Below are 72089 nucleotides of genomic sequence, written 5' to 3'. Positions count from 1 at the left end.
GCCACCAGCTCTAGCGGCAGGCCCAATAGCCGGGGCATCGATTTGGCGCGCCTGGGAGTCTTCACACCCCAGGCCGGCTGCACGCCGCTCCCGCTCACCTCCGCCGGGCGTGGTGTGTATGTGTCGCCTCTCGGTGTCTCGCCGCTCCGGGCCTTCGTCGCCTCTCCGCGTTGAAACTCGTTCTCTCCCGGGGCCTTGGCACCACCTCTCCGGCGGCGCGGAGCTCAGCTACCACCAGCTCTAGTGGAAGCATGGTCGCCCTGGGGAGACATGCCGCCAGTCAGCCGTCACCCGTCTCCCGGTCATAGAAAAGTGGTCGCTGTGGCTTCAGGAGCCTGGGCTACAGGGGAATGTGATTGGGGAAGGGTTTCGTGCTATTTTGGGCCGGGAACCAAGGCTAGGCTCGGGAGCTTCACAGACGCACGTCTGCTCCAGTCGCCATCTTGGCCGCGCCCCATCTGTGAGGAAATTTAAAAATAATCAATCTTAGAATGTGACTTATGTGGGTTGGAAAAGAATGTAAAACATTTTTCTGTAGGGAAATGGAAACGTCAAATATCAATTAACTTGGTGGTGTGAATAAATGATTTAAAAGCATGAAAAACCTTAGGAGGACGAAACTTAGTACTAGCTAGTCTATCTAATAATGGGTCAGCAATAACATTAAAATCACCTCCAACAATTTAAGGAACTTTACCCAACTTTAGGACCTCAGTGGTAATAGTAGACCAGAAAACAGGATCATCCGCAGTAGGACCGTAAACATTAAGTAAAAATATGACTGAATCATGAACTTTAATTTTAACTATTATATATCTTCCATCCGCATCCGAAGTTATACTCAAAACTTGACAATGTAACTTTTTTGCAAAGACGATAGCTACACCATTTTTCTTACCATTAGCAGGTGATGAAACAATAGTAACCACCCACTTTTTTTTCATTTAATTTAATATTTTGTCATCTATATGAGTCTCTTGAACAAAACAGATATCTGCCTTACAACTAAGTAATCTAAAATGTTTGTGCGTTTAACTGGATGACGTAATCCTTTAACATTTAGAGAAACAACTTTAATGTTGTGAACATTAGCCATAAAGAGATAGAAAAAAAATCAAAAGAAAGAAAGAGGAGAAGAAGAAATGGAGAAATAATAAAAGAAAACAGTAACTCCAGAACTAAGAAAAGGACAGGAAGAAATTAAAACAGGGATAAAACAACAAACATAGTTCATAAGTATCAAGAACAAAACGCACATACGCTCTACAAGCATTACCGGAACCGTTGGAGCCCTATGTAATAATAAATCATTAGTTTCAAAACTGACGTAAATCATCAGGACGATGAAAAGAATTTGAAAGATTTTCTTTCCAGATACGCATTATTGAAGGGTCAAAAAGACCATATTTGAAATCAAGACTCCGCAGTTGAGGACGAAGAGCAGTGAATTATTTGCGAGTTGAAACTGTTTCCTTAGCGAAATCCTGATGAATGAAAATTTTATTCCCATTGACCATCAAGGAAGGAATTTCTTGCGCTGCTTTTCTTATCAAAACCAGATGGTGATGTCGGAGAACTTTGAATATCATTTGACTGGGTTTAGTATGCTGAGGATTGCGATGTGAAGGAATCCTGTGGGCCTTATCAATCTCAAATTTTTCTAGAAATTTAATATGTAGAAGGCCAGGAATCAGATTTTCTAAATACAATCTGCAGTTGCTACCCTCAACATCTTCTGGCAAATTAAAAATGCTTAAGTTGTATTGTCTGTTGCGATTTTCCGTATCTAGAACCCATGTAGACATTGGTGATATTTTCGCAACAAATGGTTTAAAAGCTTCAATCTTGGCCTTGTTATCCTGTATTTTAATTGCATTATCAGAGATTTTCATTGACAAACTCACCATTTCTTTTCATACAGTTTTAATCTCTGAGGCAATTGAATCTGTGTTAATGCGAAGTGCTTGATTTTCCTCTAAAATTAAAGCTAGTGAAGGTTCTGATGACTCTACCACCTTTGATTTAATTCGCGGAGGTGAAACCTGCTGCCTCCTCTTAGTATGAATAGAATTTTTATTATCCATTTTGTGTTTATAACAAGAGTAAAAAAATTCAAAGAATTCATAAAAAAAGTAGAAGGAAAGAGCCAAGATATAAGTCAGGAGTGAAGAAATCCTTATGAGAGCTGGTGCAGCAGCTATAGTGGGCTATGGGAGCGGCTAGGCCCAAGCCAGGCCCTTTCCTGAAGGATTGCTCCGCTCCCCTGACTGACAAAGCTGGCTGTACCTGGAAGCAGGGCTGGAGGCAGAAGCTGGAGGCAGAGAAACGCCGCTAACATCAACCAGGATCAATCAAAATCACTTTATTCCACAGGTACTGGCTTCCTTACATAAGCAACCTCATTTGCGCTGCAAAACTGGCTAAAAATCGGCATAAATATGCAAAAAACGGGCATGAAGCGCCAGAGCTCTCTAGGCGAAGGTCCATTTTGTATCGCGCGCTCGTGTGTCCCCATCACATCTATTTTTTAACCTTACCAGGGCATCCCCTTCTTAATAAAGTATATGGTCTTTATCATAGAGTGCCACTAGGTAATTTTAAGCTAAGATCCTTCCCTTACTTGGAAAGAGCTTCCATGTAGATTCAAGGTCGAGCCCACCTAGTCACACTAGGTACCTGAGAGAGGACTCAATAGTGAACTATGGCATAAAGACAACTAGTGGGTGAGAGTCATTTTACAAACAAGAATATAGGCTCATCCAGTCTAAGGCCGCAAGAGAGAGAACTAAAATTGTGTCTTTCTCTTTTTCGATGGAAATTCTAATGGCCTCATTTATAAAAGCAAATTTAAGGACAGTTAAGGACCACGCAATCTAAGGGCCGATTAGAGTTTGATGAATGAGATACTCCGGCACAGACATGGCAGATATTATGAATGCATTATATACAATGGCATGTGTAATGCAGCAGACAGGATATCTGTCACATTTGTGACAGGGTATTCCATCTGCCAAATTTTAAATCATGCTCCAACTCTTTTATTGTTTAACTCATGAATTTGTTAGATCTTGGTTATTGCTTTTGCAACAGTCCACTAATATAATATAATTTTTTGTGATGTTACTAGATTATGTTTTATTATATGTCAGGACTGCAGAACTGACAGGATTTTTTTAGGTAGACATGGTTCATTCGTCTGTTTTATATTTGTATGTTTGTTGTGATTGATATATTTGATACAATTATATTTTTATTAGTTACTAAGATCTTCTTGACCAAGCAAGGGAGTGCTCAACTGTGCTCATAGAGCTGCTGCGAGACCAGGGTCTGTGTCTGCATGACAGCCAGTCTCCCTGGCGTGAGGGAAAAACCTTAGGTCTGCAATTACTGAAGAGGCTATGGGTCTGACTAGCGAACAGAGGCCTGCTTTCCTGCTCAGAGAGGGAAGAAGAGTGCCTGGCTGTGCCGGAGGAGAGGCTATTCAGGAGCAGAAGCCCAGCTGTGCCCCCCCCATTTGGGGGGCACCTAGAAGAAGTGGGAGTCGTTGGGCTCAACCTGTGCTGTGAGAGGTTGTCCGGTCTCCCAGAGTGTGTTTCTGGTCGACTGAATTAACCGCATGCGCGCTAGCGGTTTTCCCGCTGCGCGCTGCGATTTGAAAAAAGCCGCGTTACATGACGAGCTCAGCTCGTCATCAGCGTGCGAGCGGCACAACTCATGACGAGCTGAGCTCGTCATGAGCGTCGAAGCGGTTAACCGCATGCGTGCGGGCGGAATTCCGCCCGTACGCTGGGAATCTGTAAAGTGCACTTTACATGACGAGCTGGGCTCGTCATGAGCATGCGAGGAGGCTACCTCATGACGAGCCCAGCTCGTCATGAGCGTCGAAGGGGTTAAAAAGCACAACTGCACTTACACAGTCGAATGATTTGTGCTTACACTGCCAGTATATCTCACAACCACAAGGATTCCGTAACTGCTGAGGTGGGAAGTCTGCCCTGGCCTAGAAGCTGCAGCTGCGAAGGATGTCTCACTTAGAAGCCACACCTGCTAAGGATACCCGGTCCAGAGGCCATTTCTCCCAAAGGCAAGGCTCTCACCAGTCCAAGCTGCCAGATTGATGTCGAAGCAACCTGTGAGACAAAACAGAGACAGGCGGGACGGCATCCACGGACAAGCCAGGGACCTCCAGGCCAAGCCCTTCGCCGACCACGTAACAGTGAGTTACGGCCTCCTGAGACTGAGAGAGTAAACAGGAGCAAAGTCAAACCACAATAAAGATTTATACTTATCCATGAGAATCATTTGGGCTAAAGAATTGTACGAACTGATCCACCAGCTGCCCGAGGCAACCGCTTAATGAAACTTGCACCTGTGTCCAATTTTGCCTGAACTTAACTTATTGGACCGGACCAATACAGCCACAGAGGAGACACCATAGAGTGGGAAGATGGGGTCTGTGGCAGGTGCAGCATTTCACTAAATGACCAGGGGTGAAATCATTTAATCTTAAATGAGATGTCTATCTAATTGTATCGAATTTCATACCATTGTGATATTAAAAGTACTTTCTTTTGTAATAAGACAATCACTGGGCTGGACAGTGACTTACTGGGACCTCCTGGTAGATTGACTTTGCCTCCCACACTACCTCCCTGAGGCCTAGCTACCCTGTCAGTGAAGTGCAGACAGAGTGGACTTGGCCCAGTTTGCAGAGTCACAGTAGGTTGACTCCCAGGATATCAGTGGCAAACGACATGAGCCACCACGATTGTGCCCAGTCGCCGCTGTCTTCACTTTGGTACCTTGAGAGGGATCTGACTGTGAGAAAGAGAGACAGGAAAACACTGACAGAGGGAAAATTAGTGATGAAAAGCGGACCTGCCCGATTGAGATAAAGAGATAGGAAGAGCAGCCTGGTGAAAGAAAGAGACATAAGATGGACTCACAGGTATTTGGCAACCTCAGTATTCAGCTGGGCCGGTCGGTACTGTTCTCCTAAGTAAAAGGTTGGGCCCCTGCTCTTCTTTCTCTACAAATTATACTCCAGTCATACTGAGTATCGAAGAGGACAGACAAGTAGGCTGTCTAGGCCGAGGGCGGCTGAAATCGAGTAAGATTTGCGTTTTTCAGAGTTGGCAACTAGGAACAAACTGGGTTGTTCTGGCGGTGGTTATATAGCGTGAACTTGTTTTTTCCTATGTTCGTGAAATATAAAATCCTCACAAATCTATTCAGCAGCTATAATAAGCAAGCAATTTGAAGAGCAGCCTTTGTGTACCGGTTTATCTCATCACAGAAAATCAGTCGCCAAGCCCTGTTGCCCTTGACACCGTAAAAATGTCAGCCTCACCTGAGAAGAGAGCGAAGAAATCGTGCAGCGAAGGGAACAGCAAGATGCCTGGAGGAGAATCAGAAAAAACGTTCTCTGTGTTTACATCTTGCCATGGCGCCTATGAAAATAACACCGTCTCTAAAATGTGGGATCATAGATAACGTTTTTGAAAGGATTGGGGGTCTCGAAATCAAGAATATATGTTTTCTTTTTATTATATTCTGCGTATTTGTATACTTCTTGATCTAGGTAAATGTTGACTTCGTTTACTGTTATGTAGCAGCCTATTAGCCGCACGATTCCATAGCAGAATATACGTTTCTGATATCCGGCCTATTTAGAATGCATGCTCAGACGGTAACACGCCAGCTTTTTAAAGGCTGTTAATAAACAAATGTTTACCCTTCTACAGTAAAACAGGTAGCATTAATATGGGGGTTATATACTTTTTATGAAAGGCCGCTTGGGACCTGTCAGAAAGCTGAGCATGCACTATAAAAGCTCTCCTTTATCATTTGCAGCAGTATCACCCACACAAGGTGGGATTGCACAAAGCGCTGGAAATATTTTTTGATATGGAAATGGATCTCGGCGCTTGCAGGGTTAATCTGCTGAGTCGTGACTACTTGTAACTGTCAAATTCTCTCCAAGGATAAATAATTAAAGCTTCAGGAGGGATAAGCACACGGCAAGCAGTGGAGATTGGACACACGTAGGTGTTAAGGACATTCATTTTTATCCAATCACTGAATAAAGAGCGGAGTATTCAGGCGCTCGCGCTCATTCACTGCTACGTGACCTGCACCACAATGGCAACCGCAGCTTCCGGCTCTCGTCAGAGCAGCGTTGGCAACAAGCGGTGCTGGACCCGAGACTGTGCGGGAACATCTCACTCACTACAGCAGCCGAACACGCTTTATGCGTGAAATCCAAACACACACATTGTATTCAGCTTCTCAAATGGGCATTCACAATGAAGTCATCAGATGAGTAATTAAATAGCAACATAAAAAGAACAAGCATTTGAAATGCAATAGGTCTCGCATTTACGCGAGTTTGAGCTATTGGCATTGTAAACGACAATGCCAATTATTTTTGTTTTGGTTAATAAAACATAAATAAAAGGCATCATCATTTACAATGCCAATAGCTTAAACTCGCGTAAATGTGAGAACTATTGCATTGCAAATGGTTGTTTAACTTTAACACTGTGCCAGGCACCCGTTTCAAGGATACAGCGCTCAGATTCTTTTTTTTTTAAACTTTAACGCTGAGTGCCGCACTCAGTGTTAAAGTAAAAAAAACAAAAAAACACGAGCAGTGTCCTTAAAGCGTCGCCGCGCTCAGTTTTAAAGTAAAAAAATAAAAATAAACAAACAGAGTGCGGTGTCGCTGAAGCGGGCACTCCGCTCACTATGAAAGTTAAAAAGAAAATTAAACAGAGTGCGGTGTCCCAGAAGTGGGCGCCGCGCTAAACATGAAAGTTAAATAAAAGTAAAATTTTAAATGATTGCAGTGTCCCTAAAGCAGGCGCAGCGCTCATTATGCAAATACCCGAAAAAGCAGCCGCCATTGTCCCCATCAGTGACAATAACAAAAAATAGAGCTCACCCACTAGATAAAGCAGGTCGTGTAACAAGCCAAGTAAAAGGTCCAGTCGTTACAAGCCGTAACAAATAGAGACAAGGCGGAACTGAGGCAGGACTAATAAGCCTATTTAGGAATCAGAAGCCACTATTTAAAAAGGACAATGACAAATATGGGCGGAGAGTTGGCGGGGCTGCTGGTGCATACCCTAATACAGCATGCCTCGCAGAGCGAGCAGCGTATGCGGCCTCCCGCTAGCCTCAACCTAAAAAATCTGGAGGATATTTTTAAGTTCCGGCAGCTGCCCACAGGGCTTTTAAGTCATAGCAATGGTGTCCTCACTTACTTTGCTACACTTTCCCTATTTTTAAGTGTTTCTGTTCGATTTGAATTTTTTGAGGCAATAAAAGAGACAACACCACAAATAACATTGGAGACTTTGGTGAGTCTCAAGTAAGGAGGAGCCCACACCAAGTCCTTGCACCTTCCGGAGCAGTGGTCAGAATGAAGATTCTCAAGCAAAAACGTGTAACGTTGGCAATCATTAGAAAGAAAACACCCCTGACAACTACTCATGAGCATCTGGTGGCGCAGCACGAGATGCACAGCCAACTCATATGTACATAACATCACCTTTTCCCTTATACACATGAGAAAATGAATGCACTAAAAAATATTTACATACACAATTTAAGTGCATATATTTCACTTCATTTAATAATATTTAAATCTAACAGGTACAGAAACATTATAGCAAACCCTACTACCAGATGTTCGTGCAGATCTGCCAAACGTGCGGATTCTGAGACTGAAGTAGAACTAACTTCAGTACCAGGACTCAACAAAAAATCATCATCAGTGCTGGAAATTGTTGCCTCCGTAGCAAAACGACTAGAAGTACCAGACCCACTCATGGAACCAGAGGTTGAAGATATATAGTCAGTGTCAACATCAAATTAACTTGCATTGTCTATATGTGATCAGCACACCTTTCAAAACCTTCCTCTTTAGCTTCTTGAATTTTCCTTGCCTGTTCTGATGAAATTTTAGTAAAGTCAGTAGACTTCTGATAGAAATCCGCTTGTTGCCAATAGATGTTGAGGAAATAAAAGAAAGAGACGGCACCATAAATACGTTGGAGAGTTTATTGAGTCTCAAGTAAGGAGGAGCCCACAATCAAGTCTTTGCACAACCAGAGCAGTGGTCAGAATGAAGATTCTCATCGCATCACCCAACGAGCAAAAACCTGGAACGTCGGTATTAATTAGAAAGAAAACAACATCTTACAACTACTCCTGTGCATCTTTTGGTGCAGCACGAGATGCACAGCCAACTCATATGTACACAACAAAGTTTCACTTCAACTTTTTATTGAGTGTTTTATTTTGTTTCTTGTGAATGCATAAAAATCTATGGCAGAACCAAAGAATTCGGATTATGCTTCTCTTTCTCTCCTGAGAAATTCACAGCAGAACATTGTAGGAGGCTGTAAGGTGCACACCAATTTAAGTGAAGCACCTTGCACTAATTCAGACAACCCTTATGGTGATTTTAGTGGTCTTAGACAACCATTGAAAGCTAAGTGGTAGCTGTGGAGAGCAGCCTTCAGGCTTAGTCCAGAAGGAGTGTTAAGTAGCTTGTTTTACCATAATTAATTATATAGTGTAGGATAAACAAAAAAGAACCACACAGTGTAGTTATAAAAATAACTATATTTATTATACACACTCACTAAAACATTGTTGTATCTTCTACCCGGAGATATCAACACAATACACACAATACTCCAATCGCAAACAGGTAAGTAAGCACAAATACACAGTGGTTTCCAGGGGGAGACCAAACCATATACTAAAGAAGTGGAATGCGAACAGCGACCAAAGTCAGGACTTGGAGCAGGAGACTCAGAAGAGCTGAGGACACAAGAAACCACCCAAAGTAAGTACACAGGAACCCCAAGCAGGCTGTGTGCAGTGTGGAAACACAGCCGCGTACTCAATGCAAGTCAAAGGGAAAGCCGCTGTTGCTCATTTCAAGATGAAGGACCCTTCACAGAGGACTCTGAAGAAACCCTGTGGAAGACAGAAGGTTGAAGAGTCACCCCACCGTGAATACCCCAGGATCCAGGATACCTACACCAGGAAAGCCGGGTGCATAAGTGCAAAGTGATTACGGAAACCACCATAGACCACAATGGAGGACTCAAGGAAAGATGCCGCTGGTGAAGACGGTGAAAGAGTCCGGTGGAATCCAAGAGTGGATTCTTGAAGTGAAGAACCTGCAAGCAGAGGGGACAGAGTCTATGCTGCTTGGAGGTGAACAGGAGCCACAGGAGAGCAATGACCAATGATGACGGAAGATGAAGGAGTGATGAAGGTGACCTTGTCGCTGCAGCTGTGAGGACCAGGCGATGCTGTAGAAGATCAGGAGCCATTCACAGGTTCTTCCACGCCGGAAGTCGAGAACCAGGGAGTCGTTGAACGGCGCGAACACCAAAGCCTTGGCAGCAGCAACAGACGTGGTAAACGAAAAAGGGAGCAACGTTAGGACCAGCAAGGTCCAAGGGACTTACTAATTGCAGAAGAGTCAGAGCAAGCAGGGGAGTCTACTGAAGCCAAAGAAGACCCTCAAGGGGACCCACAGGCCAAAGGCAAAGGAGTCGCAAAAGTACCTCGAGCAGCTCACCAAAGATGCAGGCCCATTGGGCTGAGGATGTAGTGAGGACAAAGAGCTTGACAGAAAGAGATGCTGGAGGCTGGAGCTTCTTTTAGCCCGAAGATCACTGGAGTACATAATCAACAAGCCTTGGCATTGGCAATTCAACACAGTGCACAGGGGTTCTGTTCAAGAAGTTCAGACGAGGAATACTGTTCTCACATGTTGGACAAAATGGCTGAGCTCCCAGAAATCTTAGGTACTCTAATGAAAGAAGTTAAAAAAACAGCAGGGAAATCAGTTCTGGATAAAAATCTGGCCTGTACAAAGGAAGGGGATGATAGCTTATATTTTAAAAGCAAGAAGTCTCAAGATGTTGAGGTGAATGTGGGGTGTGACAATTTGGGTAAGCAGAAGGAGGTTGATGGGGAGGCCATGGTCAGTAAGTGTCTAGATGTAAATATAGAGGATGGTGAGATCTCTAATGGACCTAAGAAAGGCAAGTCAATATCCATAGCTAAACCCCCGAGTATAAGCCCAGGGGATAGTTTAAATAATTGTCCTCCGCTATCTAAACGGTCGAGGAAAAGGCTGCGGAAAGAGCGAAATAAGGCCAGAAGTGCAGTTGTACTAGCATCTATTGCAGTAAAGTCAAGGGATTATTATCCCATTTTTAAACCGGATGTTAAGAAATGCCCAGCACAGGTCACAGTAGCAGCTGATAGAGATCCTTCTGTTGCCCTGCCACTTCCTATAAGGGTCTGCGACCAGGGACCAATGAATGGCAAAAACATTGATGTTCTTAAACCAAATGATATAATAAAACAGATTTGGAAAATAGAGAATGTGTGACAAAACTGGTTAATGGACCCCAGGGGTTAGCTCCTTTGCTTAAAGACGATGCTGTGGATATTCGGAATCGGTTAAGTAAGGTAGAAACGCTAGAACCTATCATAGGCCAGTGTCAACCCCCAGCACAATTGTTTCCTGAATCTATTGTATCTAAAGAAATTAATTCAGGTTTACTAAGCCCCTTATGTGGCAGACAGGAGCACAGTAGTAATAACGGGGACACCAAACTAGTAATGCACCCGCTGTATGAATCTCAGGGAACCCATGACAGCCTTAACCGAGGTTTATTATTGAAAATTATTTCAACCATGCCTGACTTAGCATTTATTAAATCTTCTGATTTGGTGTCAGTCCAATTTAGACACGTTCAGCCCAATACTCCTCGTGAGTATACTATTACCACTTGGTCATCAAGTGATATTGTTACTAAGATTCTGGGATCCAGGTTGACTTTTATGGACTGTGGAATCAAGGTCGAGATTTGGAACTGTGTACAATATCCCCCGATCTTGAAGGTATTGACCCTTAAGATGGATATGAGTTGTAAAATTAAGAATGTTCTAAGTCAAATCCGGTGCTTAGAGGTGCAGTAGGTTCAACAAATATTCAATCTTGCAGTTCTGGTTTGTTGATTACCAATCCTCAGTCAGGGGGTCGTCTTTGCGAGTGGTTACCCAAAAACAATATGAGAATGGAGGATTGGTCTTGGTTGCCAGCATCACTGGCAAAGGTGCCCCGAATAAATAGGAATTGAGCAACCGGTGTTATTGAAGATAAAATAAATGAAATTTGTCTATGGTCCTGGAATGTTCACGGATTGCATCATTTATTGTCTGATCCAGATACAATATCTTTTTTAAACTCATTCCACTTTTTATTATTCCAAGAAACGTGGTGTGAACAAATGACCCCTTTGTCCGGATTTAACGAATATAGTATTCCGGCAGTAAAATCCAATAAATTTGGCTGAGCAAAATGTGGATTGTCGTGTTATATCGCGGCTAATTTAAACCTAACTGTCGAAGAGGTAGACTTTAATATGGGTTGGTTGCAATGCCTTGTGGTAAATACCTCGGATTTAAGGTTAGTTTTTCTTAACATATATCTGAGTGCAAGTAAATATAAGTCTGCTCAGTTGTATATCCTTCGGAATATACTGAGTGTTTTAATTCTTCAATACCCGGATGCTGGTCTAATAGTATCAGGTGATTTCAATTTGCAACTATTTCGGTACTCAGAATATAACTTTAATTCTGGAGGTTTAGTTAAAGATTGTTGTGATATTATGTCCGAGGCTGGAACCAGCAAGTTAGAAGTAAAATCTGGACCAATTTCCACATTTAAGAACTCTAAGCAAGGTTCAATCATCGATTATACATTTATTTCGGACAATATGAGACTTCATGTGTCTGAATATAAGGTAATCGGCCGGCCAGAAAGTGACCATAACCCTCAGGTTGTAAAATTAAATTTTTTGGTAGAAAGTTTTTTAAAATCTAATGATCTTCCCAATTCAGCATGTTCGGCATACAACCTGAGGAGGCTGGTATGGAATCTATCCAATAAGGAGGATAATATGCAAACGGCTGAGGTATTGATTAAGAAAAGTGATCAGGGCTCCCAAGGTGATATGAATATGATTATTAAATGGAATTTTATCACAGAGTCTATTGTGGGGACATTTTCTACTGGTAAGATCAGGAAAATTAATACCAATCTGAATATACATAAAAATGGTTTTTCCCCAAATTATTAAGGTTAAAGAAAGTACTCAATAGAGCTGTTCGTGAGGCATACTCCCGTAGATTTTGTCAGACCTACTCAGTGTATAAACAAAACCTGAAGGAACTTAAGAAGACCTATAAAAAAGAAATATGGAAAGCAAAACTAAAATATCAAACGGGGATTTGGAATAGCTTATTATCTGCCACTAAGCAAAATAACGCAAACAAATGTTGGGGGGTTATCAATAACCTCGAAAGGGGTGGCAGTAGGGCTTTTTCTGTAAATATACCCGAACCGAGTTGGGTAATGTTTATATCCAATTTGTATGGTGTATCGACTGGGGTGGGAAAACACTCATATAGGTTGGCTTCAGGTGAGGTAAATAATATATCATCAATTTATGTGGGCAATGAAGAGTGCTCCGATCTGAACCCTAATGATCATGCTATTTATTCTAGTCCTGATCTAAAACTTGATCTAGAAATTCCGAGCTATACTCAAGTATTGACCGTGTTACGAGGGCTGCGATCAAATGGTGCCCCAGGACCTAATGGGTTACCGAATGCCCTGTTTCGTGTTAATAGTAATTTGTGGGCAGGCTTTTTGCATAATCTATTTAGGGACGTTCTGAAATTGGGAGTTGTTCCGGAGTCGTGGCAAGGTAGCATAGTGTAACCAATTTATAAAAGTGGTACGGTTTCAAACCCCGCTAATTATCGTTTAATTTCATTGACTGATGTCGATGCAAAAGTGTTTGCTTCCTGTGTTCTAATAGACCTGGAAGACTGGGCTATGAAGGGGAGTATTATTCCATTCAATCAGACTGGTTTTCAGAAAGGTCAATCCACTATCACCAATTTGTTGGCCCTAACATTGCTTGCGGAGAAGGCTGTCTTGAATAAGCAAAATCTATATATTGCTTTTATTGATCTTAAGGCTGCCTTCGATTCTGTGCCTCGAAACTTGTTATGGAAAAAAATGTCAGATCTGGGAATTCCAATGAAACTGTTCAAAGCTATTATGCTTCTGTATGCTAGCACTTGGGTTCAAGTTAAGATTGGGGAGGGTAACCGCTTATCAAGGAGGATCAGAACATATAATGGCCTAAAGCAGGGTTGTGTCCTTGCCCCCTGCTTATTTAATTTATTTCTATCAGACCTTCCACAGCACTTGGATGTTGTCAATGGGCATGCTCCTAGGATTGGGGGAGTGCAAATTGGCTACCTCTAGTATGCTGATGATACGATTTTGGCGAGCCATACCCCCATTGGCCTACAAAGATTTATTACTGCCTTTGATGATTATATACAGCTGAATGGCCTTGAACTGAACGTCAAAAAAACAAAAGTGATGAAAATCGGTGTAGTTAAACAGAAGTTTAATTCCTGGAAAGCCAGAGCAGGCACAATTGATATGGTTAAGACATATAGATACCTTGGGGTAATATTTGATAATCATATGTCTTTTAAATTTCACCTTAAAGATTTAAGGGCCAAGACTGTGACGTTGATCCATGCTTTTAAATGTTTAAAGAAATCACTGAATTGTCAATCGTATGAGTTTATTTTAAAAATAATTAAAGCCAAGTTACAACCTAGCCTCATTTGTGGTTCTCCGATTACTAGAGGAAAAGATGTGAAGTTGCTTGACTTACTGATTGTTAAGGTTTTTAAAGCAACCTTTGCAATTGACAGGTCAGTGTGTAAAGCAGCAATTAGACTGGAATTCGGTCTCCAAAGACAGTGCCTGGTATCAAAAGGATCCTTCCTAAAATGCATGGCTGTTTTATCAACATCAGCCCCAGCATCATTAGGGAATATTTGCTGGCAAGAAATTGATAAATCTGCTTACACTGCAAAATGGAGAGCCTATATTTTAGCATCCTTACATGATATCGGCCTGGAAATTGAACTGTCAGCTTTAAAAATGCCTAACTATAAATTAATTTAAAAAAAGCATATCAAAGCGGAATCGTTTAAATTGGATAAAATTGCTTTAGCGGAAAAAAACTATGCATGGTACGTGATTAATTCATATCAATCCCCGCGTGTTCAGCCATATTTAAATGTCTTCTTTTCTGTAAAGTTTAAAAAAATGTTTCTAAGGCTACGTATGGGTATAAACCCAACAAAGGAGGGCACTCGTTCTTGGATTAAACAGTGGCCGGACTCTAATTGTAGATTCTGTGGTTGGCCACAGGAAACTCTTGTACTTATAGTATGTGTATGCCCGAGGTTGACTAATCTTAGACGTTTTTTTCTGAGACCTTATTTTCTGATGAGTGATGTGAGATCTGCTCGTCAGGCATTAATCATGTCATTGTCCGGTGAATCGGTTCCACTACTATGTCAATTGGTAACATTTTTAATGGCAGTAGATAAATGTTTAATATAGGGTAGATCCCCTCTAATTTTATGACCTTGGTGCTATTGATTTTAATGATTTATAATCTTGATTAAATTAATAATTTTTGTTACGATGGTATTAATTTGAAATGTAATATCAGCGGGGTTACCATCGCAGCATACTGATGCACTTTTTGCACATTAGATCATTCGAAAGGATGGGAAATGAATGTTTATTGGTCGATAATATTTCCTTATGATACCTATGGAAAAGTATGTAAAGCACACCGTCACTTTAATCTGTATTATGTAATTCAAGATGTAAAGTTGCGAGATTTGGGCTTATCAACAAGGTTTTAAACTGTATATTTGGGATTGTTTTTTGTATTATATGAAGAGAAGATCTCTTGTTTTAAAATGTAATTGTGTTTTTTTTTTTGGTTAATTATGATGCTGTGATTGCAATGATTTTACGTAATCAAGCAATAAAGATGATATACTATAAAGGTAGACTTGGAAAAAAAAATAATAATACTGGCCTCAAACTTGCTAAGAGGACAGGTCAGGCCAACAGGATGTTGCAGAACCCCCACCTGTGTTGCTGAGCCTTTCAGAGCCCTTTGGATGTCAGGAGGAGCAGACCAGTCATCTTCCTTGCGGTGCCTGCAGATGCAGGGGAGTGACTCCTTGACTGCAAGGGAGATTTCTTCTGGTGTCTTTGATGCCCACAGGCCTGGAGAGGAATCTGGATGAAGCACAGGCACAGATGACGAAGGCGACTTGCAGAACAGCAAGACCAGGAGTTTTCCTTGGTGCAGTATTGGTTCCAGGCAAAGTCCAGCGAAGTCCAAGGTGCCCAGACGGTCAAAGTTGAAGTGGTTTCGGTTTTGAATCATGTCCGGTGGCGAATCTGAAGAGCCACCCACAGGTAAGCCCTTAAGTACCATCGGGAAAGGATTGGAACGAATAAAAGGTCCCTCCCCGAGGAGGGGCTGAACAGAGGGGAGGATACTTTCATGTCCTTTGTCTAGTTACACACCAGAGCAGGAGCCAAGGGCTCCCTGAACTGGCTCAAATTGGAGTATGCAAGGAGGGTATCAAATGTGTCTTTCAAAGCAGTCTGGTGGCGCTGACAAGCATCCCCACCCCAGCCCAATACACTAAGTCCTGTCTGGGAGGTGACCACACCTCACTGTGACAGGAAACCTATAGTTCTACCTTCCGCTGCTCGAGCTCAGCTCAGCAGCAGGAGGGAAGAATCGTGTTTGGGGTCGGCACCAGCACTAGATTGCTGGCAGACCCCGGAAGGCTGTTACCGGGAGTACTGAGTGCTTACCAGAGCAGCCCCCCAGTGCATTTATTCATACCTCCAACACCGGTCCTGGTGTTGGGGCAGGATTCCAACATGTTTGATACCAAACATAACCCGGGATCGCCACAGCCAATATATAGTTAGCCATTGTGTAATGATGCATGGCCACTATATGTATAAAAATGGCTGACCGCACTTACAAAGGCTGGAGAATCGACTCAGGGTTTGTAGGGGTTGCCCTGCTCATGCAAGACATCCTCACACTTATAACCTAGCAACCTGCCTTCCGAATTAAAAGGCTTGCCTTAGGGGTGACTTATAGGTTTTAAGTGCAGTAACCTCAGATATAAGGAAACCTATATCTGCCGTAAGTGGTTCTAGCACCAACTCACACAAGCTGCAATGGCAGGCCTGTAGTCACAGTTTGAGTTGTCTCTCATGGGTGGCATAAGACATGCTGAAGCCCATGGGAGACCCCTGGTGTGCCTATGCCCTGGGGCACCTTAGTACCATATACTAGGGGCTTACTTGGGCACACCAGTAGTAAATTGGAAAGGTACCAAAGTACTTACCACTGTCAATTTTAGGGAGAAAGCACAGTGACTGGGGTCCTGATTAGCAGAGTCATAAAATAGAACAATACCAGCAAAAAGGGGGGATAACCATAAAAGCTGATCGTACTTTCCCACACACATCAAAACACTTAAAAACCTTAAACTACATATATCATGAGCCCCAACAGCCCAATGTCTCAACCAATCACAGGGGTTATGCCTCCCTATATAAATAGATCTGACCGTAGTCCTTCCTCTTTCTTCGCTGCTGCAGCGGCCAAGCTAAGTGCATTTATTTCTATTGCCATTTGTGTGCACACTGGTTACTTTGACACTGTATCAGTTTATATATTTATGTGTCTGCAACAGAGCAGACTCCACTCTTAAGGGCTCCTTCATTGTCCTACTATACAGAAGGGGGACCCCACATCAATACAAGGCAGGTCGACGGGGAAAGAACAAATCAGAGCAAGGAAAATAACCTGCCCGTAAGATTCAAGCAAAGGCCTTACATAAGGTCCAATAATATTTGAGTTAGCCTTAAACCACAACGAAATACATTCTCAGACCATAGGATAAAGGTACAAATATATATAAAAATATCTCTTTTTATTGTTTTATAGAACAATGCATTTTTAAATCATTGATATATTTGATTACAACTGATTAATAACAATTCAATAGAATAAATTACATCACATATAAATACAAACAAAAATTCATCCTCGCCATGGCCCACACATCATACCACACTCTCAAATTACACAAGCTCACACATGCATACTTATCGCATGGAAAACAAATATACCAGATACATTCAAGCTTCACTCCGCAAAGTTGTTTTAGATAAGCAGTCAGAGAGGAACAGTTGGAGTATAGTCCAAATCTCTCGCTTAATCCCCAGATGGTAAAAACGCCAACGCGCGTTTCGGTGCCAAGCCCCAGCCGGGGCTACACCTTCATCAGGGCGGAAGTGGGTGAGGGGGGGCACAGGGTAGAGGATTATCTAAAAGAAAATATATACACATTTTAAATTAGGAGAACATTCAGTTGTGGCTTACAATAAATAGACTTGGCATTTACTTAAGAGACTTCCATGGAAAAGAGTAAGTTTAGATCAAGAAGGTAAAAAGCTATCCACTTGAGGGGTGAGGGGACTCCTTCACAGACGGGAAGTTCCAGTTGAATGGAGTGGTTGCCTACATAGAAAAGCCGACCACCGGTGGACAGACTAGTGCACACACATAAAGACAATGATAGAGCTGTGAAGGACCAGCGCAAAAGATTCGCTGGTATATGGCACATTTAATGCTACAAGGTCCTTTATTACGAAGATACAGGTTAACCAACCACCAAACGATAGAACATCAGTGCTTAAAGCAATAACGGTGCATGAATCAAGCAAAGAAGAATCAAAGAAAAATCAAAGAAAAAACATAATAGGAGAGACAGATACCTCTTCTCTAAGAATAGTCCTGTAGGCAGAATATAGTAAATCCCTGGACCAAGCACTCACATTTTCGTGTAGGGGTCCTTTGCAAGAGGGACTCTAAGTCAGGAAAAAAATATTTTTAGATGTTAACTCAGGTCCAAGGAGACGGGAAAGAAAATGACACGTGGACACCATATGAGGTCCATACCAAAGCAAGCTCCACAGTATAAATGATCCAAGGGTGAGACCTCCTTGTGTTTTTTTAAATTATATATATAGGAGCACTCGGGCGTTTCACCAGCGTTTTTCCGAGGTATTCCTCCTCGGTGGGGCTGAATGAGAATAACCTAAAAATAAAGAATAATAAAAGATAAAAATAAACAAAATACATAGTGGGCTCCGGGACAACATAATAGTACCCAGGGTTTGAAATCCGATTATGTTGGGGAAGGGGGGCGTTTGGCCACTGGCTAGATTAGGCGGGCCTTAGTATAGTATAATTCAGGCTTCCTAAAGTTTAGCGTGGAATGCCCGACGAGGAAGTTGGGCGTGTTTGGCAAATGCACCGCCGGTGCCCGCAATAAAAAAGCGTTTGAGGGAGAGTCAAGGAGGCAGAGCCAGGAGCGGGACATTTTCCGGACTATCAGGGCAGCAACAATAGGGGGCCGCAGTCAAAAAAATAGACAGTGTGATTCTACGACGGGGGCCTCATTAGGGGAAAATATAAATAAGCGCAAAAGTAGCTTACCGTGGCCCATAGGTGAAAGTCCAGGATAGAGTACACGTCTTCCCCGCGTGGTGTGTGGTCAAGTTCCTGGAAACGGCTGTCTCCCCCGCGGGGCGTACAATTAGCTTCCTGGGGCGGCTGCCACAGAATCGGAGACGCTCTGAGGATACCGGACTTTCAAGCAGCCGAGACGCGGGTGGAAAGTCATGTGACGGTGTCACGTGAGTGGGCTCAGCAAGTCCATCAGAGGGAGAAATGATTGAAAGCGGACTGTGGATTCTCGATCAGGGATCCGCCATCTCGGATATGAAAAATGCATCAAAGTGGACAACTATACATTCATAAAAAAGAAGATTTTTTTTTGCCTAATGTGACATGAAGATAACAAGTCTCGGGCTCATAGCGGTTTAAGCAGATGAACCCAAGCGAGGAATAGAATCATAGAAGCTCCAAAGGGCTCCCGCGTTGTGAGGATACATGCAGCATAAATAGAATAGTTGTTCACCTAATGGACAAGTGGGAGGACTAGGCCATCCCAGGGGTATGATGGATTAGAGGGAGCAGAAAGGGCGAAGGATCGGCGGAATAAACAGAACTCTTTTCCATGGAAGTCTCTTAAGTAAATGCCAAGTCTATTTATTGTATAGCCCTTGAAAGCCACAACTGAATGTTCTCCAAATTTAAAATGTGTATATATTTTCTTTTAGATAATCCTCTACCCTGTGCCCCCCCCTCACCCACTTCCGCCCTGATGAAGGTGTGGCCCCGGCTGGGGCTTGGCAACGAAACGCGCGTTGCCGTTTTTACCATCTGGGGATTAAGGGAGAGATTTGGACTATACTCCAACTGTTCCTCTCTGACTGCTTATCTAAAACAACTTTGCGGAGTGAAGCTTGAATGTATCTGGTATATGTGTTTTCCATGCGATAAGTATGCATGTGTGAGCTTGTGTAATTTGAGAGTGTGGTATGATGTGTGGGCCATGGTGAGGATGAATTTTTGTTTGTATTTATATGTGATGTAATTTATTCTATTGAATTGTTATTAATCAGTTGCAATCAAATATATCAATGATTTAAAAATGCATTGTTCTATAAAACAATAAAAAGAGATATTTTTATATATTTTTGTACCTTTATCCTATGGTCTGAGAATGTATTTCGTTGTGGTTTAAGGCTAACTCAAATATTATTGGACCTTATATAAGGCCTTTGCTTGAATCTTTCGGGCAGGTTATTTTCCTTGCTCTGATTTCTCCTTCATTGTCCTGTCACTTTAGCAGAGTGTGACGGGAGCGGTTTGACCGCTCGGATCGAGGACACGGTCCTCTTTATGCTGCTGTTCTTGCGCATGCGTGCAAATCCGTTCAGGTCCTCTGAGTCTCCGATTGACTTTACTCGCTGCACACAGTGCTTGTAGTTGCTTCTGTCCCCTAAGGGCCAGTAAACGCTGATTCAAGGCTCTGCCCTAGGGATAAATGCAGGTGGCTCCCTCCACAGAGATTTAGACTGGTTTGGGTAGTTTTTTCCCTGTTTGTTGCCTATCAGTCTTTGATATACCTGCTTTGGGGCTGATATACCAACCTTAACTTCTTCCAGCCCCTGGCTGCATTTTCCCTAACAAGCAGCATGGTGTACTATGCTTTATGAGCACCAGATTGAAGAAAGGTTGGTGGGAGCACTGGATACCCATGTGCAGGAATATGTTAATATAGCCCTGATTAGGACGTTGAGACCTTTTACCCAACACCTGGTCTGTAATGGATGGCAAGAGTTGGTGGGAACCCCCAGAGAGTCCTTCTCCAACAATGTTGCAACCAATGATGCGGGCTTCACCCAGAGAGCCTCAGTTGGTGGTTATTCTACGGACGTCCTCTCTCAGACTGCTACCTCAGTCCTTTAAGGACCATGAATATGGGAATGCACCCTCCCAAGGTCCTTCTAGGATCTCGGAGGATTCAACGCCCCACCTGACAAACTTGTCTTCTATGTCCTCATCCCCACCATTGTATTCGGACATCCCCACAGCCAGCGTCAAAACGTAAATGCTAGATGCAGCATGCCACTGTGGATGTACTGCCGGTAAGTCAAAAAAATCTGCTATTTGACCTTGAAAATATATTTAATCTGTGCTCCATGGAATGGGTGCCCTGTATGGAGGTGGCACACTATGTTCAAAACTGACTGCGCAAAGGCTTTGAGTGCAAAGTGCACAACACTCAGGTCAGAATGCCCATGACCATCTCTTCTCGACAAAGTTGTGGAAATGCCAGAATTAGATATAAACATGGCGACCTTGCTCAACAGGTTTGCATAGGACCCCAAAACAGTATAGATAGGACATGGAATGGATGCCAAGATAATTTGCTGGACCTTTCCAGCCCACTCACTAAAATTCTAGAATTAGCCATTCAGGTGGGGAATGGATTGTTATTTGAAGACAAATTTGTTATAGAGGCCTAAGGAAGTATGTCTCCACATTCTCCGCCTTGGACAAGGCCCACATGTCTATTAGGAAGGTGTTCCACAGTGGCCTTTTTGCCAGGACCTGATGCTTTTGAGGCCGAGCGCCAGGCCGTGGATTGAATCAGGCTTCCAGAGGCTACTATCATAAAGGCAAAGGTGCACCCTCTGGATCCTCAAACTTCTACTCCACCCTTAATAGAAGCATGCATGGCCACACCCAGCGAGGTGGATATCAGGGTAGTAACAATGCCGCCAATGCCACCTATTCAGGTAAGAGTTATTGCGACCTCGGAAGCCTTGGTGGTGGGTAGGATACAGTTAACCTGTTCAGTTGGGGGGGGGGGTTATCACTCAGGTGCCGTGGGTGTTGCAGATGGGTCATGTGTTCAGATTGTAGTTTTACTCCACCCCACCAAGTAGGGGAGGTGTCCAACTCCTCTTTTTTCCCAAGCACAGAGCAATTTCATACACAAAGAAATTTGGTCACACCTATCAAAAAGAGCAGTAGTGTGGACTGTACCTCAAAAATATTTTGGTCCACACGCAACAACCAGGTAGTCAGTTCAACAAATAAGATAGTTCATACAGGTCTTTATTCCTTGAATCTTTATTTTCTTTTTAGTTCTTCTCAGTAGCCAACGTGTTTCGTCCTATTGAAGGACTTCTTCAGGGCTCATCAATCTCTAAGCTTGTTCCAATGAATGTCCCCTCTTCTTCAGATCAGGATAAATATTAGGTCCTTCTGTATCTCTATACTGATGTGATCCTCTAATTATGGACGCAATGTTCTTTTTTGGCTCCATATGAAATTGAATTCACGGTAAAGCTGCTTCAGTTGCCGCAAGATAAAAAGTGAAACCTGCTTCATGTCCTCAGTTTGGAATCTTCCTCAGCCTGAAGTTTCAACGCAGGCAGGTAAAATAGAAGAGATTCCTCAGATAATATACGGTCAATGTTGACCCATTCCTAAGCATATGTCACCCGTCAAACTCCTCTCCCTCTCCCTTTTCTACTTAAAAGCTTCACAATCTGCCTTTAGGTTCTTTCTACAATTTGCCCAATACTGTGTCAACTTACACCTCCCCAAACGCTTTAACAACAATTATAATGCATCCTTCATGCCCTTCCACCACGGAGAAGCATTAAAAATATATGCTCTTTCAGGCCCCATCTTTCACTTACTAAATCGCATAAGCAACACAAATAGGCCTTTTGCGTTTTATTACTTTTCAAGCCCTAACCTATACAACATTACAAAGTGCACCTTAATAACATGTACTACGTTCAGTAACACCTAATGTCAAAAATAAGACCAATATACAATAATTTGTTGTCGGTCCACAATAAAATAGAGTTGCCTATTTAATTAATACCATTACAACTCAGGACACACTACCTCTGCCATCAAGCACTTTTACATTAAAATAGATTTGACCTCCTTGCGTTATCACCTCTAGCCTCGCCAATGTGTTCCTTGGAAACAAATCCTCAACAGTAATATTTCATAACACTTTAGCATGTGTTTTTTTTAATCCCTTCCCTACCTATTGCACAAGCACTTCTATGTCACTCTTTCTATTTAAGCAACAGGTGAAGTTGCACAAGGACAATCTGGCATCAAGGATATATTAAAAACAAATTACTGCTTTTGTTTGAATTTTTTTACAGAACACGGATACCATTTCCTTGTTCTACAAGGGACCTTGATACACTGCCCAACGCACAGTGCAAATCTTTATCATTTGTATTGGGATCCGTTGTTAACTACCAGATATCCTCTAAAAGTACACAAATATATATATATCAAGTACGAAGAATCTCCCAGATGTCAGGAAATACACGACGACACACCAAAGGTTGCTGTGCTTCAAAAAGTTTATTTCAGGCAGCAAAAACAAACAACGCGTTTCACCAACAGGCTTGATCACGTTTGTAATGGATTTCAAAATGATAGTCCTATTTACAAAAAACAAAATATTGACATAGAAAAAGGACTACTGTGCACTCACCCCCCAGTGTAAAATACATGGCAGACATATTGGAGAGGTGTAGTATTTAGAACAAAATCAATATGATATGCAATTATTGCCTCAAAAAGCGATAAATACAACAAATTCTTTGGTTGTCAATGACAAAACAAATCAAATAAGGCTGCATAGGAATGTAGGATCAAAAACATTCATCTTGACCAGAAAAACCAAATGGACAAACCCTGTTCACATATATTCCCAAAGTGAAGAGTAGTTGTCTATATGTCTCATAATACCGCCCCAGTGGGCATGGTCACTTTCTAACAAAACTTATTAGACCACATAAAAGTATAAAGTAAATTGTGATAACAAGTAATCCAAATGGACAGTCCATGTTCAAAATTGATCATAGAGTTAGAATTAATTATCTCTAGTCTCTCAATGCCGCCCATGTGGGCATATTTAATCCTACTACCAAAATAATGATTTATCCAAAGCAGCCCAATAGACGTAATACCAGTATGTTCATCATAAAGAGTGTCTTCAGTAATTCATATTCGTCATATATCATATCGACAGATCATCTTAATTTTCCACTGTTGTATCCTATCCTGGAATATTTGATATCCAATAGTCCCCAAGTGCAAAGTATCTGTGAATTAATTAAAAACAAAATGTTTTAAAATCAAGGCGCAATATTTTAACGGACTATGCAGGCAAGACTTAGTTCAACATGCAAAATTATAAAATTTACAAAAATCCAAAAAATGGTACCTAATCATTTTACCAGTCAAATGGCCCATTCTTTAGACCCATATCCAATTATTGCGATTACTTCTCCAAATGAACAGACAGTTCTTCGTGATTATTGAGCCCCTCCGGGTATGTACACTCAAAATCAATAATCATTCTTGATTCAAGTTTGCGTAAACATGCAGTTCTATCTCCTCCTCGAGCACCTAGATCTACTTTGTCTAGCACCACCATTTTGAGAAGATTCTCATTCTGGTAGTGCTGCTCGAAGAAATGCCTGGCAACAGGGTATTGTGTGTTGTGATTTTTTATCGCCCTCATGTGTTGAAGCACCCTATCCTTAGCCTTTAAAGTCGTGCTCCCCACATACCATTTGTTACATGGGCAAATTAACAAATACACACAGTACATGGTATTGCATGTCAAAGTTTTACGTATCTTGAAGATTTTGCCTGTACTGGGTATCGTTATTTCCTTACAGTTGGTACTATTACGGCACGCTTTGCAGGATCTACAGCACCTCTCCAATATGTCTGCCATGTATTTTACACTGGGGGGTGAGTGCACAGTAGTCCTTTTTCTATGTCAATATTTTGTTTTTTGTAAATAGGACTATCATTTTGAAATCCATTACAAACGTGATCAAGCCTGTTGGTGAAACGCGTTGTTTGTTTTTGCTGCCTGAAATAAACTTTTTGAAGCACAGCAACCTTTGGTGTGTCGTCGTGTATTTCCTGACATCTGGGAGATTCTTCGTACTTGATATTTGGGCCGCCGGAGCCCCAACGACGACCCGCTCGTGAGCAGGTACTGGCCGGACACCGGGAGTGTGAATTTGCAAATATATATATATACATAGTTATGATGACACACAAGGGTTGGGTGTTAATCGTAATAGTAATAATGTGCATAAAGTGAAAAATGAATATTGTAAAAAATGCTCGTTTTGGTGCAAAAGGTTAAAAAACTATAAAATGTAAAAATATATAAAAATGTAACATGAAAGGCACAAGACAGGTTTTGGCCACATTGTAACCATGGCAATATCCAGTTTCAACCTGTATTGTAATTGAATGACACGCCCAGTATTCAGTGTATATATAAGCGCCCTAAATTCTTATGCAGATGTAGTGAACAAGGCGGCAACGCCGAAACGCGTCTAAGCAGACACTGATCGAGAAATAAAAAAGTTTGGATTCAGAAAAAAAAAAAACATAAATAAATAAATAAAAAAATAAGCAGACACTGATCGAGAAATAAAAAAGTTTGGATTCAGACCCACGGAGTCAGCGCCTTCTTCAATCGCATGAGTTTTGGTTTAAAGGAATATATATATATATATATATATATATATATATTTTTTTTTTTCTCTTTTTTTTCCCATGAAATAAACAAGGGTTTCAGGGACATTATAGTTAGGGATTAACATTTACAAAACCTTGAAAATTCACTGAAAAACCACAGGTTTCAGGGACATTATAGTTAGGAATTAAAAAACCTTTGAAATTTGGTGCAAAAACCACAGGTTTCAGGGACGTTATAGTTGGGCTGACATTTCACTCATACAAAAACAGAGAAATTCAGCCGTTATAGTTAGCTGAGCTCCCGCAATGCACTGCTGATGACACCACATATTACATCACTCATGACATGGTCAGTGACATCACTGATGATATCTCAAATGACATCACTGATTAAATCACTGATGACATCGCCCTGTGAGTGTTTCTAAAATAAAAAGTTTAAAATTATATATATATATATATATATATATATATATATATATATATATATTTACTGAAAAAAACATAGGTTTGAGGCCTGTTATAGTTAGGAATTAGCATTTAAAAATTCACAGAAAAAACCATAGGTTTCAGACATGTTATAGTTAGGAATTAGAATTTAAAAAACCTTAGAAATTCATTGAAAAAGTTAGCTGGACATTTCACTCGTACAAAACCATTGAAATTCCTCCGTTATAGTTAGTTGTACTAAGTATAACTCCCGCGCCCGCAGTCCACTGCTGATGATGTCACATATTACATCATTCATGACATGGTCAGTGACATCACTGATGACATCACTGATGACATCTCAAATGACATCACTGATGACATCATCCAGTGAATGTGGTTTAGTTTGAAATTTAAATATGTATTATGTACATACCAATCTGTGTTGAAGATTGAGTGGATATATAACTGTCTGAATGAAGGATCTAGTAGCAATGTGATTGACTGTTTAAGTGACTAATTTAAAGTGTCTCACTAAATATATGGGATAGTGATTAAACTGGGGGAATACCTGTATCACTCTATCTCTTGTTGTGTAAACTACTACATGCGTTGGTTACTAGCTATGTGAAAGTCTATATTAGTATTAACTAGTTAAGTGAGTATTTGTATGGGATAGTTAATGTGTGTGTGGTTGGGTGGGAGGTGTGTGACTGTCCAAAGATGTGTAAATAGTTGATTTAGTAGGTATATGAGGTTAAGACTGTATGTGGAAACAGTTGTTTGGGTGAGTGAATCTCTTTATGGGTGTGGTGATGAGTCAATATATTTCTCAATGATATATTACCAACAAAGTAAAAATATAAAAGGCAGTGTATGTGACAGTTGTTGTTTATAAATAAGTATACATAAGAGTCAGTGATTGTTTGAGTGACTGTATCAAAAACTGTATACTTGTAATAGTGATTTTATAACACACTAATTATGATTTACTATCTATATGAATCAATAAAGTGGTGTTTGTATAAGTGTGTAGCTTAGTAAATGTAAGTATGATCAATTGTTTGCATAATTAAGTAAGATGACTGCATAAGTGAATAGTATGTGTGCTGGTGTGTAATGTGGATGTAGGTGTATAAGTATGTTTAATAGTATTATATTGATCTTTGTTAGCATGTATGAGTGAATTTATAGGTAAGTGTTTAGAGGTGTGTGTAGATGTAGGAATCACTGAGTGGGTTTTTAGAAATTGGTATTGGTGTGTCAATGGATTAAAATATGATACTCCATATTTTATAATGCGCGTTGAAAGGTTATACTAGTGTATGATAAGATGTATCAGATTGTCACGTGGATGATGTCATCAGTGATGTCATCGGTGATGTCACTGACCATGTTATGAATTATGTAATATGTGACATCATCAGCAGTGGATTGCGGGCGCGCGAGTTATACTTAGTACAACTAACTATAAGAGAGGAATTTCAATGGTTTCGTACGAGTGAAATCTCCAGCTAACTATAACACCCCTAAAACCTATGTTTTTTCAGTGAATTTCTAAGGTTTTTTAAATGCTAATTCCTAACTATAACAGGCCTCAAACCTATGTTTTTTTCAGTGGATCCTGGTTCCAGCACGGGGGCATCTCCTGTAAACAGTCAAAAGAATGCGTTTAAGTCATACAGGCAATTTTTAAGGAACATTTTTAGTTTGTGAAAATAGACACTTAGAAACTTTTCTGGTGAAAACCACACAATGGATTCCTATGGAAGGAAATACAAGTTACTGGTAAGTACGGTTAGAATTACTTTTCAGGATCAGTGCTGGGCTCAAAGAAGCAGCACTGAGGTCACTCCTGATAACAGGTGAGTAAATCGGAATTCGTAGTTCTGCTGATTTTATAGGATTTTTTTAAAGTTCAAAAACTCCACACTTAGAAGAATTTCCAAGTGAAACCAGTCAATGTTCGCCTACGGAAGGAAATTCAAGTAACTGGTAAGTACAGTTAGAATTACTTTTCATGATCAGTACTGGGCTCAAAGATGCAGCACTGACGTCTCTCTTGATAACAGGTGAGTAAATCGGAATTTGTAGTTCAGCTGATTTTAGAGGAATATTTGTACATTTCAAAAATCATGACTTCGAAACTTTTCTGCTGAAAACCACACAATGGATTCCTATGGAAGAAAATACAAGTTACTGGTAAGTATACTTAGAATTACTTTTCAGGGTCAGTGCTGGGTTAAAAGATGCCGCCCTGGGTTCTCGCCTGATAACAGGTGAGTAAATCGGAATTCGTAGTTCGGGCTGATTTTACAGGAATATTTGTACGTTTAAAAAGTCAACACTTAGAAAGTTGATTGATTCTTTGGATGACTGACCAGGTGTGTGAGTACCTCAATGGGTGAGTGGTGCTGTGAGAGTGTCTGTATGGGTGTATAAGTCCATATATCAGTGGCTGTATTGATGAGTGACTGAGTGTATAAGTAACTGTATGGGTGAGTGAGTGGATGTGTGTGTAGACCTATGAATCAGTGAGTGGGTATGTACTAACTGGAATTGGTGTGTCTATGGTTTCGAGAATGGTAGTCTATATTTTAGAGTGTGTATATCAAAGGTTATATTAGGGTGTGAGGAGGTGCTTCAGATATTAAGTGGATAATGTAATCAGTGATGTAATATGTGGTGGCATCAGCAGTGTATTATGGGGGGCGAGTTATAGTTAGCTCAGCTAACTATAACCGCCGAATTTCTCTGTTTTTGTACGAGTGAAATGTAGGCCTAACTAAAACCTCCCTGAATTTGTAAGTTTTTTTAAATGGTAATTCCTAACTATAATGTCCCTGAAATCTGAGTTTTTTCAGTGAATTTATTTATTTATTTATTTTTTAAAACCTTTATTGTACAGAGAAGGCTCACAAATACGGGCCTACAACCCAGCGGGCCGGCCATCACAAGTAAGGAACATAGTCAACAATACAGAAACGCATACAGAATAGCACAACAAACATACAGGAAATAAGGGCTAAAAGCCATATAGCAACCAGCAGGGACAGGATACGAGAAGGTTGATTTTCTAATATAGAAACGGGTATGACAGGATAACAACAGGTAGGAAGTCTCGGAGGGCCGTGGTGGGCCGCGAACAAGCCGCGGTAGAAGATACAGGACAACTCAATAATGACAAACACATATCGGTAAAGGCAGAATAGGAGTCTCGCCAGAAAAACAGTGGCAACCGCCGTTCAGCGCCCACCCACCACAACAAGAACGTATCATATCAAACAGAGTCGAAAAAAGCTTATCAAATAAAGCCCTCCGTCACACAACCCAGGGAATAAGGGAAAAACCCACCCACGAGAGGGGGGAGGAAGGGAAAAAAAAGAAGGAGAAGGGGACAAAAGGCGAAAGGAAGAACGCCACCTCAAGCACGCGCCCCACGGCAAACGAGGCCGGAAACCACAAATCGGTATACAGAACCAGTCGTGACCGGAGCAAAATTACGTAGTGAGCCAAAGTCACAGTAAGACCAAACGGCTAGCGCATCAAAAATAACCCACCCAGGGGGACACATGCTGAGACCGCGTCCCGAAAAAGAGGACACACAAGAGCCATAGAACCAAAAAAGTGAGAAAAATGAGGGGAAAAAACCCCAAAGAAATGATAGACCCCCCCTCCCACCCCGCAAGCCCACCCTGCACCCCTGCAGAAGGCTATGGCCTACCCCCCAGTGGCGTGCCTGTCGCCCTAATCAGAACCCGAAATATAGAAGAGCTAAAGCAAGATAGAACATAAAGACAAAAAAAGGGGAAAAGAAGGAAGAAGGGAGGAAAGAACACGGGAGAGGGCCATAAAACAGAATCATAGGCTCCCACCCTCCCGTCCGAAACATCAGTGTCCACGGGAAGACAAAAGAGTCTAAGGATACAGTCCAGGAATACGACAAAAATCCGACATGGTCATACCGTACTAACCGATCATCCAACCATTACAAGACAACAGTCCACAAAGGCAAGATCGTCTCATCCCTGTCCTTGTTTTTCCAAACCTGTAGCAGTCCGCCTCACGAAGAACCAGACCACGAGGAACAGGAGGCAGAGAACAGGGAGGTCAAACTTCAATCCGCATAAGATGTTTCGTGCATAACTCGGATGATCTGGGACAGTCAGAAACCATTGTACACAATGCAGGCACAGTTCCGAAGATGATCTGAGGAAAGCCGACCCAGCGGAGTCAGCACAGGATCTACGTTCGGCCATTCGAGGAGATGAAGAACAGGAAGAACCACCAAGACCGGCCCGGACAGGACCCGGCCCACCGACCCACAGCACAGGAGAGGACACATCACGATGGAGGGCAGCGGAACTCCGCCGATCCGCAGAGACGGCAGCCACCGGGTCCATAATTTCCAGGATAGTTCCAGCCGCACCCAGCTTTTCAGTGAATTTTTAATGGTTTTTTAAATGCTAATCCCTAACTATAACGTCCCTGAAACATGTGGCTTTTTCAGTGAATTTCTAAGGTTTTTTAAATGCTAATTTCTACCTATGCCTAGAACATGTACAGAAAGAGGAAGACAGATGTAGAAAGAAGCAAGAGAAATGCAGAAGAGGGAAGAGAGGTGCAGAAAGAGGAAGAAATGTGCAGAAAGAAGCATGAAAAATGCATAAAGAGGCAACAGAGTCCTGAAAGAGGAAGAAAGGTGGAGAAAAAAGCAAGAGAAGCGCAGAAAGAAGCAAGAGGTGCAGAAAAAGCCCTACTTAGACTGTACCTTACCAGAGACTCATACAAATAAGCCTAATCACTAATCCTTCTCCCAAGATGTATTAAGCCTCACTTTTCTCTTGAAGGTTCACTATTCATCGACTGCTCAGAATGTTAGGCCTACCAACTGTAAAACAACCATCCTAACCATATCACTGTTGTAAGCCTGACCAAGTTTGTGAAGGTATGCATGCATGTGTCTCTGCTTTTACCTAGTGACATGATATATAAAAATAAACATACAAATACTTGAATACCTCTGTTTCAAACAGCATACTCTGTAAATGTTTTAACCAAAAGGTGTATTTATTTATTTCTTCTCATAATAAAGAGCACATGGGTATTCAATGGTATATTTGAGGGGCTCTATAACACCTATATACAAAAGACATGTCTACCTATGCTACAGAATGACAGAGCAGAACTAAGAAGATTTGACCATCTATAAGAGAAACTATCCACTTTTTAAGCTACCATCTTCAGATGCATAACACATGTGAGAATACATGTGCAAGTAGACATATACCTCAGTCTTGAGAGCATGCATACCTTTAAACCTAACAGCTTACAATTCCCATTTGAATTTAGAAACAGGCGAGAGAAGTACAGAAAAAAGCAAGAGAATTGCAGAAAAAAACAAGAGAGGTGCAGAAAGAGACAAGAGAAGTGCAGAAAGAGACAAAAGAGTTGCAGAAACAGGCAAGAGAGTTGCAGGGAAAGGGAAGTAGGGTCCAGAAATAGGCAAGAGAGGTGCAGAAAAAAGTAGGAGAGGTACAGAAAGAAGTAAGAGAATTGCAGAAAGAAGCAACAGAGGTGCAGAAAGAGACAAGAGAGTTGCAGAAGAGGGAGAATACGAGTACAGAAAGAGGCAACGGTGTACAGAAAGAAGCAAGTGAGGTGCAGAAAGAAGCAAGAGAAGTGCAGAAAGAAGCAACAGAGGTGCAGAAAGAGGCATGAGAAGTGCAGAAAGAGGCAGGAGAGGTGAAGAAAGAAGCAAGAGACATGTAGGAAGAAGCAAGAGAAGTGCAGAAAGAGGCTAGAGATGCACAGAAAAAGGCAAGAGATGAGCAGAAAAAGGCAAGTGAGGAGCAGAAAGAGGTATGAGAGGTGCAGAGAGAGGTTAGGGTGTGCAGTAAGAGGCAAGAAGTGCAGAAAGAAGCAACATAGGTGTGGAAAGAGGCACAAGAAGTGCAGAAAGAGGCAAAAGAAATGCAGAAAGAAGCAAGAGGTGTGTAGAAAAAGGCAAGTAAGGTACAGAAAGAGGCAAGAGGGGTGCAGAAAGAGGCAAGAGAGGTGCAAAAATAGGCAAGAGGGATGCAGTAAGAGGCAAAAGAAGTACAGAAAGAAGCAACAGAGGTGCAGAAAGAGGCAAGAGAAGTACAGAAAGAGGCAAGAGAGGAGCACAAAGAGGGAAGAGAGGCACAGAAAGAAGCAACAGTGGTTTGCGCACCATTATTATCAATTTAACACCCACATTTATCAAGAAATAACAGGTGACCATTCCATGTTTGCAAAAGGCCTTCCACCACGCTGTAAGCTTGTCACTGCATTTTTGGGACACTTTGAGCCGTTTGAGCTAGAAACAAGTTTTTTTTGTTCAAATCTACAGATTATGTAGCAGATGATGGATTATGTGCAAATGGGAAAAATGTGTAATAATGCAAAATCGGTGCAGCCGAACAGTCGCATAACTACAGTGGCCCTGCTCATACCTCTAACTCGGTCCAGAAGTGCTCCTCAGCGGTTCCTTCTGTTTTTTTGTCTCATTGAGTTTACAGTTTAGCTTCTATTGAAACGAGGAAGATTAAACCGGAGGTTACCACTCCACAACACAGACGACCATACTACATAATTATTCTCCATAACACATAATCCAACTCTACATAATTCCTATACACTAAATACCACATACTTTCTATCAACATAATTTCACTGCACAACATACCACATAATTCCATTTTACACAACGTACATCCACTTCACTCCCAAAAACATTAGTAAAAAACATTTACATTTACAACGCCAATAGTTTAAACTCTCGATAATGCGAGACCTATTACTTTGCACATTCTTCTTTAACTTGTAGTCGCATTTGCTGAGTAGTGGAGAAAGGGGGCAGGAATTCCGCTGCGTAGGACTTACAGGAGGTACCAGGTGGGCTTCTTGGCCCTAAAAGTCCCTCAGGAGTAAAGTGGACTTCATCCCCTAACCAGTAGTGTGCCAGGAGGCATGTTTGCAGCGTGGTGCACTAAGGGGGGGCGTGGCCTCCGAAGACTTCTTAGCAATCCCACTGTATGGGACTTACTGGAGGTAACAGGAGGGGCAGTTGGCCCCAAGGGCATTCTTGGGGGCCAACTACTCCTCCTATTACCTCCAGTAAGTCCCACAAAGCAGGATTGCTAAGTTCTCATAGCAGGCCACGCCCCATTTGCCCACCACTCTGCAAACGCGCTCCCTGGTGCGCTCTTGGATGGGGATTGCTGGAGGACCTTAGGGACCAACTAGCCTACCTGTTACCTCCAGTAAGCCCCACACAGTGGGATTGCTGAGAGGCAGCCCGGGACATTGCTGGAGCAAGCCCAGGGGGGTGGTGTTCCCCAGGGCCATGGAAGACTCCTGGAAGGGGGCCGTGCTGCCCCCCTCACTGCATGTTTAAAGCCCTGGGGCCGTGGGCCAGCAACATACCCCCACGCTTAATTTATGTTTGTCCCCAGGGAGGTGGTGGTACCTGGGGCAGTGTGTGGGGAGGCTGGAGCCCCTCCTACATTTTTTTAAATAAAAAGTGAAGCCCCGGGGAGGTGGCGGTCCCCGGGACTTGGGGGTGCCCCATGAGGCCCCCCACCCATAATTAAGTTAATGCCCGGGGAGGTGGCGGTCCCCAGGGCAGTGGGGGGGAGCATGAGCCCCAACGCATTTTTAATTTAAAGCCACGGGGCGGTGGTGGTCCCCAGGGTAGCAGGGGGCCCACCCGGGGGCTTCAAGAAAACAATTGCGCTTAGTTCTTTTTCGGCGGGATTCACGGACCCTACGTGAACCACCCCAAATATTTTTTTTAATGCTTTTTTTAGCCCTTGGGGTCTCTGTGGGACACCCTGAGTAGGACTAGGCGGTCAGGGTATTTCTATCCTGCCCCCTTTTCTTTTTTTAACCTTTTTTTCTTGTGACTCAGTTCAACCGAGTCACAAGAAGGCTGGCAACACTCCCTGGTTTGAAGTTTGGCAGCCAATCAGAATCAAGCTCATGATCTGGAGGGTTCGCGGATCCACAGCGGTCACAAGATACTAATATTTTTATAATAATTTCTCAGCAACTACTGAAGAGATTTACCTCATTTAAAGAAAAGGCTGCTTTCTAAACCAAAACCTATCATTTTGCCAAATTTGATGTAATTCCATTCAGCAGTTCGGGCTGTAGCCTTGGAAAAAATTTCCTATGGAAATGAACATAAAGAAAACGCGTATTGGGACCCTTCTTTTGTCTTTGCCCCTGCTTGACAAAGCACCCCGAAAACATTCAAGACTTGAGTGCCCCATTAGTTTTGAAAATTTCGCGAAGATTTGTCAAACAGCACCAAAGATATTGGCAAAAGAAAAAACGCTTTTTGAATAGAAACAAGGTCCTAACTATAACTGCCGCCAGTAGGTAATATATATGTATGTTACAAATGAGCTTCTCTAGTTGGCAGGTTGTTACCCTGTCCAAGTAAGCCCCCTTCTTCCTAGTCAGGATAAGAGAGTTGCAATTCTAAAATAACCCCTGCTCACCCCCCTTGGTAGCTTGGCACGAGCAGTCAGGCTTATCTCAGAGGCAGTGCGTAATGCATTTGCACATAACCAGTAGTTATACAGTGAAAACACTACAAAAGGACATCAGATCAGTTTTAGAAAAATAGCCAACATTTATTTGTGTAAAACAAGTCTAAAACAATAAGAATCCAACATACAGTTATTTAAAATACTCATAAAGCAAAAACAGACTTCCTTGAAGTCGATAGCTCCATATAGGGCTATCACAGATTTGTGAACAACCAGTTCTAGCTGACTGTAGCGTCGCGGTTCAGCTACAATGTCGGGAAGACCCACAAAACAGTACCTTTAGAATGCAGGGTGTCAGGGACCTTGCGATAAGCTCTGATGAGCCACCGTCGGTTCCGGAGGTCGGTGCAAGAGTCATCAGGCCCTTGAAGTCACACGCGTTGCAAGTCGAACTCCGTGCGGTTGAAGTCTAGAGTTCCAACATCGGGCTGTGGTGTGAAGTGCAACGGTGCGGTGCAGATGCCCTCTGGTTGCAGTGCAGGCAGTGGCTCGGTGACAGCATCCACCAGTGTCCGTGAGACCAGGGCTGTGGTGCGAAGTGGGGTGGTGCTTGTTGTGGTGCTAGCAGGTCACGTTGCAGGCAGCAGAGTCATCGTTGCTGAAGCCCTGTCATCAGCTGACGAACGGAAGTGGATGGCACCGATGTCGGTGGGCCAAGGTTGCGGTGTGAGATGGGGCAGTGCACTGTGTAACTTACAAGCGGTACCCCAAATCAAGGTGCAGGCAGCGGCATCGAGGTCAGCTTGAAACAGAGCCATTGGTGAGACCAGAGTTGAGGTGCAAAGCGGGACGGTGCTCCGCATTCTCCACGAGCAGTGTCCACAGGCAACGATGCAGGTAGCGGCTTTGGTGACAGCATCGTGGCAGCATTGGTAATACCAGGGTGGCAGAATGAAGAAGGGCGGGCCGGAGTGCGGTGCCCACAGGTGACGGTGCAAGCAGTGGCTCAGTAGCAGCATAGAACGTCGTCATCAGTGAGACAAGGGTTGCAGTGTGAAGTGCTGCAGGGTCCTCTGCTGTGCCTTCAGGTCACGGTGCCGACAGTGGCATAGTTGACAGCGTTGGCTTGCTTTTTCTTCTGTTGCAGCACAAAGCACACAGATTCCAATGCAGGTAGTAGATTAACTTGAAGCCTTTGCTGTTCCTGAGACTTCTTGAACAGGGGGCAAGCTCTACCTCAAGCCCATTGAGAAACTAAGGCAAATAGGATGCAGAAAGTCCAGTCCAGACCCTTCACTGCCCAAGACAGAAGCAGCCACTGCAGGCCAGCACAGCAAGGCACACAGCAAAGTAGTAGTCTCTCCTCACAGCTTCTCCAGCTCTTCTTCTTGGCAGGTTTCTTGATTCAAAAGAGTTCTAAAGTTCTGAGGTCAGGGCCCCAATACTTATACCACATTTCCCTTGGAAGTTGGTACAAACAATGTTCCACTGGCATACATAAATCAGTTCAGACTGGCTCAGGACAGGTTTACCACAGGAGGTGGGGACAGCTTTGTGAGGGGCAAACACAGTCTATTCAGGTGCAAGCGACAACTCCTCTGATTACTCTAAATGCAGCCAGGTCTATTCAGCCTGGCTAAGAGTCATTCAGGAAAGGCAGGACACACCACAGCTCCCCCCTTGTGTCTGTCTAGTGTGAATGCACATCCCCAGCCCTGTCAGTCTAAATCCCAGACAGCTAATTGTAGTAAAGGAGCCACTCTTGTGGTTGAGCACCCCATGATGACCGTCGACTACCACCATTTTAGACTGACTTTAGTGTGTTACTTTATCCTAGCCTTAATGTAGGATGGCCCGTGTATCAGTGGGAGCCATCATGGAGTAGAACAGTACATTATATTAAGAGTTCTTATTATTGGCTTTGACATGGCCTCATATCATCTTCCTCTTTGACTTTACTTGGATTCACAGCAGTGCTTACTATTGGCTTTGACATGGCCTCATGTCATCATGCTTCCTAATTCTACCTTGCTTTAAGCTTCTCTGTGTGCATGGCAGCGTTTGCATAACTGACTCCATTTTCATAAATGATGCCATGTTCTGTGCTCGCACTTAGCTGCAAAGTGGGGAGGGAATGTTTTTCTGCTCCCCACTTGTTTTTCGCTCCTCACCGACCGGAGTGAACTGGATATTATCTGTAGAATATGCAACTCTGCCTCGAAGTCAAAATACAGAAGCTTGGCCAGCCATTGTCTTTTCCTTGACGCAGACTGGTACCAGCCATCTCGTTTTTTTCCAATGAGAAAGGGGCAGGGTTGTCTAGAAGATTCGTCCCACGCTGAATAATGGTATTAAAGCTGGAAGCTTTCGTGGGCAGGTCGAAGTTCACCACAGAATAGACGTATTGCTGTGGATTGGTGCTGGAACTTGGGTCCCGACCAAACTCCTTCCAGGGCTGTTGAAAAGGACGTCCTACAGCTAGAGTTGGCAAGCATATTGCAGAATCAGTCAGTGCGGTGTTCCTAACCACACTCTTTTCTCTCTCTCGTATATATTTTCTATTCTTTGCAACCTGTGCCATGATTGATATATTCTGACTGCCTTTCTAAGATATTGCATTAATAAACGTGCATGTGTTTTTTTACCTGCATTTGAGTGTGGTTTTTTACCTCGCCTTAAGGAAGTGCTGAGTCTTGCCTTGGCTTTTGGGGGTGTTGGGTTAGACTCTTTTCCTTTAGCGAAAAGCACATTCATTACACTAATACACAAAACAGGCAGAGGCACATTGATGGTTAGACAAGGGAATACCCACTTTCTAAAAGAGGCTTTCCAAACACAAAATAAAAAAATTGTCTTTACTAAAAGATGTATTTTTAAATCCTGAGTTCAGGCATACTAAACTCCACTTTTCTATCAGCTCCCCTTCACCAGCTACATTTGTTAACCTATGGGGGAGATAGCCTTTCAACTGTGAAAACGAAGTGCACAGTATTTCACTATCAGGGCATGTACAACACACCAGTACATGTCTCATCTTTCATATAACCTGCACCCTGCCCACAGGGGTACCTTGGGCTTACCTAAGGGGTGTCTTACATACTAGAAAAGGGAAGGTTAGGTGCACTTGCCTGGTCAACATGGCACTAAAACCTGCGTACAGACACTTCAATGGCAGGTCTGAGAACCCTTTGAAAGGCTACTTGTGGGGGTGGCACAAACTGTGCTGCAGGCCCCTGGCAGCATTTGATTTACAGGCCCTAGGCACACACAGTGCACTGTACAAGGGACTTAGTTGTAAATCAAATAAGCCATTCAAGAAAACCAACCATAACACAGGGTCCGATTACAATGTCGTCAGGAAGGCTATCCCAGAGCTGTCCGGAATCGGACCTTCCAACCGACTCATACTGGGATCTGTTCCTACCAAACAATGCAGTATGATCCACAAAATCCTTTACTTATCGAAGGACTCGGTCACTCCGAATCCGTCTTCATTTTCCTAATGAGAACCGTCTGGAAACGCAGAATGGAGTCGTCTGTAAGCATTTCCCAGGCCAAATCCGACCTGACAAGTACAATGCGTACTTCTCATCAGCCGAATCGGTCTCCACAACCAACACGTCAGACCATCCGGAAGGGGAGTATTTCAGGTCCGATTCGTGTCAAAACACGATTCCTGCGAATGAGACAGTACAGCCATATATGCCATTGCGCACATCATCCCCATACTATACACCTACGAAGAATACTACCACCCCAAGCGAAGCAATCGTTGCAGACGGTAGGTCGGACACCTACCCCTACACAATAACGCAACTACCCAGAAAAAGACTATACAAGAGAAAGCAGGGGCGCCACTTCAGGGGAGAATACGTCCAGCAATGTAGAGGCAATTTTCAGGGGGGGTAATACTTTCAGCAATTTTGACCCAAAGGGGGATCTGGGGGGCTAATACCCCCAGCAATGTAGAAGCAAGCCAGCTTTTGGGGAGGCTGATACCGCCGGCAATGTAGAGGCAAACCTGGGGTTGGGAGGTTAATACCCCAGCATTGTTGATGCAAACCTGGGGTTGGGGAGCTAATACCCTCAGCAATGTTGAGGTAAACCTGGGATTGGGTGGCTAATACCCCAGCAATGTTGAGGCAAACCTGGGGGTGGAGGTTAATACCCACAGCAATGTAGAGGCAAACCTGGGGTTTGGGGGTTAAGACCCCCAGCAATATAGAGGCAAACCTTGGGTTGGGAAGTTAATACCCTCAGCAATATTGAGGCAAACCTGGGGGTGGGGGTTAATACCCCATGCAATGTAGAGGCAAACCTGGTGTTTGGGGGTTAAGACCCCCAGCAATATGGAGGCAAACCTGGGGTTGGGGGTCTAATACCCCCAGCAATGTAGAGGCAAACCTGGGGTTTGAGGGTTAATACTCCCAGTAATGTTGATGCAAACCTGGGGTTGGGTGGCTAATACCCCCAGCAATGTTGAAGCAAACCTGGGGGTGGGGGTTAATACCCCCAGCAATGTAGAGGCAACTTAGGTTTGGGGAGCTAATACCCCCAGCAATATAGAGGCAAACCTGGGGTTGGGTGGTTAATACCCCCAGCAATGTTTAGGCAATCCGGGGGGTGGGGGTTAATACCCCCAGCAATGTAGAGGCAAACCTGGGGTTTGGGGGTTAAGACCCCCAGCAATTTAGAGGCAAACCTGGGGTTGGGGGCTAATACCCCCAGCAATGTAGAGGCAAACCTGGGGTTTGAGGGTTGATACCCCCAGTAATGTTGAGGCAAATGAGGGGTTGGGGTTAAGACCCCCAGCATTTTAGAGGCAAACCTGGGGTTGGGGGCCAATACCCCCAGAAATGTAGAGGCAAACCTGGGGTTGAGGGTTAATACCCCCAGTAATGTTGAGGCAAATCAGGGGTTGGGGGTTAATACCCCAGCATTGTTGATGCAAACCTGAGGTTGGGGAGCTAATACCCTCAGCAAATGTTGAGGCAAACCTGGGGTTTGAGGGTTAATACTCACAGTAATGTTGAGGCAAATCTGGGGTTGGGGATTAATACCCCCAGTAATGTTGATGCAAACCTGGGGTTGGGGGCTAAAAACCCCTGCAATGTTGAGGCAAATCTGGGGTTGGGTAGCTAAAACCCCCAGCAATTCTGACGCAAACCTGGGATTGGGGGTTAATACCCCCAGCAATGCTGACGCAAGCCTGGGGTTGGAGGTTAATACCCCCAGCAATGTTGAGGCAAACCTGGGGTTGGGGGCTAATACCCTCAGCAATGTTGAGGCAAACCTGGGGTTGGGTGGCCAATACCCCGGGCAATGTAGAGGCAAACCTGGGGTTGGGGGGCTAATACCTTCAGCAATATAGAGGCAAACCTGGGTTATTGTGGGTTAATACCCCAGCAATGTTGAGGCAAACTTGGGGTTGAGGGGATAATACCCCCAGCAATATAGAGGCAAACCTGGGGTTGGGGGGTTAATACGCCCAGCAATGTGTACTTGAACAATGTACCTGGTGCTCATGCAAAGTGCCTCCATACCTACAGGTGGAGTACATGCTGCAGGAGTTCTTTAAAAAAACAAACCCAATGGTAATTTTGCTGGAAATACATTCCCACACTGTGGTAGCAAAAATAACTGGCAACTTTGAGGCATGCGGAGACTGGAGATGCTTGTGCTCCAGGGACTGCTGAAAAAGAAATAAAACCTCATCATCTAGTAAATGGTCCCTAAAAATCATGTGATATACTCAAGTGCTGATGCAAAACATGACAGACCAGCCGCACACAGCAGCTCAAGGACTGTATGTGTGTGTGTGGAAGCTATCTCAGCCTGGGACAACACACACGACGGGGGGCTGAAGCCCATAGAGCCCTATGGGTGTTGACATTGATCATAAAGTGTTCTGCATAGGCTTGGATTGGCTATGTGTGAAATGTGACCTTGGTCGATGTGCTGGTGCGCCAGGGTCACCTGTGGGCCATGGTTTTGGGGTCTCTGTAAAACACACCAAGAGACTGACTTACTTCACCAGCACCCACCAGGCCACTGAAATGTGGGGCAAGTATGTTGTCCGCTCACCAGATGTGCTATAAATTGAGGTTGGGGGACAGCCTTTGGAGCATACTCACCTTGGCGCACTCCCTTGCAGGCCTTGACAAAAGCAGTGCCACTCCCCTCCCACCCACACATCACTTTAAGGTCATGGCAGGTGCAGGGAATTTGCGTTGTATGTAGGGGCCTTGCAGGGAGGCAGATCTCATTCTAACCAACACACCACCATCTTGCTCAGCAGCAGCGTGCCTTTGTGAACCATCTCTTGACAGGTAAAAGCACAGAGGCTACAATGAAAGAGATGATCACAGAATGTCTGCTAATTACTTTCACAGTGCCCGAGCATCATTCTGATCTCAATCCAACCATGGGTCCCTAGCATGTTGTGCATGTCCAATGAGGGAATGTCATTATCAGGTAGGTAAACTTAGCCGGAAAATACTATTTGAAACACACTTGACGGTGGAACTGGAATTGCCATAACCACACATATGTATGTATCACAAAGTGAATGCATGAGTCCACCACAACACAGACTAAAACATTGCAGGGCAACAGAACTCTAATGTACTCACAAAAGTATGACATTGTGATGCCTCTGTGTACATTAGAGCCCAGAGGATAGTGGCCCAGACAACACACTACTTCACAGACCCAGTCACTCTACTGATTTCAGTGCCTCCCAATACAACAACCTAGAAGTGGTTTTGTTACATTCGTCTTTGAATTATTAGTAGACAAAAACCATCTTGGTTTTGAAAGTAGCATTGGCCAACAATAAGGTGGGATAGTCACCAGGTGTGGACTGTGGGCGCTGCACACAACTCCCAATCTGTATGTATACACGGTCATCTTTGGGGAATGTCACAGCAATTCTACATCGATCTCCTCAGGCTGTAGTGTGTGCCACAAAAAAAATCCCAAGTTGAATGAGCAGATTGTGTCCTGCAGAGTAGTAGGAGTACGCATGAGTCTCGGGATGCAGAATCCACCAACAGTGTAGGAGGGTCTAGTGCATAACCCATTGTGTAAGATAAGCTGCCAGTACTGGTGAGGATGCCAGGGGTTGTGGCTTAATCTGTGGCTCCCAAACGCAATCGACATAGCCATCCTCAAGTCAGTGAATATGGGTACATCTTGTGAGGATGAGGGATATGTGCAGAATGCAGTCTGCTATGTCCACATTTGGCACTGAATCACTTTCTCCAAATCTATGAAAACATCAATTGAAACCTTCCACAAAGACACATTGCCATCTCGCTCTAAGGCAGTGTTTAATGGGTCAAATGAGAGCACCCATGGACACACACAAGGGCTACCCTTACCAAACCAGATTCGAGGTTGCAAAATATTGACAATTGGAACTGGGTGTAATGTACCAGTGTCACATGTGTGTTTGCATACACTGCATTGTGTTTTCCTCAGCACATCATCACTATTAGTCCATCTCCCTTGGTGTCCCCATTCGTTGAACATTCAAAGAATGCCAATAATAACCATACGTGTGTAGTTTACTGTGAGGTATGGGGAGTAGTCTGACACCAGGTGGCACAACACACGTCATTGACTTCTCACTTGGGGGGGGGCTATACCCCTCTAAGCAATAATGTAAATAAAATGTAAAAATGTAAATCCATATTTGTAACGCGCGAACTACTCACCCTTACGGGTCTCAAGGTGCTGGGGGCCGTAGTGGAAATTAAGTGAGCTATTGCCCAGAGTCACATGGTGGCGAGCTGAGCTGCCACCGTAGCCGGGGATCAAACCATGAACCCTGTGCTCCGAAGTCAGCTGCACTGGCCGCTGCACCACACCTCTCCACAAGCAATGTACTGTCATCCAATGTTCCAACATCATGACATTACAATAAAAGCAATCACCACCTCCATCAAAAGGCAGTAAGCAAGGGCAATAATGAACAATCAGTGACTACAACTATCTACAAAGGTTAATTCTACACAGCTGCCCACACACAACTCAGAAAAGGCAAGACTTGGTGGAGGGAAATTTTCCTGTGAGGACAATAGGTTTTGCATATATCAGTGTACTCAGAGGGGCCTTTACAACAATCAGTCATGAACATTCAGTGGCAGACAGCAAACTGCAGCAAACACATTCCACAGCTTCATATTCACTCTGGCTACTGTGTTTGCCTACTTACATACACCTAGTCTATACATTTGTACATTTTACCATTACCTCATCCTGCTTGATCTCCACTTGTGTGGCTATGACTCCTCTCACATCCACCTCAAAGTACATGCTTATCTCTCAAAACTATCATACACACACGAGCATGTCATAAGCACCCTCTGCTCCATATAAACGGAAAAGTATGTATGCCCCACATGCTCAAGCATTCTACTCAAATTCTTCCAAACTGATTCTTACAATTTTACACTTGCACTGCCCGACTTACATTTACACCTACATTCACAAAACTCTACATCACTATGTACACAACACCTCTCACATATATGACATGTACACAATGTACTGTACTCATCAACTCCTCAGCGGATGTCAAAAGTAACATGTCAAATGGACCACTCTCCTCACCAGTTTCACCCTCAGTAATGTCTTGAACTGCACTCATATCACAGCTTGCAGCATCAAAGCCCACTCTGACATGCTCTCTTAACACATCAACATATCTCACAACAAGACACTTACATTGTTCAATGAATGTCATCAGCTATTTACATATAAACATACACCCACCATACTCTGCTTATGTTCTACAGATTGTCATTTATAAAACAATATGCATCCACAGATTTAAACACAACATGCATAAACTATACAACACCTTATATGTCAGCGTTCATCACCATATTTTTCACAACGGGTGTACACCCTTGACATACACCAGTCCACTTTGTTACAAATGACAAGTTTAACCTTGACTCACAGTGGCCCTGTCACATATGACTTCCAGGATCCATACCACCATTGGCTTATGCACATTAACAACTCTCTTCAGTAATTGAATCTGCCCTGTTACAGTCATCTCTCACTGTAGTGACACAGACCAATCCTATCATCTCCTGCCAGAATCCAACCTTGTCTACCTGATCATACCTCTATCATATCTACCTGTTCCTACAATACTTTGCACAGGATTTAACCATTCTAACAAGCTCACATACTCTGATTCACACCCTCAGATGTTTACCCACTCACATTGGGTGAATGTGGATACCTCACGTCTCCTACACAGGAATACCTATGAACTTAACTCATACTTTACACTCTCTGACAATCACTAAATTTGTCCTGCCAACATGACGTATGAATCTCCACTCCATCTAAACATTTGAAATACTAGTCACTCTCACCTTTACCCTTGTTTAAGCAAGCTCAGCACATGCTACATGAATCTTGGATAACACATCTGCAGATAAGCCTCACATTAAAAAAACACACGTCAGCCGGGTGCAGAGGTGCCTTCTGAGGTCAGATTTCATCTTACCCGGCCACTTGCGGTTGGGGGGATCTTCATACAGAGGCTGCAGGCTACGTCTTGGAGTCCTGGAGGGGTCAAACCACGGTGGAGTTGGACTCTGGGGCCCTGGATGACCTTGCTGGGACCGGGGGGCTACTTGGAATGGGGCCCCAGGAGACGGGTGCAGTGGGGGTTCTATGCGTCGAGTTTCTTCATCCTCAGCAGGCTCAAGTCTGCCTTTAGAGTTTCTTTTGAACAGAGCTGCTGTTCACAGGAGATCCAGTCTTTGTCAAAGGCAGTCAGTCCTCCCAGGGGTTTTGGCGGTCACTGGCTGCAAGAGAGATCGACTTTTGTCGTAGGATCTTTCAGAAACTGCAGACATGTAGGTAAGGATGGGGTGAGCCAGTTCATCTCTGTAGTCTCCTCTGCTGTCCAACGTCTTCCATCATTCTTCTTCATTGGTTGCAGGAATCTGCCTTCTGGGTTCAGGGCTGCCCCCTAAATACTGTATTTAGGGGGCATTTTAGGGGTCTCGAGGTAGAAGCCAATGAGCTACTGACCTTAGGGTGACTACAGCCTTGGTGTGCTCACCCCACATGGGGGAGTGGGCACAATCCCTAATCCTGATTAGAGAGTGCCTGCCATCTGTAAGATGGCGAGCACTGAAAAGTGGGCTTCACCTCGCCTCCCCCACCTGAGGGGTGGGTTTGGCAGAGGTGGGCATACCTTCGGGCTGTTCTAATTTTTCCTGCCTGTCTTCCCACGGACAAGGGAGTGAGACAGAAAGGTGGCCTGTTCCTGATGACAGGAGAGGCTGGGGGTCACGTTGCAAGGCCTTTGAAGTTCCCCTACCACAGATGGCTCTTCCTGACCTCTAGTGAGGGCTGGGCCTTATTTGCGCACATTGATATGTTAGCATAGGCTTATTACAAGTTTAAACACCATTTTAACTTTTTGCTGCTTTTGCACACAAAACTATATGTAACTGTTGTTGTAAGTTAGGCTGGGTGAATTGCTTCACATGAGAATGGCTTGTTTTCAATGACCCTAGACTTACAGCTCGACCTTAGTCTGCACAGTGAGTGCTGAAGCCTCCAAGGTTATCAAAACAATGTTCGGTGTTGTTCAGGCTGATAGACTCATGCACTAGACATAACATGCATGCAGCTGCAGCTAGCTGAAATCCTGGCATCTTTAATATCACACTGCATGCATGATTTAGACTCTCTGAAGGAAGCCTGTTTCCAGAGTGACAGAGAGCAATTGCAAATCCTGATGTGATTCACTGCTGCTGATCTTGGAGGTATGGGGTCCCCTATTCAAGCCTAAGAGACCTTCTATATTTTAATAAACATAAGGCCATATGTATGAACACATTTTCCCATAGACACAGAATGGGTAAAACCCTTTGATACATCTGACCCATAGTTCCTAGCTAGGGTTAGTGGCATACTAGGTGCTATACAACCTGTTCCCACCATCATTATAATAAGATTTCTCCTTTTGTGTTTTATGGATTTGTAACAATGCTGATGGTATTATTTTTAATTATATGTCTGCTTATGCTCGCAAAAATACTGCATCTTAGAGCATGGCGTTAAAATAAATATTTTAAACTTTATTGTGTCTCTTTCTTTACCCATGTTGTGGACTAGTATGAGAATATAACAAAAGAGTGTTCTTGATTCCCACCATTCCTGAGAGTAACCTTAGTCGCATGTTCTGGGTTGTCTAATAATTGATACCTTTGCTATAGGACGAAGAGCTAATGTGGCACTGATGCTAGTCGGTTAGGGATTCTAGGTACTGAGGTGAGTCTTTTGGTCCACCACAATTCACATATGTCCTGGGTCTCTGTGCACAGTTTTGTGTCTGAGCAGAATCCCTGCAACAGACCTGGGGGAGGTGTGAACCCCTCCACCCAGGAAAGGCTTTGTATCTGGGCCCAGGGAGTGTAGGCTCCCACCCATGGGATCAAGAAACTTGTCTTGTGGTGGCAGGCAGGGAAACCACCAGAAGCTGGTTGTTTTTCAGGGGCATCTCTCAGATGCCATCTGAGTGCATTGTATATTAAATGCCATACTGGCATCAGTGTGGGTTTATTATGCTGAGAGGTTTGCTACAAAGCTTCCCAGAATTCAGTAAAGCCATTATGGTGCTGTGGAGTTCGTAATGACAAACTCCCAGACCATAGACTCTTTATGGCTTTACTGCACTTACAATGTCTAAGAATGGACTTAGACATTGTAGGGGTACAGTGCTCATGCCACTGTAACCTCACCTTAGGGCTAGTGCACCCTGCTTGAGGGGTGACATACCTAAATCTTTGGAAGTGGGTTGAAGGCATGGCACACAGAGATGTGTGCCATGTTGACTCTTCACTTTGCCCTGCACCAAAACACACTGCCTGCAATGGCAGTGTGTGAGCGTTAAGGTATAGGACCTCTAAGGGTGGCACAATATGTGCTGCAGCCCTTAGAGGCCTTCTCTTGTCACAGTGCCCTTGGTACCCATGGTACCTATTATAATGGACTTACGTGTCACCAGAGAGGTTCCAATTGTGGGTACAAATGTACAGTTTTTGGGAAATAACACATGCCCTGGGAACCTGATTGGCATGGGCCCAGGGCACATGAAGTCAAAGTGCATCAGAAATCAGGCAGAAAGTGATGGAGGTTACTGCAACAGAAACCCACTTTCCTACATGTCGTCTTTGCCGGGAAGATATTCCACAAGAACCATAATCTTCTGAGAGAGGCAAAAGTGCCAAGATTTCCTGGCAATGTTCGCTAGGAGGCGGGGCCTGGTACCTCCTAATCGATTTATATAGTGAACTGTTAAAACACTGTGCATACAAAGAAGAATGCAGCAGTTGCTGTTCATGGGTGATAGGGACTTTAGCACGGCTGAAATATCTATTATTTATTTTTGCTGGGGGTTAGATAGGCTCTTTAAATTATGTAATATTGGTTGAGGTGGAAGCGAGCGTTCTTAGGAATAAGGATCAGACTTTCCAATATGGTCCACTTTTGCTCCATGCACGGGGGCTTCAGACCAGTGTCCCAGTGACGACTTAAGGGCATGAAAGACTGCAGCCGTGTGGTGATGCAGGGAGTCTGCAAACCATTTCGTGAGGTACCTTGCCATTCCCATGACATGCAGGTATTGGACAGTGAGGTGTGTTGAGGCTTCCCCTGACATGACTCCCTTTGTGAATCCCAGCACTGTAATCAGTCATTTGTGTAAAAGGAACTGACCCGGTGATGGTCCGTCTTCCTCTACTATAGGGTGCTAAGACACCATCAAAAGTAAGATTGGCATATGAAGGGGTAAACGGGAACAAGCAGGACTTGGCCCAGTTAACATTCAGGCCTGAACAGGCAGCAAAATCGTTGAGAGTCCGGGCCATTGTGTCAGGCGCCACCCGCATGTCTTGAATGCATAAGAGCAGGTTGTCAGCATATAGTAAGATTGTCTGAGTTACAGTGGCTAAGGAAAACAGCCACTGTAACTCATCGGGATGGGGTCTGAAATGTCAGAGTCTGTCTTAACTCTGGCTGATAGCGAGGTGTATAGTAGCCTGATCAGGTGGAAAAAGCATGCCCTGATTCCGTACCGGGTGGAGCATCAAACACGAACCCTCACTCAAATGAATTGAACGCCTTCTCGAGGTCAAAGACCAGGCACCCCGAGAAAGGCCATCGCTGCGAGGAGTATTTAGAGACCTAGAAGGAACGGCGTAGGTTGAGTGAAGTGTTGTGGGCCGGCACAAACCTGTTCTGTAGGAAGCTGGCTCTGCATATACCAAAGTAAGGTATAGTGTGCACAGAGTCAAGGGAGTCCCCAGAGGTATAGCAGAGGCTAAATTAGGTAAGTACTAACAGTTCTCTTTATGGTAGTGTGGGCAAGCAGTCAGGCTCATCCAGACAGTGTGTTGAGCATTTATTGTATTAACTCACTCAAGGCTGATGGCACACACTCAACAGAATCCACACCAAAGAGGTAAGTATAAAAAAGATATACTTATGTTTCATTTTAGAACCAAGCAGGACTTGGTACAGGTGATTAAAATATACTTTCAAAAGCAAGACTCAACAAGGAAATGCAGCTGTGCTTGAAATTGCAGTAGTTATAGTTTTTAAGATGCTTTGGTAACAGTTTAAATTGATAGGTTTCAGTTTCCCTACCCCGCCCACTTTCTAATTATGCCTATAAGTTAGCAGAGTGTGTCTAACAATTGATGTATTCACTAATGCATTTCGTTTATATTCTAACGTTAGTTGCTCATTTATGCGTGAGACATTATTACAGAGTGTTCTTAGCTTAGCCTGTGTGCCACCATTTTGAAGCATCTCCCTATTCGTGCGAGTTGCACTTGCTCATTCCCCCTCCCGTAGGAATAGGAATATTCCACATGTCAGCAGTTTTGCCTCTCGGCCCACTGTGACTGAAACTACCAGCGAAACCCCTTATAACTCTGTTCTCATGTGCTGGAGATGCTTAAGCCTGGCTCCGTGTCCTTGGGGGCTGATAGGAGAATGTTGCAATCCCAGGTGCAGATGCCTACTGTATGAGGCCATTGTTCACCATCTCAGGGGTTCAGTACTTTTCCACAAATGGGCGTGCCTTACTCTGCTTTTTCGCATTATAATGTGTTACTGTAATGACGTGAGTCAGTCCTTCTCGGCGCACTCTTAGGGGTGAGGTCGAACAGGGCCCTCTCATATGGGAGCTTATGGCCTAATAAAACTAATTGTTTTTTATTCTTCTCCACTGTCCGGCTGGCTTATTATTGGGTAATAATAGGTGAGTGCTGTAAGTCACTCGGGTGGATTTGAGCCACGCTTATCAGATGGCGCCCGAACAGGGACTCCGCGATTAGGACCTTTCTCACCCATAAGGGGGTAGCAGAAGGCCGGGGACCCTCTGGTCGGCACGGTGGGCCCGGGTACCCACTTGATGCCGAGCTTGGTTCTCGCAGCGCTGCCCCGCCCTGCTGATCGGAAGAGGTCCCGGTCCATGATCCTACACCGGAGTCCAGAAGGCGGAACTTTGGAGCTGACCGTGTTGGTCCAGGCAGCCGGAGGTGGAGAACGGTAGAAGTTGGTACCGCGCATAGAAGGTGAGTGGTCCGACTGTTGCTTGGAGGAGCCGGAGTGCTCCGAGGGACCGGTGCGTCTCTGGTGATTGGAGGAGCCGGCGTGCTCCTGGGGCTAGTGTGCTCCGGGGAACTCAGAGTGCAAGTGGCGCTCTCACAGACTTGGCAGAGATTGGGTGAACGTTGTTTTGTGGTCATCCGACTGGATAATACTGTAGGCGGCGGGTGGCTTGCCACGGAGGGATCTCGGGGCTCACCCGAACACCTAGAGTGGTGGTTCGTGGAGATGAGCACTGAGTCCCACGGGGTGTAGCGCATGCCGATCTGTAGTGTTGCCCGGGAGACGGATGTGTTCCCCAGTCTCGGAATAGCGGGTGTGCACTGGTCGGTCTGCGGTAGGATCCAGGTTCCCCAGGACTTGGTCGACGGGCCTTGTCCCATTTTGTAACACGTGTTTTGGTACGGATTTGAGGTAGTGTGTACTGAAGTTGTTTGTGAGTGTGATCTACCGGTAAGTGAGCAAGTGTGCAAGTGCGAGTTTTTTCTGCTAGTGTGTGATTGTGTGAGAACAGGATGCCGTGTTTCAGTAAATTACGGTGTTTAGGGTGCTATGGTGATGTCTCAGACGTTAGATTGGCTGAGAGCCAACCTGCCCCGGTGGAGGGCTCTCCAAATTTCGACATGTACGTTAAGCATGGCTTACCCCCGATTTTGTTTTCTACTTTGTGGCATAAATATACCAAAGATAATGTGGATTTACAGTGGCCCTTGCTTGGCTCTTTTGATGGGGCAAAATTAGATTATTTACAAGATAGATTGTTTGCTAGGCGCAGCCGCCAGAGTATGTTCGATTCTTTGAGGATGTGGCAGAAGGAGGTACGAGAACGGCAAATTAGGGAAGAGAAAGTGATTCAAAAGAGAGCGGCACAAACGATGGCGCAGAAAGCCAGGGAACACACTAAGAAAGAGAATGAGCAGCGAATTGAACGCGCAGATAGATGTTTTAGGCTATTGGATAATAAGAGCTATGTGGTGAGAGAAGATGACCAGGATGAGATGGAGGACATTTTGAACACCCGACCCCCTCCCCCATATGCCCCGCAGTCTTTGTATCCCGTGTTGGTGGATTCCACCTCCTCGTCGGCGGTTTCAGTTCCCCAAATGGGTGCCCCTCCCTTGTCCGGTACACCTGCTTCCTCCGTGGTCGAACGAACTCCCCTCTCTGTCACTACACCCCTGCTCTCTTTCTCCGCGGCAAGCCCAACTATACCTGCTGTGCTCTCCCCGGCGTTCTCTACTGATTCTGCTATTCCCGCTGTTTCAGCCAGTGCTACCCCTCAGAGCGCGCTACTGACTCCCACTAGAGGAGCGGGAGGCGGATTGTTTACTCAGGTACGGAAGTTACTTACACGTTCGGCTATTGGGTTGGATGAGAAGACGATGGTAGCCAACCAAGCTTGCCAATGGGCCAGAAATAACATTTATTCATTGGAAGACATTTGGTCTACCATGAAAGACTATGAGACTCTGATGCAGCAACATGCTTTGTGGCATATGTCGACGACATTGATAGCGTTGTGGGAACAGGGATATGGTGGGGAGGCACCAGCGATTCTCCGAGATATCAAGAATAATGCCTATAGGGCCAACACTGGAATAAAGGATGTGTTCCGTAGTCTGAGGTTCCTGTTAGAATATAGAAACGAGTTGCCAGAAGCGGGGGAACCCCATTACCCTGGGGTACACCCGATGCGGGAAGTGCATCCTATATTTCACCCTGAGGTACCCGAGATAAGAGACCCTACAACACAGGTTGTGACCCGAGCTCGTATCGACGCTCATTTCCGGGAACAGTGGGTGTATACGCCCTGGAAAAGGAGCGAGGTATTAGCTTTGAAGGCTCAGTTACCTGACTCGAGAAAAAATCCAACGGCTTATTACAAGGAATTAACAGAGGCAGCTTCCTCGACGGTCATGACTTTAGCAGATATTGAATTATTTTTCGGATTATTGGTTCCCGTGGATGTGTGGAGACAGGTGAAGGGTTCAGATCATGTAGAAGAGCTGGGTGGTACTTGGGAAGAGTTCAAAGATTGGGATAAGGAACGGAAGCCAGGAGAAAAACCGAAGGCTGAGATACTAGCGCTGCCAGGGCGAATAATAAAGTATATGCATTCACTCATCCCACCTAAAAAGGTAGATTGGGACAAGTTGACGGCCTGCAGACAGAAAAAGGATGAGGCAGTTTCAGATTTCTTTACCCGTTTTGAGGAAACGTTCATGGATTTTAGCGGGCAGGATATATCTCAAGATGGCGGGTTGCGACTTTTTGTTAACAGATTCGTAACGAATCTGTTGCCTGAGATATCAACCCGATTGCAAGCGTCAGAGAGTACATGGACGACATCCACTCCCTCTGGGATTCTGAGTATGGCCCAGTATTACGAGCATAGGGAAAATGAAAATAAGGACAGGCAAGAAAAGAAGGCGAAGGATTTGAAGACAAAGGTGTTATTGCAGCAAGTGGCGAAGGGACGGGGACGTGGAGCCCCGCCCATGGCGGCTGGTCGAGGAGGAGGTAGCTACGGAAGGGGAGAGAAAAGAGAGCGTTTGGGCCAGAACCAGTGTGCCAACTGCAAACAGGAGGGGCACTGGTGGAAAGACTGTCCACTGCTCCGGTCCACTGCCGGACAGGGCAGGGGACGGGGACGGGGAGACGCGAATAAGGATAATAGGCAGTCTGAAGAAGGCAGGAGACCGGGTGGGAATTACTTCGACGGGGGAAGAGACAGGCAGCACTTTCAAAAGGAGGGTGACGATTATAGAGATCGGCAGTACTATAACGATGCATATGCTATGGATGACCTGACAGGATTTTCTTATAACTAGGACAGCGTAGGGCAGAGCGAGGGACCTGTTTCTGTGGATGTTGATCAACGTGGGCCTTATGTAACGGCAGACTTGTCGGGATCCCCTCAGAAATTTTTAGTGGATACAGGTGCTACGAAAAGTTCTGTGGCACATTCCCAGGTCCCCGGGCGGCTCTGTCTGGCAAGACTAACATTTCTGTGGGATTCTCCGGTACCCCAGTGGTTAGCCCCATCTCTAAGCCTCTTGCACTTACGATTGGCCCTTTCACTGTTGACTCTCCTTTTCTTTTAACATCAAATTGTGGTGAGAATTTATTGGGTTTGGACCTGTTGAAAAGATTGAATGCTACAATTTACTGTTCTCCAGACGGTGTGTACCTCACGTTGGGTCCTTCTGTCGCGCGTGCGCAGCAGTGTTTCTCGAAAGATGAGCCCCTCCCGGTTGAGTTGGAGGGTGTTCCTGGGAGTCTGTGGGCCAGCAGCGATACTGATGTGGGGAAGATGGACATTGACCCAGTGTCCATAAAAGTTAAGGTGGGAGCGAAGTTGCCTCGGATACCCCAGTATAAAATATCTAGGGATGGGGAGAGGGCTCTGCTGCAAATAATACAGGACTTGATCCGGTCTGGGGTAGTAGAAGAAACAGATTCTAACAGTTGCAATAGCTCCATCCTTCCGATACTTAAGAGACCCTCAGGTGATGCAGGCGAGGGTACACCTGATGTCTATCGTTTTGTGATTGATTTACGCCACATTAACAAGGTGGTTGAGCCTCAGTATCCGGTGGACTCCGATATCACCACTATTTTGACCATGATATCTTCTACAGCTAAGTATTTTTCTGTACTGGACCTTAAGAATGCTTTCTTTAGTATCCCTGTGCATCCAGATAGCCGTTATCTCTTCGGATTCTCATTGGCTGGCCGCAGCTTTAGAATTCCCCAAGGTTATACGGAAAGTCCCAGTATTTACAGTCAAGCTCTGAAAGCACAGTTGGATGATTTGGAGCTCCCACAGGGGAATGTCTTGTTGCAGTATGTAGATGATATTCTCATTGCCTCAGATACGGAGGATGGATGCCGTGAGTCTACTGTTAAATTGTTGCATCATTTGGCCTGTAAGGGACATAAGGTGTCTCTTCCTAAATTCCAATACTGTTGACAGGAGGTTACCTACCTCGGTCATCTCCTATCGAATGAGGGTAAAAGGCTGATGCCGGAGCGCATCAAGGCGATAACTAACATGGCTATACCTAACACGCAGCGAGAGGTGCGTGCATTTTTGGGCATAACATCGTACTGTCGCCAGTGGATACCTAATTATGCTTTACTAACAAAACCCCTTCTGTATCTGACTACTAAAGAAGTGCGCGAACCCCTACCTTGGACTCCAGCATGTCAGGAAGCGTTTGAGTCATTAAAAACTGCTTTATGTTCTGCACCCGTCCTGGGGACACCCGATTACCGGAAGCCCTTTGTACTCTACGTGCACGAGGCGGAAGGTTGCGCGCTGTCTGTCCTAACTCAGAGTTTTGATGGGAAACAGAGACCTTGTGCTTACTTCTCTGCTATGCTTGACAACGTGGCAAGAGCACTGCCGAGCTGTCTAAGGGCTACAGCGGCTGCTGCGGTCTCGATAAGACAATCGGCAGGGCTCGTACTGGGCTCACCCCTCACAGTAATGGTACCACATGCCGTGGACATTTTGCTAAACAGGACACAGATGCAGCATTTAACTAGTGCTCATCTAACGGGTTATGAGATGACATTATTTGCACCACATGTAACGATAAAAAGATGTGCCACCCTGAACCCAGCCACGCTATTACCCCTCCCTTCAGATGAGAAAGACGATGAGGTCCATGATTGCCTGTTTCGGACAGAGGAGGAAACAAAGGGAAGAGTAGATTTGACAGATAAGCCCCTCGATGATCCCGATGGGGAGCTGTATGTTGATGGGTCCTGTTTTAAATTAGCAGATGGTACCACAACGGCAGCATACGCAGTTACGACTTTAAAAACAGTAGTAGAGACTTCTAGAGTCCCGTACAATTCAGCTCAAGCTGCAGAGATAATAGCATTGATGCGAGCGTGTGAATTAAGTGAAGGATTGGATGTGAACATTTACACGGACAGCCAATACGCCTTTGGCGTGGCTCATAGTTATGGGAGACTGTGGGCAGAGAGGGGATTTTTGACATCACATGGACAGAAAATTCAAAATGGCTCATTGATATTACGACTGTTGACAGCTCTGACACTTCCCAAACGATTAGCTGTGATCAAGTGTAGTGCACACAAGGCAGTGGTGGATGATGTAGGACGAGGAAATGCATTTGCAGACCAAACAGCTAAAGAAACTGCTAGGACAAAACTTCCACGAATGTTCGTGGCAGGACCAGCTAGGTGGGTACCAGATGTTAACATGTTTGCAGACACTGTACAGAGTGTGCGGTACATACAAGAGAAAGCAACTGAAGAGGAGTTGAAACAATGGAAGGATGGAGGGGGCCGGTTGGACTCGGATGAGTGTTGGACGGATGTGTCAGACAAACGACGATGGTTGCTCCCGAATGCATACGTCCTCCCAGTAGTGACGATGGCACATGGACCAGCTCATATAAGTACAAAGGGGATATGTAAATTATTAGATCCGGTGTGGAGTAATAAGAACATTTCCAGGGTGGCGACACATTTGGTACAGCAGTGCATGGTTTGCTTAAGACATAATCCTGGGAAGGGAACACCCGTCCCTGTAGGCAATTTCGCACCTCCATCCTACCCCTTTGAAGTGATACAGATGGATTACATTGAAATGGAAAGGGTGAATAACCTTAAATACGTCCTTGTGGTGGTATGCTCATTCAGTAGGTGGGTGGAGGCTTTTCCAACAAAGGACTGTACAGCCATATCGACAGCTAAGATGTTGATCAAGGAGTATTTTAGTAGGTATGGTTTACCCAGGGTGATCTGGAGCGATAACGGCACGTCCTTCAATGCTGAACTGATGAAACAGATCTGTAAGGGATTACAAATCTCTCAAAAATTCCACGCAGCCCAACATCCACAGGCGGCGGTTTTGGTTGAAAGATTTAACGGTACATTGAAGTTTAAAATGGCCAAGATACAGGAGAGTACTGGGCTGCGTTGGCCAGACGCGCTTCCCCTTGCCTTGCTTTCCACAAGAGTAACAGTGAATTCTAAGACAGGAGTTTCCCCCCATGAAGTTATATTTGGTAGGCCCGCCAATGTGTGGGGTGTTCCTAGACCCAAATGTTTCTCAGAAATTGAATATCCTTTGTTGACAGATTATCTGTACGCTTTGACTAAAGATCTTCGTTCTATTCATCAGCAGGTAGCAGACACACTGAAGCCGTTGCCTGAGGGGCCGGGCCACGACATCCACCCAGGGGACTGGGTCGTGGTGAAGAAATACCAGCGGAAGTCCTGTTTGGAGCCTAGATGGTCCGAGCCTAAGTTGGTGCTCCTTACCACCCGCACCGCACTTCGAGTGGAGGGTCGGAAGGCGTGGACGCACGCCTCCCACGTGAAGAAAGTTCCTTTACCTCTACCTTATGATGCGTGGGTCCGAGGTGGCGTTGCAGATCACGAGACCGAGCGCGTGCCCAGATACATCCCCTTCTCTGATGCTTTACTGACAGATGGGGAGCACAACGAGAGCGCGCGGAGGCCAGCCCTGAGTACAAGTAGCGAGGCTTCTTTTGGTCACAGTGCACAAACAATGGAAGCCACCCCTTTTGAAAGTAATTCACCAATTCTGTTCACAGATCCTGAAGTGCGAGGGAGCACTCGCTATAACTTGCGGCCCAGAAAAGAGAGGCGAAAGAACTGAGCACTGGAAGAAGGGCTGAGATAGGGATTAGAGGTGGACTATTTTGAACAGGTTAGTCTAGCGATAGGGATGGACTGCTGAAAGAGCCCTGGTGCACTATTGAGACACTGCTGAACGGAACGCTAGAGTTGTGTGTGGGCCCAAGTTCAGTGCTCCTGAGTTGCTGCAGTTGTGCGACTCCGTCGAGGGATTAGGGTTGCAAGACTGAAAAGCCTGCCTATGAGGCTTTACCGGACATAGGGAGAAGAGCCCTTTGAAGGGCGAAGCACCCCTCTGGCCGGTTTTGGAGTGTCTGGAACTTTTTAGTAGAGCCCCTAGTGTTTTGAACTTTTAGGGTATCACTTGGTCCGTTCATTAGGAGACATGTATCCCTTTGGCCGTCCTATCCCCGAGGAGGAACAGCCTTTTGCTGCTCCTCGTAGATCCGATCCAGATTCCCCATGGCATGCTCTGCCGCGAAAAGGCAAAATTGTGGCTATTGTGGTGTTCATTATTATATTTTTGATAATACTTGGAATATTGTTCTTTCTGGATGAAGCTTACCCTGTCCACAAGCTGGTTCCTACTCCCTCTACTTTGCCAGAGCATAATATGATCACTGTCGATTATGGTGAACAATGTATGAGAAAGGGCTATCGTGATAATGTTTTCATAAAAACTTTACATCATGCTCATGCTGTGTATAATGTGACAGACTGCTGGGTCTGTGGGTTGCTTCCTTCTGCTGCATATAAGAAGGACAGGTTACTGGCACTTCAATTGACTCTTGTGAATAGCTGTGTGCGCTGGTATACCCTGATAGGCATGGTAAAGTTCTTTCAGCAGCCTGATTCTCTGTCCCCACGACTCCCTGGTAGTGGGTCAACACTGGCAATGCGAGTACGCCCTTTACCCCCTTCATCCCTTGGATGGTTGTATACTGATGGACGTTTTGACCAAAAATTCTTAGAGACCTGCTCGAAAAAGGTAGAACGATTTACGATGCCCAACGACACTGACAAAGTGCGAGAGAGTTTCCTACAGTTGGACTCTTCCCTAGCATACAGACATCCCCCTGCAGCAAATAGTACTAGTCATTCTCTGGTACCCCTAGCGACAGTTGGGCCCTCACCTTACTTCTGGATTCAGGGTAGAGGTCCGATTAAAGAGGCAGTCTTTGCAATGTGACTGCCTCGATTCGCCTGCCCCTCAGTCCTTCAATGGTTACCCCCCCGAATATCTATTTTGTATGTGGAAATAATGGGTATTTGTGGTTGCCTGAGGGTTGGGGTGGAACATGTTACTTGGCGTACTTACTTCCACCTGTTTATGTGGCACCTTCAGATTATCATAAAACTCACCGAAGGTTTGCCGTCATGGAAGGACTGCGCAAAAGGAGGGACCTCCAGGTGGAGGACGTCGATCAGACTGACACTTCTGGGCAACAATTCACAGACTTCTCGAAGGGTTTGTTACCATTCTGGGGTCCTATCTTTAATAGTAGAGCCATTAGGCGTCTGTCGAGGGTGATGGAAAAGGTGGTGACTACGGAGGCTGACATTGCAGCAAATATGTCTCTTGAGATGCAGGCTATGAGATTATTCACGATCCAAAATCGGATGGTGCTTGACGTCATCCTTGCAGATAGGGGTGGAGCTTGTCGCGTCATCGGGACCTCTTGCTGTGTGTATAGCCCTGACTCCGCCCCGACGGTTAATTTAGCTGTACAGAAACTCCATAGGTTGGCAGCCGAACTCCATCAGGACACTGGTACCTGGTCCTTGCAGACATGGTTGTGGGGTGTTTTCTCCTCCTGGGGTTGGAAAATACTGATGGGTTTAGTAGGAGTAGTTGGTGTCCTTCTGACATGTTGCCTTTGCGTGTACTGCCTTCCTCCTTGCTGCTCTATGTGTGCCAGTAACATACGTGTTTCTAAAAGACGGACAAAACAATTCCCTGTTTCCAATGATCTTGAACTTTATGATCCCCGCTGGCTGGTGCTTATTGATGATGATGTTCTTGATTAATATGTTATGCTGGCCCTTAGACTTGATGTAAAGATTCTCCTTTTGGCTAATAAAGGTATCATTTATGTTAGCCACACTTGCTAAAAGGAGGGTCTGATAGGTTTCAGTTTCCCTACCCCGCCCACTTTCTAATTATGCCTATAAGTTAGCAGAGTGTGTCTAACAATTGATGTATTCACTAATGCATTTCGTTTATATTCTAACGTTAGTTGCTCATTTATGCGTGAGACATTATTACAGAGTGTTCTTAGCTTAGCCTGTGTGCCACCATTTTGAAGCATCTCCCTATTCATGTGAGTTGCACTTGCTCATTCCCCCTCCCGTAGGAATAGGAATATTCCACATGTCAGCAGTTTTGCCTCTCGGCCCACTGTGACTGAAACTACCAGCGAAACCCCTTATCACTCTGTTCTCATGTGCTGGAGATGCTTAAGCCTGGCTCCGTGTCCTTGGGGGCTGATAGGAGAATGTTGCAATCCCAGGTGCAGATGCCTACTGTATGAGGCCATTGTTCACCATCTCAGGGGTTCAGTACTTTTCCACAAATGGGCGTGCCTTACTCTGCTTTTTCGCATTATAATGTGTTACTGTAATGACGTGAGTCAGTCCTTCTCGGCGCACTCTTAGGGGTGAGGTCGAACAGGGCCCTCTCATATGGGAGCTTATGGCCTAATAAAACTAATTGTTTTTTATTCTTCTCCACTGTCCGGCTGGCTTATTATTGGGTAATAATAGGTGAGTGCTGTAAGTCACTCGGGTGGATTTGAGCCACCCTTATCAAAATTACACAGTAATTACTTTTCACTACTCTCTGATTACTTTGAGTACTGGGGGTGGAATGCCTAGATACCACACCTTAGGATTCCTAAATACAAGCGAAGTATGAGTTTTTATACTGGGCAATAGAAATCTCGTTTCTTCATACAACACAGTTCAACATTTAGACATTTTTAGGCCCAAAATCTCTTTATATGGGTTCCTATGGGGGAAAAGTGTTGGCGGTTTCGAAGGTAAGTACACAACTTACAAGGATGAATTTGGGGGGAGAGGACCAAGGTTCCCCAAGGTCTAGATGGGCACTCGGGTTGCACCACCAGCAGCACTGGGGAAGCCGGGTGCAGAGTGTAGGGGCCCAATATTAGCCAATGGGACCTTCAGCAGGCTTGGGCGTAGTTTCCCTATGCGGAACTCCGCAAAGTGGCAGAAAACACTCCACGGAGTTCCGCAAGTGGCAGAGTGCAAAGCGAGGAAAAAACTCTGCTGCACTATGTGGAGGAGAGTTTTCTGCACTCTGCCAGCTCCGCAAAGTGCAGAAAACTCTGTGAACAGAGCAGAGTTCAAGCCCAGGACTAGCCTTTGGTCAGGGACAGCAGACAGGCAGGCCACTTGTGTGTGGGAGCAAAGCTCCTGGGGTTAAGGTCAGCACTGCAGGGGCCAACGACCAGCACAGGAGCTGCACCACCAGCATCACACGGGCGGCCGGGTGCAGGGTACAAAACGGATTTGGAGGATCCTTTACTTTCCAATAGAGACCTTTGCTTTTGAAAAAATGCTGCAGGTTCAGGCAGGGACACTTCCTGAAGGCGACCACTGGTTGGAGAGGTAAGTTGGGATCTGGGGAAATGCCTGGACACCGTGGGTTGGGCCACCCAAGGACGTGGGGCGTCAGGTGCAGAGGTTTCTTCTGCCGTCCGGTTTTCTTACCAGCTCCGGTCGCTGTCAGGGGGACCCTTTAGGTTGAGGCTGCAGGCGGCATCTGGAGGCTTGAGGGAGGTCGGAGATCACCAGATCCCAGGTTAGAATTGCTGGGGAGACCTCCTTAGGGTGTTGGGCCACATAACCTCGGGCCGTGGGCGTCGGGTGCAGAACTGCGGAGTTGCCAGAATCCAGATTCTGCAGGTGAGTCTTTGCTTGATCAAATCCGGTGCTCACAGAAGACAGTCTGTAAGAGGGTCGCAGGGCAGGTCTTCCATGCTCTGGGGGTTGCTGGCTGCTGGATTCGCTGAGTTTTTTGCTGTAGGCAGGTCGTAGACAGGACAGGGCTGGGGCCAAGGAAGTTGGGGCCATATGTAGGTAATCTACATTTACCGATTCTAAAATAATGAATTTTACCGATTCTGTATTTCAGAATCGGTAAATGGTATGTAGATAAAAATTTGGTAAATATTACCGAATCGGTAATATTCGGTATTTAAGAATCGGTATTTACCAATTCGGTAATTCCCATTCATTCCTATGGGGCTGTGCCCATAGGAATGAATGGGAGCCATTCACTATTACCGACTCGGTAAATACCGAATCGGTAATAGGGGGAACTTTTTCAAGGGTGGCAGGGTGTCACATTGACACCCATTTGCACCCCTGAATAGTGCATGGGTGTACATGTGGTACACATACATGCCCTAAGGGCATGTATGTCTGCCACATGGCACTTTTAAAAAAGCAAATAATTGCTTTTTGAAAGGTATTCGGTATTTACCACCAACTTGTAGTTGGTGGTAAATAACGAATCCTTAAATGAAAAATGCACTCACTTGAGTGCTCCCCACATTAAGGATTCGGTAATTTACCGAATCAGTATTTAAATTACCGTTCGGTAAATTACCAAATCCTTAAACCTGCCTCCTACATCTCAAACCCTAAATACCGGTCGGTAACGGCCGAAATTCGGTAATTTCAGCCGTTACCGACCGGTATTGGGCTACCTACATCTGGCCCTTGGTGTCTTCTTCTTCTTCCTGGGTCAGCACGGCTCTTCGGTCCTAATTCTTTCCTCCTCGAATCTGAGGAGGCAAGGTTCAGGGTCGCCCCAAAATACTAAATTTTAGGGCATTAAAGGTGTGTGCCGGTCGGGACCAATGGGTCCCTTTCTTGGGGTGGGTACACCCCCTATTATAACATTAAACAGTGGGAGGGGGCATGAGCATCTTCCTAATTGGCTGAGTCCCCACATCTTCAAGATGGATGGGACTGAGATGTGTATTTCTCCTCCCTTCCCTCACCTGAGGGGTTGGGTTGGCAAAGGTGGGTACACCTCTCTTACTAGGTTGGATGTCCCGCTAATTCTCCCACCCAAAGAGGGGGCCAGACCAATGGGAGCCAGTGCTGGGGGCAGCAAAAGGCAGGGACAATGTCCAAAAGCGGCAGGCCTTGGAAGCTTCCCCTTTTGTGGACCCAGCCCATCCTGGGGAAAGAGGCATGACATCTCTGTCCAGGATGGGCTTTGTTTCTGGACCCAGAGAGCAGAGATTCTCTACCCAGGGGCCCAGAAACGTATCTGGTGGAGGCAATTTGTGGGTAGCCATTCAGGAACCACAGCAGGGTTGGTCGATTTTCAGTGGGCATCTCTAAGATGCTGTCTAAGTGCATTTTACATTAAATCTAACACTGGCATCGGAGTGGGTTTATTGTGCTGAAAAGTTTGCTTCCAAACTTCCCAGTTTTTAGTAAAGCCATTATGGAGCTGAAAAGTTCATAATGACCAACTCCCAGACCATATGCTCTATATGGCTTTACTACACTTAAAATGTCTAAGAATGGGCTTAGACACTGTAGGGGTACAGGGCTCATGCCACTGTACCCTCACCTTAGGGCTAGTGCACTCAGCTTGAAGGGTGACTTACCTAGGCCTTAGGCATGAGTTTCAGGCATGGCACACAGAGATCTGTGCCATGTTGACTCTTTACTTTTCTCTGCATCAAAACACGCAGCCTGCAAAGGCAGCGTTTGTGTGTTAAGGTAAGGGCCTTTAAGGGTGGCACATAGGTGCTGCAGCCTTTAGAGGCCTTCCGAGGTCACAGTGCCCTTGGTACCCATGGTACCTTTTACAAGGGGCTTACCTGTGGTCAGAGACGTGCCAATTGTGGGTACAAAGGTACAGTCTTGGGAAAGAACACAGGCCCTGGGAACCGGACTGGTAGGGACCAAGAGCACATCAAGTCAGGATGCATCAGATGTCAGGCAAAAAGAGGGGGGTAACCATGCAAAAAGGTGCACTTTCCTATATGTTCTGACTGGTGTAAACCAGAGATGGTACTATGGGTGCCGGGCAGTTTGCTAGCACCCTGGCTCAGATCTTGTAATCAGTGTTGAGCAGTGCCAGTAGCCGGTAGGAACCCAGGGTGGTGGGGTCTCTATCAGGTTTGGGCAAGGAAATCAGCAGAGTCTCACTTAAGGATCTCGGAAGGGAGGAGGCCGATAGGTGATGTCTCATAGAGAGCGAGTAGGTGGGGGCCAGTACAGGGGCACAGGCTTTGTAATATTCAGCCAGTAAGCCATCCGGCCTCGGGGACTTGCCTGTAGCTAGGGATCTAATATGCTCACAGATTTCAAAGAGCGTGATAGGCTCATTTAGTTCCGTGCACTGTTCAGGTGTGATGGTGGGTAGGTGAATTGTGGAATAGAAGTCTTCAAAATAATCCGGGTTGGTGTTAGCGACCAACTTGTATAGTAAGTTGTAGTGTTTCATCAGTTCCTCATGTATTTCATGTTGATTGTGTAGAAGGCGCCCCGTTGAGGAGTGTAAAGAAAAGGTAGGGTGCAGAGGCTAATCCTGATATATCAGGCACGCTAGTAGGCAGCCGGCTGGTCTGTCGTCGTGTGAGTGTGCAGTGTAGTTCAGGTATCGCAGTATTTCCAACAGTGAAGTGTGTTTGTGGCGCACCTCTGCCAGATGGCGGGAATATGCAGAGCCAGTTACTGAACTCATCTCTAGTCTCAGGAGCCTGTGCTCAATGCGTGTGATGTTGTCATCCAGTTGTTTGTGAATGTTCCAGCTCAGGCCCAAACAATGTCCCCTAATGCTCACTTTAAAAGCTTCCCATTCAAGCTGCTTGTCAGTGGCAGTGTTAGTGTTGATCTCAAAATAGTCTGCTGTAGCGGCACCCAAGGATGCGTAAAAAGGTGGATCTTCTAGCTATGTGGTTTGTAGAGGGCATGTGGATATTGCAGGTGTATTATTGTCCCATGCTAGTTGCAAGAATTGAGGACTGTGATCGGAATGTGTACATCCCAGGAAATCTGTTTGCTGGACCGCGGGGAGCAGACAGGCCAAGTTGAACATGCAAGGTGTGTGGCGATGAACATAAGGAGTATACTTGGGTGGTGGGGTTGCAGGCGTGCCAGATATCTTCAAGTTGCCAGTGTAGAAGCTTAGCCTCTGGACATTGGATGTGGCTAACGTGCCCAGGTAGGGGAGGGAAGTATTGGTCTACACAGTGTTCAGTACAGATTAGAAAATCCCACACCCCCCTCCCCCGGACCCATGGAACCGCACTCCAACGGGACAGCTTGCCTTACAATGTGCACATGAATGATGTTTGATCTGTGTTGGGGGCATATATTCTCCCTAGCAGCAGGTGGCGGCAATCAAGTGAGCTGTGAATCAACACATACTCACCATCAGACTTGACCTTCTCTGCTGTGAAGGGGACCCTTGGCCTCACCCAGATCAGTACCCCCCTGGTATAAGAGGAGTGGTCAGTGGCGAATTCTTGTCCACGCCATCACTGCTGGAGTTTGAGGCTTTAGTCTGTGTCAGGTGTGTCTCCTGTAACAGCATGATCTGAGCTGACCTGTGTTTAAAATAAGAGTATAGGGCATAGCAGTGCAAGGGTGTGTGCATATCACTCATGTTCCAGGTGATAATGTTATTGTGTGACATGCAAGGGCTTGGTCAAGACCACGTCCGTAGCTCTGCAGCGTGGGCCGGGGGCATGTGCTGTGTGCTCACCTCAGGAGCCGTCCCTGTTGGGCAATCCAATCTGCAAGGTAATGAGGTTCGCCAACAGGGGACAGCTGCGGGAGGCAAATGGAGCAGTTCTAGGTAGTGGATGACTTAGGTTGGCCAAGATAAAAGGTGGATAACGGGGTAGGTGTGTGGAGCCTCTTTAGAGTGCTTCCACAATCTTGACCCTGCTAGTCACGCCCCCTCTGGGCCCCGTTCAACCGAAGCCAGTGTGACTAACTGGGGGTCCATTTTCATCAGCACAGATTCGCCACTTTTGAAGGCCAGGGCATAGTTGGCACTGACCAGCAGACAGACTGCACACTATGACAACCCCACAAGCACTTCCAGATGAATGGAGGCACCTGTGTCTTACGAGTGGAGGGGCAAATCTAAAAATGTTACCAGGAAGTCAGAAACATCTAGCAATTTAGCCAGACAAACTTTTAGGGCTGTTTCTTTTCCCTTTTGGGGGTTCTTAGTGAACTTCTGAAGGAAGGTGAGCATAGTGGAGTCAATTTCAGGAGTCAGAGCAGTTTTATGAGGAAGGGCAGGTCCAGGGTACTCTGTTCTGAGACTGGATTGAACCTCCTTCTCAAAGGACTTTTGGAGGGGGTGTTACATATAATCCGCCACTGCTGGTGCCGGAAACCAGTCAGAGGACCTGGGAGGAATGATGTTGAAGGGCTCAAATTTGAAATGGTTGGGGGGAGGGGCTTGGACGGGGACGGGAAGTATGTTTACATTTCTTAGAATGTTTAAAAACTTGAGACAGGTGAGAGGAAAAAGTACCAGTATCAGTATCGGGGGATGTCAGAGGAGCGGGAAAACTTGAGCGCTTCATGGAGATATTAGTATGCTCACCTAAAGGGGACGTTAGAGGGCACACACGCAAGATGGCCACACCACTGTGAGGCTCCAGAGGCCCAGGATTTATAATCCAACATTATCCTGCTCAAACACAGGCTTAGATGCCATCAGTCACAGAAACTGAAACTGGAGAGTGCAATGACCAAGCAGATCTATTTTGGAGCGACTCACTGGCCTTGGACACAGTCAAACAGGCAAGTGTCTCCCTGGTCCGGAGCTAAGACGATGCGGCCTGCAGAGGCCTACGCACAAACGACACACGCAAGACTCGGAGCCCATCGCAACTGGCCTGAACACTGACCCGGTCTGCGGCAAGGCATTGAAGGGAGCCGGCCCCCCTCCTAACAAAGGGGGCTGGAAATACGCCTACACGCACATGCCTAGATGCCGCAGTGACTCGCAATAGCCCTCACCCTCGGTCCGGCCCCTGAGAGTTTGAAACGACAGACATGGAAGCATCAGCCGAGCAGACAGAGCGACACGGCCTACCGAATAACACAGCACGGACGAGCCCGACAACAATCTCCCCGCAACTCAGACAGTGACCGAAAGGTACTAAATGCAGCACTATCGTGTGATCACATAGAAGGTGAGGAGTTATGCGGCAGGGTGTTGGCCCCCCACCCCCTCTAGGGAATGTTCGTGACAAGGCTTCAAGGCAGTGCCACTCAGCCTCTAAGACACAAGTGACCTACCCGGCGGTGCACAAATGAGCCACTAGCGAGGGGCAGAAAGCTTAATTGACCCGGGCGAGCCCTCCGCACTAGCTACTAAATGCCTATCCTGGTTGGCAGCGATGTTGAAAGCCAACCTTTGCACAGATTCTGAATGAACTGCAAGCGTGGAGCTTCAGGTACCGCGCTATCGCCAATCACGCAGCTGGAGCACAAATGGCGGGAGATAGTGCAACACCTTGCACTTGCATTAACCCGCCTCTGATCTATAGTCGCACCGTTGTGAGCTGTAGGGGCTGAAATAGACAGCCAGAAAAGATCCAATAACAGGCATACAGCAACTTGGTCAATATCGCTCATAAAGCGCCCGCAGCGTAGGTTAAATAGACCCTACCATTAACCCGTCACAGCCAACATCTACAACATTTTACGGGATTCTGGTAATTGAGCTAACAAAAGGACAAATTAATACAAGTAAACTGAGCACAGCTCTATAGATAAATATTGTGGGCATTGCGCAATCAAACTAGATAACAGCTCCAGATGCAGCCACTGGGAAAAGATGGGCAGAACATAGACCAAAGAAGCCAAGCTGCCATTTGAACCCCGGGGAAGATGCCCCAAACTCAAGGAGACAATGAACACCAAGTCACTCAACAACCAACTGACGCCTTGCAATCCATGGATGCCGACCTAAAAACAATCCTCACCACCATGAAACACAGCCTCACCTCAATAGAAGCTAAGATGGACACCATGTGCAATCGAGTTTGTGCAATCGAGCATCGTGTTTTTCCAGTTTTTGCGCCATGGCACAAAAACTGTGCCATGGCGCAAAAACTGGGCGCAAAAACTGGGCGCAAAAACTGGCGCAAAAACTGGAAAAACACGATGCTCGCATTGAGGGGGCAGAGCAACACATCTCCGACCTAGAGGATACTGCAGAGGCATGGAAGACACAACTAACGCAAATGGATGGCCTGTTAAAGGCCACTGCTGCGAAAAATGAGAATCCTGGAGAACGCTCAAGGCGCAATAATATACGCATCCTGGGGGTGCCGGAAAGTACAAACACAGGAAAAATGGAAGACTATGTTGAACAAATGCTACGCAATGTCTTTGGAGTTGAAGTATTCTCCGCCAAATTGGAGTAGAGAGGGCCCATCGCTCCCTTGGTCCCAGACCCTACCCAGTGGAACCATCCAGATCCATTATAGCCAAACTGCTCAATTACAGGGATCGCGATACAGCACTATGTTTGGCAAGAACAAAGCAGCACATCGTGTTTGATGGACATAATATTGCCCTGTACCCTGACTTCACACTCGCAATCCAACAAGCCAGGAGGAAATTTGTACCAGTCAAGAAGAAACTAATCCAGGCGCAAATTGACTATGTGATGATGTATCCAGCAAGCCTCCGAATCACCCATCAGGGGAAGCAGAAATTTTTCATCAACCCACAACAAGTACAGGATTTCCTCAAAAGTCAAAGACAACAGGCAAACAGAGAAAGAGATGAACTGGACGACCGCTCACCATCACTGCTGTCAGAAAATGATTAACATTAAAATGATTAACAGAACTGTATGGGACTTTTTATGAGTATAATAATGAGATGCGTAGTTGTAAAATGCCCCTGAGGCACCCGGCCTAGTGTAAGACTTAATACTGACAATGCTGAATGCTGGCATAATTGATAATTGCTTTTGTTTGTTTATTTAAGCCCATGTGGCCAGTGAGCACAATACTCCTTCTCTCCCCTCTCTCTCTTTCTCCCTCTAAACTTGGAAGAGGTAGGAGTGGGTTGTTGTACCCTCTGCTATAGCCCCAAAGGGGATCCCTCCCCTTATCTTAAAAATCCCTTGGGCGACTTCAGCCCTATCTCATCTCCATCCCCCCCCTTTTTTTTACCTTTCTTCCCCTCTATCCCCTACCCTTCTTTCTCTATACTGTTGATTATTGCATTACTGTTTGAAACAACTGTGGTGATCATTCATGGTGACCACAAGCGAACTGTATTCTCTGCTGGGAAAGTTGTTAGTTAACTTTTGGGTTTGTACGGGTGGGAATACTGACCTCGACAAGTTGAGGCTGTTGTTGTGGGTGGGGAGTGGCACAAAGAGATGTTCAATTAGATGCATGGTGCATAATTTTGGAAACCATGACTTGCAATCATTAGATAGCACTTATAAAAGTATGACTAGCCATTTATACAACCCAATAGTATATATAATGAGAACGCTTGGATGACAGAACCTACCAAAACACTGGAGATACGCTTTATGACCTGGAACATAAGGGGTTTGAGAAACCCACGTAAATGCAGACAAATACTGGGATACCTTGATAGAAATGGTATTCACATTGCAATTATACAAGAAACCCACCTCGACCCCAAAGGGCCCCAACGCTTCGCTACACGATGGGCAAAACACAGATGCTTCACATCCTTCTCCACCTACGCGCGTGGAACAGCGATCCTAATTAAAAAGAATACACCATACACACATATAGGAGCACTCCAAGACCCTCAGGCCTGCCTCAGCATTATGTGGGGTGAACTTGCTTCTCATTCCGTGACATTAGTCAGCTGCTACGGCCCAATAAAGACGACCCAATGTTGTTCGCCAACTTATGGGGAAAGATAATGGGCATTGGATCCACCCATATCATTTGGGGGGTAGACTTCAACCCATCTCTTGAACCAACGCTAGACTGATCACACCCAGAGCCACATCACTATACCCATACCCAACAGCAAGTATGCAATATTGTTACAGAGAATTGTCTATTAGATACTTAGCGTAATCTACACCTAGGACGGAAAGAGGGTACTTACTATGCCATGGCACAGGTTGCATGGTCGAGACTGGACTACTGGATAGTCTCTAAGGAGCTAGGTCTATGGTTTACGAGGGTAGAACATCTCACACATACTTATTCCGACCATTCTCCTGTGGTAATGAGTCTTACTCCACCCAAGGAATACGTCCCACACATATCATGGCGCTTAAACCCCACAATGTTACTGGACACGGTGTTCCGAACAGAAACAGGTCAGGAAATACACAACTACTTTCAATGCAACATTGGTACGGCTGAGCACATGACAACGGTATGGGAGGCTTTTACAGCCACCATAAGGGGGGGACTTGCATTGCCAAAGGGACGGTGTATTGAAAGATATGCGAACAACTCTTAATTGATTAGAAATTGAAATAAAGTGAACAGAGCAGGAACTTGGCCACTCACCTTCTGCAGTGGGATAAATAGCACTTAGAGACAAAATAACTGAATATCAAGACACAGCAGATCGGGAGTGCCTAATTCGTGGTAAATATTTCAAAGCCCGTAGATATGGGAGAGGGGAGAGACCAGGTAAGGCGCTGGCTGAAGATTCGTACATCCCGCTTCTCGAACTACATAAATAAAATTCTGGCACCAGAGGCCGCAACAGTCAGAGATACACCAGATATCCTCCAAACATTCCAGACTTTTTACTCCTCACTCTATAACACAAAGAGACAACACCTACTCACATTAAAGCGCTATCTGGAACAAGTTGCCCCCGGCTGGCTGGGCGATGCACAGAGGGAATTCCTCTCTGCTGAGATTGAGGAAGACGAAATTCGAGCAGCCATTATGCAACTCAGATCAGGCCGAGACCCTGGGCCGGACGGCCTACAGGCTGAACTTTTACAAGGCATACAAGGGGCATCTAGTCCCCATTCTAAAAAAGTATATGAAGAAGCTGTGGAAGAGGGGATACTCCCTCCCACGATGTGCAAAGCATCTATTATTTCCCTGCATAAACCCGGGAAGCCAGCCAATAAATGTGAATCTTACAGACCGCTCTCCATGATAAATTGCGACGTAAACATGTTGGCCAACATACTCTCCAATAGATTAAGTCTCCTTAAGGGTACACTAGTATTACCAGACCAAGCCGGCTTTGTGCCAGGCCGGGTCACCTCCCGTAATCTATGCACCCTATTAACGGCCATGCAAGATATCCATCCAGAAATTGCAGCGGTCGCTGTATTTCTTGATGCGTCCAAGGCATTCGATTTGGTGAAACGGGACTACCTCTTTGAAATACTTCAGAGAATGGGAGTTAGACGTGGCTTTCTGTCTTGCGTGCGGTTGTCATATCAACGGCCACAGGCAAGAGTATTGGTGAATGGGGTCTACTTGTCCCCCTTCCCTATCACAAGACAAGGTTCGATGAGTCGCAGTTTGGTTTCCGCCCTGCGCATGGGACGGAATTCGCACTGGTAACCGTTCTGGACAATCTTCGTTCGCGAGTCGATAGTGGTCGGGCAGCCTTTTTGGTGCTGCTCGACATGTCGGCCGCGTTCGACACGGTTTGCCATCGGACCCTCATCAGGAGGCTCGAGGAGTGCGGGGTCACAGAGAGGGCTAGAGACTGGCTGGTATCCTACCTTAATAACTGGCAGCAGATGGTCACGCTCCCCCCGTTTCGGTAAGAGCTGCGGAAAGTAGGGCAGGGGGTCCGACAGGGATCGGCCATCAGCCCCATACTCTTCAATCTCTACCTCCGCCCTCTGGTCCAGCTTATAAAATCTTTCGGTATCTCGGCTTTTAATTACGCTGACGATACCCAGCTGGTCTTCTCCCTGGAAGGAAATAATGCGGTCCCGCTGGAGACATTCCATCGCTGCATGGCAGCTACGGCGGACTGGCTTCGGGCCAACTCCCTACAATTTAATAGCACAAAGACTGAGGTGCTCCACTGCTCCATGGACCGGACTCCGCGGGCACTTCCGGAGAATTTCTGGCATTCCACGTTTCCCGAGACGGTATCGGCTGCGGAGTCAGCTCGTAATTTGGGGGCGATCTTCGGCCCAAATTTGCAGCTGGACATGCATGTCAACAAGACCATCTCTTCGTGCATGATGCTGCTACGCATGTTGCGTAAAGTACTGCCCCTTCTCCCTGCACAGGCCAGGCCGGAAGTAGTTCGCGGGACCATACTGAGTCGCTTAGACTATTGCAATGCGCTACTTTTGGAGGCACCAAAAAATCTGCTGGGGAAGTTACAACGGGTGCAGAACATGACCGCTAAGCTGGCTCTCTCTCGTCCTAACCTCAGCACCTCCACCCTAGCATTAAGGGATCTACACTGGCTGCCGGTGCACCTGCACGTAGTGTACAAAGCGGCATGCCTAGTATTTAAGGCGGTACATCGACAGGGCCCAGTGCCATTGCAAAATATGTTTGCCTGGTATTCTGCCCCGCGGCCGCTTCGCTCCTCTTCGGCTCAACTGTTGGTGGTTCCGAGGTTCCAGAGAGTAAGGATGGGTGGCCGCTCGTTTAGTGTCGCAGCGGCCAAACTCTGGAACTCCCTGCCACTTCCTTTAAGAAGTTTTAGGGACTACCTTCCGTTCAGGAAAGCCCTAAAAACCCATCTTTTCCCTAGTATTGGCTGAGCAGTGGAAGTGCTGTTGACCGGATCTCAAGCGCCAGGATGCCCTTGGGGCAACAGGACCGCGCTATATAAGTACACAAAATAAATAAATAAATAAATAAGAGGCACAAGACAGGGATGCCCGCTCTCTCCTCTCTTTTTTGCATTAGCCAATGAACCGTTGGCGGCCAAACTCCAGCAACATCATCAGGAATGGACCCTCCGCTACCCTACTCGACACGTTCTGGTTTCATTATACGCAGATGATGTTACACTAGGTCAGCCTTAACCAGATACTGAGGGAATTCATATCCTTCGGTGACATGTCGGGGTCAAACATCAATTGGGAAAAATCCCAGATCTTCCCACTCACTGCCACCGCCCAGCCTTACTCACTAGACCACCCCACCGGATGATGCCCGGACGAAGGTAAATATTTGGGGATAATTATCTCGAGAGACAAGCTGGAGCTGCTCAGGGCTAATTATGGGAGAACGCTAGAACACTTAACGGAATCAGTTACTAGGTGGATCGTCTTACCTTCATCCATTGCAGGGAGGATATCCCTGATGAAAATGATTATCCTTCTGAAATTATTACACTTATTTGTCAATATACCCTTTGCTTCAGGCCACACTTTTTTTTAAAAACCTGAAAACTGGGGGGTGAACAATCTCAACTAAAAGGGAAGACCCTGACCTTGCCCTTTGCACAAGGGGAGGTTCCAGGTTCCCGACTTTGATTTATACTACCATAGTGCACAAGCACACTTTGCGACATATTGGTTCACACCTCCCCATACATGCCACACCTAGCGGTAGAACAATGTTATATGGAACCGACGCTGCTGGCGGGATTCATAGCAACACGCACACGAGCGAGAGATACAGATCCCACCACAGTGGAATGCACTGTGACATCAAATAGTGAAAAGTCCAGACATAGCAATGATATACTCTCCCCTGCTTCTGATAGCCAGGCATCCAAACCTAGAAGTGACTCAGGAACTAAGATGTCGCCAACTACTAGATAAGGTCCAAATTACGAAATGGGGAGACCTCTATGTAAACGAGGTCTCCCGCACAAAGGAACAATTCTTCCAAAACACAAACCCCACAACAATGGATCTGTTCATGTGTGTCAGGCTGAGACAGAGTGTGAAGGCAGCCACCCCTCTCACATACAGAATTAGCAACTCCTTGACCAGCATCAATCCGGCTTTCGAAAGGGGCACAGCACTGAATCGGCGCTCACTCACGTCATGGACGATATTTTAAAAATGCTTGACCAAAACGAATCCTGCCTCCTGATCCTCCTCGACCTTTCCTCTGCATTCGACGCGGTTAATCATGACCTCTTGCCATTTTCAAAAATAGGATGGGCTTTTCTGGTCAGGTGTTACAATGGTTCTTGTCCTTCCTTCACCACAGATCTCAAAGAGTCGAGGCAATTCACTCTCTCTTCCAGCCCTCTCCAGTACTCATGGGGGTTCCCCAAGGGTCAGCCCTATCGCCTATCCTCTTCAACCTGTTTTTGGAACCTTTAGCAAACTCATTAAACTCCACTAACATTCTCTTCCATATGTATAGGCGGACGATACGCAACTCTATTTGAAAATCTCTTCCCCGGAAAACATCATCTCACCCAACACTACCCTAACGTCTACTCAAAACTGGTTAACTGAGAACCATCTCCTGCTCAACACCTCCACAACAGAATTCCTGCTCCTCTCCCCTCCCAACCACATCCCAAAGCTAGACATGTGGCCTCACTGCCTTCAACTGCTTTCCTCTCATCATAGACTCAGCCAAATCGCTCGGAGTTGTGGTTCTGAAAATCTGGACCCTGTTGTTATCCCGATATCGAGGTCCAATACCCGTGTCACAAAATATCAACGTACCATGACGAATTTGGTGTCCACGAACCGATAATGATTAGGACATCATTCCTATACATTTGCGTCATAATCGAGGGTCGCCAACGACCCTAAATCGTAGTTTCCGTCCCGACCCCTTAGACTCCATTTTGTGAACGACATCCATCTTACGTCTTGCCCTCATGATAAGTCAATTAAAGGTCGAGCTTGATCTAAAAGGACACG

This window comes from Lissotriton helveticus, chromosome 2_1 (genome assembly GCF_964261635.1).
Source record: "Lissotriton helveticus chromosome 2_1, aLisHel1.1, whole genome shotgun sequence".
Classification (NCBI taxonomy): Eukaryota; Metazoa; Chordata; class Amphibia; order Caudata; family Salamandridae; genus Lissotriton; species Lissotriton helveticus.
This window is presented reverse-complemented; position numbering follows the sequence as displayed.